At 43.4% G+C, this 72089-nt stretch overlaps 1 protein-coding gene across 8 annotated transcripts; it reads right to left on the reverse strand.

The window, feature by feature from the left end:
- Positions 1–7896: 7896 nt before the first annotated feature.
- On the reverse strand, positions 7897–40893 carry LOC147455342 (calcium-dependent mitochondrial ATP-magnesium/phosphate carrier protein 3-like). Of its 8 annotated transcripts, none has more exons than XM_086514141.1 (6): positions 40798–40893; positions 40505–40596; positions 39766–40291; positions 8600–9400; positions 8409–8499; positions 7897–8339 (listed from the first exon to the last, which is right to left on the reverse strand). In XM_086514141.1, the coding sequence occupies exons 3-6, from the start codon at positions 40223–40225 to the stop codon at positions 8150–8152; spliced, it is 1542 nt and encodes a 513-aa protein (XP_086370267.1). In that variant the 5' UTR covers positions 40226–40291; positions 40505–40596; positions 40798–40893; the 3' UTR covers positions 7897–8149. The 8 variants fall into 8 exon arrangements, with proteins under 8 accessions (XP_086370267.1, XP_086370265.1, XP_086370268.1 ...); XM_086514139.1 differs by having other exon boundaries at positions 39766–40438; XM_086514142.1 differs by having other exon boundaries at positions 39766–40467.
- Positions 40894–72089: the final 31196 nt, after the last annotated feature.

The following is a 72089-nucleotide window of genomic DNA, read 5'->3' on the forward strand; positions in this document are numbered from 1 at the left end:
ATGCTCATTCTTTCTCTCTCTACACTTCCTTTATGCTTTCTCTTTTTGGCTTTCTAAAAGAAGCCTTAGAGGAGAGTCGAGTTATGCATACTTCAATGTTTTTAGTAATGATTGAGACTCACCTTAAATGTTATTTTGGTTTTAATATATTTGATGGATCATTTTGGCCTCTAAAGGCCTTAGCATCCATATGGATGAAAGTAGTCCAATCCATATGAATGAAAGTAGTCCAATTTTTGGTGTTTGACAAGTGTCCCTCAAAAAGTCTTGAAAGCTTTGAAGAGAAAGCCTTTCACATGATCTTTCCCAATGCTACATTTACATTATTTTGGAAAGGATACAACAAATGATTTGAAATTTTAACATAATAATTTTTTATAAACTTTTGATTTTTTTTAACCACAAATCATTTTGAACTTAAGAACAAGGTTGTCAAAAGCATTTTTTCTAACCAAAGAAATTAAGGACACACTTGAAATTTTGTCGATTATTAGATCAAAATATTAAATTAATCGATTTTTACATTAAAAGTTATAAATATTTATAGGTGTTTGTCAATGCCATCTCATAATCTATCTAGGATTTTGCAAATCTAACTGGTTAAAAATGCACTAAACCCTGGGTTTTTTCAAACATTGCTTAAGACGTAAACTAAATTCCACAACTAAATAAAGGTTTTTTTTTTTACAGTACCCTCTCTCTCTCTCTCTCTCTCTCTCTCTCTCTCTCTCTCATGGAGATCATTATGAGCTTTTACCTTTTTAAAATAGATTTTTAACTCATGACCCCTCAATAGTGACCTTTTTGCCTTTTGAAGGCCCCTGTGAATACTTCACCTTGTTATTTCACCTTCCATTTCACATCCTTAAATGTCTCTACTTTTTTTGCATTCTATGTTTTAGAATGCTAAAGTAAAGCTCACCTTGCATAATTCTAGTAAATTCTACACACACACACACACACACACATTTTTTAGTTCTTTTTCTTTCACCTTTCATTTCATAGCATCACATGGCTTTACTTTCCTTGCATTCTATAGCTTAATTCCCATTAGTGTTCGGGAAATTCTCTTCTATTAAGCGGCCACCATCCAAGTTTCCTCCTTGCAAAGAAGCAAACTGGAAATACTAGCAATTTTTTTGAAATTTGCAAGATGTTTGAACTATTTTCTCTCATATTTCACCGGCTTTTCAGCCCTTTACCATGGTTTGCAACCGGCTAGTCTCGATTCTCAACTGGCTCAAGGCTAAGCTGAGGCAATCCTTTCCCAAACACTGATTCTACTTAAACTCAACCTAATGATTTCATCTTTCTTATTGTTTTAGAAAGCCATTGTGACCCTTTCACTTTTTAACATTAGTTTGGTATCAAAAAAGACACTTTAGTGTCCTTTTTTCACGATCTTAAATAAAATGGTATATGCAATCTACAAAAGATCTCAAGAAATGCTTTTACAACCTTGTAAAATGTTATCCAAAGTATGCAAGAAAATTATAATACCCCATTTTTGTACACAACCTCAATAGTAACTACACTAATGAAAAGCACCTACACAGAACAACATTTGATTTTTCACTAAAACTTGTACCTTAGTCTAAGAAAAAATTGAGTAGGGTGCATTCAATAATCCGTGGTAGTTGCTTACATACATGCTTGACATTTTTGCAACTCTTCTGTGAAAGAAAACTACAATCAAATATAAAAATCCATGTGGGTCAAATACACAACATTTATGAATTCAATTAACGACCACATAAAACATTTATTTCATCTAAAGTTTCATTATTTTATGCGTACTATATACTAGATCTACCACTCCATCACATAAGGTGATACTATTCAATGGTTATGTAAGCCTCATTTGGTGATTTATGCCCCAAAAATTATAAATATTGAAATTATTATTTTTTCTTTATCAAAGATTAGCCTTTACTTTTGGACTTTTCATTCATCTCATTTATTTGTATACAAACACCTCATATGGACACAATTGGGGAATCTATATGCACACTTTCATTGGTTTTTCATAAGTATTGGTCTTTTTTCAAGAATTTACCCACTAATTTTTTTCTTCAATTTACTGTCACGCAAAGTATGCACCATCCATTTTGGCATACCTCTAGCCTGCTCATTCTCAGCCCTTTCATCATCAAAGTATATCATGTACATCTACATTAGTAATAGGCTGATCTGTAATATTTTCAAAAACCCCCATAGGCAGTACTTTTGCCTCATTTGAATTTACATTCAAACTTCCACCAATGAAAAGAGGCAACAAACTATCATAAATGCCCTATGAGCTTACAGTAAAGTCTCTAGTACATGACAGCAAGGGTTGATGAGAATCTTCCACAAACACAACATCTCGTGAAACCGAGATACGCTTTGTTTGTGGATGGTACAACCTATAACCTTTGCTTTTAGTACTATAGCTAACAAAAATACATTTGACAACCTTATCATCCAATTTTTTGTGATGCGTTTGCGGCACCAAAGCATATGTCAAACAGCCAAAAACACACATGTGCTCAATAGAAAGCTTTCTATCATGCCATGCTTCATATGGAGTCATAGACTACAAAGCTTTCGTAGGACACCTTTTAAGTGCATAAGTTGCACACATGATGGCCTCAAGCCAAAACGAATGCTACAAAGCTTAAATTTTCACCATACATCGTGTCATTGCCATAAGTGACCTATTTTTCCTCTCATAAACACCATTTTGATGAAGTGTATACGCACTGTACATTGGTGTTTTATCCCATGTCTAGCCAGAAATGCATTAAATTCATGAGACATATACTTCCTCCCTCGATCTAAACAAAGGGTGACCATAGTACATTTTGAGACATTTTCAGCCATAGCCAGAAATTGTTTGAATCATATAAATACTTCGGAATTCTCTTTAAGAGGATACACCCATGTATGCTTAGAGTAATCATCAATGAAAGTTAGGAAGTAAAGATAATTGTCCAAGGATGGAGTTTGCATGGGTCCACAAACATCATTATGCACAAGTTGCAACCTGCATGTGGCCTTAAGTGAGTCATCCTCTGGAAACTTTGAACGCTGCATCTTACCCAAAATACAACCTTCATAAACATGCTTGACAAGTGCTTCAAGAGGTGACAAAGAAGCAACCATGTCAGATTTTTGCAAACGCAACAAACTGACAAAATTCAGATGCCCAAAACATGCATGCCAAATTTTTGCATCAAAACAGCCTTTGAATCCACAACAACATTTGCAAAATTTTGCCCACACTTGTCATACAAAGTGAGCTTATACAACCCGCGACATAAAATGCATGATGCAACAATTTCATCACCAAAATTGAGATCATGTATTGTACATCTGTCATCCACAAATTTGACTACAAGACCAAGTCTAGCAAGTGCAGATATAGACAAAAGGTTCTTCTTGATCCCAGGTACATAAAGTGCATCAACAAGTGTGAAAGAACTGCCATTCGCAGTAGTCAGCACAATCTTTCAAACTCTCTTGACCGGATAAGAGGCATTGTTGGCACAAGTGACTGAATTCCCATGAGGGACATCCTCGAGAGAGGTAAACAAGTCAAGATGAGAGGTAATGTGTTGTGTAGCACCACTGTCAAAGTACCACACATGAGCATCTGCAGGCAACAACTAACTTACATGCATCATGGACAGAAGGATGATAAGTGCACTATGTACTAAAATCCCATTCTTTATCAATATCAACATCACAATCTCCTTTCACAGGAGACTCAACAATAACTGTATTTGTAGTGGAACCAACCTCTTTCTTCTTAGCCTCTTTTGTCTTCGATTTCGGACATTGTTTGATCAAGTGATCATTAGCTTTATAATAATGACAACGCATCTTCTTTTTGTCCTTTTCACCACAATTTTCAAACGAAGTTTCGTCCGCAGAAGCATTAGGAATAGCTGCCTTTCCACTCGCAGAAGAACCAAGAGAAGTGGTTGCATTACTACTACCACTTTTTCTTTGAGCAGCAATAAAGGCATGTTAAACTGCGCGCTGTTTAGCCTTGTTTTTTTCTAGAAAGTGACTCTTGTAACAACAACCTGCATAATACATCAAACTTGACAACTTCACGATTTCCTTGGATCATAAGTCTCCAAGTACTAGCAAAAGTTTGGTAAGAATTTGGCAAAGCATCAAAAACAGTTTGCACAAGGGAAATGTCAGAAATGACTTCACTTGCAAAAATAAGTTGCTCATTTATATCATTGGCACCAACAAGGAGTGTCCATTTCATCTTACTCGTGCATAATCTTGGACTCCAGCTCTTTACGTTCAATTTTTCCCTCATTGCGAATAATATAATGACCAGCCAGAATAACCCAAGCCTGTTTTGTAGATTTTATTGAACGAATGTGAGGAGTAGTAGTATGCTTCACAGAGAACACAGTCAATGCATGCGCCTGCACATCTCTTACATCCCAACGAGCTCGCTTATCCGTAGGCAAAACAGCTCTATCATGCCACCAAAACCTGCAACATCCTCAACATTGCCTGTATCCACAGAACCAGGATGTACATCAATGCCCTGCACAATGTTCCAAAAGCCCTTTGACACAAAGACATGTTGCATCATGTAAGCCCACAAAGGGTAATTGTCCTCAGCACAGCAAACGTCTTAAACACATATGTGTTGTTATCAACCATGGAGAATGCCTACACCTAATGTGAAAACTGCTCGAAAAGAGGAGAAACGAAGCGAGACCAACACGTGCTATATACCAGAACTCGTAGATGACTGTAAGGGATCTGTTATGCAGAAAACGGCAATGATAAAAATTTTGCACAAAATGATGAAATTGCATGCGCAACACTGCTTGTAGTGGAAACGGAGACCGAAATGAGTCCGAATTGAAAATTTGAGCAGACTCGATTCTACGAGCTATCCCGAAGTATTTGTCGACCTGCTGACACTCACCAAAGCTTACAAAAATCTGAGAAAGTGAGGAGACGTGTGCTGACGACTAAGCTCGAGAGGATGCAACTTACTCTGATATCAATTGTTGGAATAAGGGCTGCAGGGAAACACACACAGCTTAGAGAAGCTGAAGGAAGCTCAAGGCACACAACAAAGAGTAGTATTACTTAGTGTGCAATGGAAAGATAAGCCTAGCCCTAAAGTGATGGGCCATTGTATATGCACGGGAGGAAAAACCTCCTAGTGAGGGAAAAAATGCCCCGGAGATCCCAAGTGTGTTCACACACATCACTACCACATGTATCTGGTAACTGAGATGAGGCATTGAGGAAGGGTCCCTTACTGTATGCACATTATGCCTCATTCCAAGTTCTAGTTTAGTGGGCCTATTGTGTGTGTGTGTGTGTGTGTTGTGGGAGAGAGGGGGGGGGGGGGGGGGGGGGGGGACAACAGTGTGTGTGTGTGTGTGTGTGTGTGTTGTTGGGGGGGGGGGGGGGGGGGGGGGGGGGGCGGGGGGGGACAACATACCCCACATGACAGTCATATTTGACTCGAAGGCTCAAATCATTGGTCAAAATTTGTCACAATTGGCTAGAATGACGATAATGTGCCACAAACAATTCCAGCAATTAGCTAGGGCGAGAATGTACTTAAAAATGGTGAATTGGCTTTGTACAGTAAGGTGAGGTTTCTACGTAGATAGGATGCCCTGAAGGATTATATGGATACATCACAGGGATTTTTTCAAAAACTTTAGTCTGAATACAAAAGGGAATGTATGAACTCTGTTATGTTGAAGATGGGACATTGAAAACTTTCCCCCATGCAATTAGAAAATCTTGTACTTTGATCAAATCTGAAATCAGACTCTGTAGGACTTAGCTAACAGGGGAAAAGGTATTGTTGTACTCTTGAAGATATTTAATCCATGTACTGAGCAATCCACTGCTAATAGATTAGAAAACAGTGATACTTTCCAATTGGACAGTGATAAAACACTTGGTATTTGTATCCCTAAGGATTTCTACTAGAATACTTGGAAAACTTTAAAAAAATATTGTTGTGCCACTCCTAAATGCAAGTTGGATTTCTCAGTTCACGGATCCTACTCTCAAACAAGGTATCACCCTACTCTAAACATTTTCCTATTAAGTCGAGGATCCATTCTCTAGAGTAATGGTTGATGGAACTCTTTGCTCCTATGTACACTTCGACACATTAGAAAAACAAGGTACATATGCTGCAAGGTTTTCCATCTAAGAATGTATGTCTGTTCTTGAGAAGTATTCTCTTGTTGCAGAGCTCCATATCAATGCTCCCTAATCTGCCTTGATTGATATTTTGCTCATGATTTTGATGCACTAATTTTGAATGGAAAAAGATTGCATGTAAGGGTCGTATCTTCAAATATCTAGCTTATCCCATTGGGGTGAATGTAACTGAAGCTAATGAGCAAAAGTGGTTATGGCTAGAGTTTATACTATAAAAGCTGCTTGGCGTTGGGAAGAATGGCCTATTCATGTTCAGCTGAGGATAATCAAAGCAATCCTAATTAACTATTGATTTGACTTCATCACTTTGTTGGAGTGGTCTAAAAAGACGCTCAATCAGTTTGATTTTTCCTTATCAAGTTCCTCTCGGGTTACCAACATGGAAATTCCACATGGATTGCATGGGATGCCCTTGCTGTTCCTCTTGACTTGGGTGGCTTAGGTGTATTGGACCTTCACCTCCATGCACATGGCAAAAGAGCAACTCTGTTGAACATATGTTATTAAAAACTACTGCATGGTCAAAATGCTCACAATTGCTGATTGATGCCTCTTTTGTCCACTTTCATGGATCTTGGAATTTGTCATCATCGCATAAGTTTTAGCTGGTGCTGTTAAAACTGGCTTTGAAACATCTCGAATGCTTGTCAATTCATGGAAATTTTTTGAATTGATGTGGCAGGGGATAGTGAGGCATCTAGGTATTTCATTTGGGTCCAAGAAAACTCCTGCTCCGCTTTTAGCTAGCAAATCCCTCTCACGGTCGTATGAATAGCTTTGTCAAAGCTTTTGTGACAGTTTGAATTGCATTTTGGACTCGGATACCATGGAACTGCTATGTAGACATGCACAATCTTCAAGTACTACATACAATCAACGAAGAGAACAAGTTCAGAGACTGATCATTGACTGCATGTGCTGCAAACTCGTGGACCTCCAACCATAAAAGATTATGCATGCTTTACACAAGACTGGGGGCTGGAGGTTAAATCTTTTATGGTCCTCGACATGCATATTTAAACTGAATGGTACTTGCTGGAGAATGTGGGGGCTCATAAGCCACTACATTAAAAAGGCAAAACTTCTGGGGAATGTACCGAATGAAGCGAGAGAGAGAGAGAGAGAGAGAGAGAGAGAGAGAGAGAGACCTAGCAGCTTTCCACAAACATCCATTCAGATTTAAGAGCTACCAAGCAGTGAAAACCTCGATAAACCAGGACATACACAATTTCTTACTGGCAATTTACGCGTGGCACTTTGGTAGAAGAACCCCAATGCGATGATGGTGTTGATGTCAAATTTTTAAGCACTTCGAATATGACAGCACCAACTCATCCTCCATCTGCAAGGGGAGAAGCGGACATATAACATCATGTACCTTTTCTGAGGACTCTTCCCCACTATATCTATGTAAATTTGTGTGTATGCATAACAAGTTCATTCCACAATCACCATCACAAATCTTTCTCAAATTGGTTCTTGAGGTGGAAGCCACTTTCAACACAAAGATTCGCTATTTACCAGTGCACCCACCGTCAACCTCATTACAAGGTACTCTACAAAGGACAAAAGTGAAAATGACAGCAACCATCCAAAACAACCTGCAGTCTCTATAACTTGAAAATGCAAGCTACTCAGCAAACAAACTGCCTAAATGTGACTATATTGTGGAAAACAATAAGGAGAGAGTACTTTATTCTAACATTGATTGGTTCAGTTACAATGGTAGCAATTGCTCTGGCCCTTCTTGCAATCAAAGTTAGTACAATTTCCATAAGCAGTGGATAACCACAACTGCACAGGATTTTTGTAAGCAAAATTGGATCCTGAACAATTTTTAATAGAATTCACATTCTGAAGGATATATAAGTAACAAGCACTTGATTATTGCAGGAAAATTGCATTCAAGCCCCAAATACCACCAAAATTGTGATCAGATGGAGAGTGTTTTCCTTGCCTTCTCATACGCAATGTATGTAATGCTCGCAGCTGGGATGACTTTCAACAGGTTTGGAAGGAGACCTTTGTAAAACGCACGCAGACCTTCTTCTCTCAAAGTCCTCTTGAACACATCCATCATTCCTCTATATTTTGTGGCTGAATTCATCTGCTGGGCTTGCAATCTGAGACACAAACCTCATTAAAAAAACGTAGATTTCAGCAAGCGATGAGATTTGAGATGAAAGCATTACCTTGTTCTAACTAGCTGCAGTGGGTACACACAAGTTGCTCCTAACGCACCAGAGACCATCCCACAGCATAGCTGCACTAGCGGTCCTGGCTCTGTGAAACCCCAAGAAGGACAAATATAAAAGAAAAGGCCGAGAAAAGCATCCTACTAGACAAGGAAGAGGATGTGAAAACCATAATAGAGACAACCTACCATGTTTTTCAGGAAGCCATTGTCTTGACATGTTCTTTAAAGTTTCATAAGCTGCGAGGTCGATTCCTGCATATGGAATCATTCCAAGTAGCGATGGTAGAAGCCCCCTGTAAAATGCTCGAGGGCCCTCTTGCTGCCAAATGTCTTTCGATAGCTTCATCAAAGGAGGCGCCTTTCCATCAATACAAGCATATGTCTGCAACCGTGTTTTCACCAAATCCATTGGGTAAATAGCCGTCTGAGCGATGGCACCTGCTGTCCCACCTGCCAAAAGCCTGCCCATGGTACCAATTTCCTCTTTGCTACGGAGACCATCAGCTTCTACCATAAAGTCCTTGATCATTTCATATGCATAAAACTTGATGGCTGACTCAGGAGCTACTTTTAACACATTAAGACCGTTGCCTCTAAAAAAACCCAAAATTCCACCCTCCTTATATATCTGCTTTATGCAAAGTACAAGACGAGCCTTCCCTCTCGTGGAATCTGTTTGCACCTGCAAAAGTACCTTCAGCCGATCTAAAGGTGCAGTCGCAGTTCTGGATAGGGCTCCTGCAAATCCACCAGCTATAAAATATTTGGTTGCATGAACATGACGACTTATCCCTTCCGGTATAACAGCCTGCTCTCCTATATCTACCAGACAAACTTTTTCCCAGTATTTATATATGTTTGCCATGGTAGCTGTATGAGGATAAAGAAGCAGAAAGTCCCGCCACTCCTCAAAAGTTATAATGCCATTGTTGTCCTTGTCAATACGTTCAACAAAGTGAGCAAGCTCCTCGTCACTCAATTCAATACCTACAAAGAAAACGTCATAGTTTCAACGATCGATAAATAAGTGGTGCGTATTTGATTGCAAACAAGAAAGAAAATCAAAGACGGACAAGATTTTTGTTCTCTGCTGACCGACCTAAAAAATCAGGAGAAAGATTGGCAGGGTACCTTCACAGTTCATTTTTTAAAGCACTAAAGAAACTAGAGACAGGTGGGGCACTCTCTTAGGCTTGAAATGGCTAAACAATACCCCATAGAGATAAAGAGCACACACCTGTATATGAGTAATATCAGGCTTCTGTTTTACCTATCCAAAAATCCAAAAGAAAAGTTTGGTAGTCATGTCTAATGTGGCATGAACTATTTTACTTAGCAGACAGATAAAAAAGATGTTGAAATTCACCTCTTATCTGTGTCAAAGCCTTTCACTGTCCTAAATGTTGAAATAAGATAAGTATCTACCATTTGGAAGCATATCTTTGAAAGCCACTCTCAATCAAAGGGTAGAGATAGAGAAGAAGATGCGTCAACTAGCAGAAAGTGGGCTCTAGACTAGGGTTTCTACACAGAGGAATGCCACATGCATAGTCACAAGAAGCATTTCCCCTCATTGATCATTTTGTTGTCTCGAGGCATTTACACAATTCCAACATAAATCATTTCTTGGAAGCATTTCTTAAGGGTCGCATGTTTGTTGTACGCACTGCTCATCAAGCATTGAAGTAGCTTCGCTCCATTCCAGATGCACACTGGAATGATACATTGGTCTCACTGTTTAAACAACTTTGGTGGTTTAATTTAGTATGTGTCTGGTCGTGCTAATTTGTAGCTGATGCATTGAGTAGGAAGGATCGAATTCTCTCTTTTTCTTTTTTTGGTAGAAAAGGGGCTGTATTCTGCGTACATAAGAGATCTTGGGAGATGCTCAATGGCCTATCACCCAGAGGAAGTACACTGTGTAGCCTATGTAAACATCAAGGTGGCCTGTACGATGAATGTAGAATGAACCATTGTGGGGGTGCATAATGCCATGTGATGTGACCCTAATGCCAACGGAAAAGAACTGAAGACCCCACATGCACATAGGGTTAGATGTGCACGTGACAATTTTTAAGTGTTTTCCGGGAAAAGCATACGCTTTCCCATGAGGAATCGGTGTTTGCATTGCATCTATGCCTGAGAAGTACATCCTGGGACGCCTGGAACGTGATTGCATAGCATCAAATTTTAGCTCACTGAGTTTTATGGAGTTTTGTCCAGGTTCGCATTTTATAAAAAAAAAAGTGACCGACCGCCCACCACTTTTAAAAAAAGCATGAACTAATAAAATAACCAGCACTGCCCGCAATCGTACGATCTCTCTTTCCTAGCATCACCAAAAACAGCCCGCAGCCTCCACCTCCTTGTAGCGCTACATGTTGCCCTATTCCAGGCGGCTCAGCACCGGCTATTCCTGCCGGGTGCGGGAGCCTATAAAAGCAGCCCACTGTCTCTCTCTCTCTCAGTTACACAGAGATCCCAGCACTAGTAGCAAGGAGAATTGCCACCGGAGAATCTACAAGTGATCAAGAGGCGCCAGTACACGGAGATTGCTTTCGCGTACCCAGAGCAACTAGTATCAATCGTGAATTCGCAATTCGCGTTCTTGTTTCGTGTTTGTGCTTTTGCAGGTAGTCCATCACGGAGAAGGAGCAACAAGGCCTCGGCCTATGCTTAGAGATTCCGGGAACGGAATCGGAAATAGTCTATAGAGCTTCACGCTTTGGGTACAGACGGAAACAAATTTGAGAGCTCGTCTTTTGGGAAATTCCCGCACGGGAAGGAAATTGACCATTGAGTCGGAAGATCTAGAACGGAGGGGTCACTCCGGTTCTTGTGCTCGTAAAAAGATTCTCCCTAATAAAGATTCTCTTAAAAGGGGGGGGGGGGACCACTCCATCTTTTGATCCCAAATACTATGTCGATCTTCTCCTTTTACTCTTTTGGTTGAAAGATTATTTATTTTCATTTTGTTGATTATTCGTGTGCGCTCCCGTTTGTGACAGTGGTATCAGAGCTCGGATTCCTCTCTTTTGCTGTAAAGAAGGACAATTCTGGGAAGGAGCGGGAAGAACCATGACGAGCCACGGAAGAACCGCTGAAGATGGCATTGAGCGAGTGAGAGCTCAACTCCCGGAATTGCAGCAGCTTATTTCGTTGTTGGCTGTCCAAAAGGTTTTGGACGGAATCAAGAAGCCGCAAGGAACAGATGCCGATGGGCGTCAGGAAAATCCTGTTGGTGGAAGCAACCCGCAAGAGGATGGTGTGGAAAGAGGTGCCGAAGCGCACAAGGGATCTCCGAATCATGACAAACGGCCTTCCAAGAGCAAGGGCTAGAAAAACAACTTTCTCTGCTTGACGAAAGCAAGGATGTCTCTATCTCTTCTCAATCATACTCTCCAGACTATACTACTACATCTACTTCTCATGCAGTATCTAAATCTTCTCCAAAGAAGAAAACTCCTACTACTTCCCTACGTAATACTAAAGAAAAGCCCCAGTTCAAGAAGGATAAACGTAGGCATCACCGCAAGATGCGGGTTTTCAAATCCGGTGACAAGGATGTGAAGTTTGACAACTACACAGGACGGAGAGGTATCTTCAAGGCACTATCTTTCATCAGGAGATTTGAAGTTGCATTTGCCAACGGGAACTTCACCGAAAAATCCTAGTTGCGTCGTGTTGAGATGCATCTCAAGGAGACAGCAAGCAACTGGTGGTAAGCCAAGATTTTGGAAGGTAAACAAGCCAGAACGTGGGCTCAATTCAAAGCTGAATATTATGAACAATTTCTTCCGCTTGATTTCGAGAAGGACATTCGGAAGGATTGGGACTGGCTCGCCCAGAAGGAACATGAGAAAGTCACAGCCTATGTTGACAAGTTTTGGTTGGTTCTTCTGAAAGTCACGCCTTCGTGAAGATTTCCAACGAGAAAAAGGTGCGAAAGTTTGAGGCACGCCTTCAACCACTGCTTCGGAAGAGCATAAAGGTGTACCCACACGACACCCTTCAGCGGATGATGGAGTCGGCAATCATTGCCGAGGATCTACATTCCACTGGTACCCCCAGATGGATGGAACATAGCACGTACCGTGCAAGGCAAAGAGCGGTTTATGATGACCATGGGAACCAAGGTAAAAAGCATCCCCCGGAGGAGCCGGATCAGCCTAAGAAGCAAGAGGGTACTGGAAAACGGCTCAAGTATCTTAAGCCGAACCAAGTACAGACCTTCAAAGAGCAAGGAAGGTGCTTCTACCATGGTGACAACAAACCAAACGCACTTCAGACTGCAACCTGCGTCGGTTGGAGGTGCTGAGTGTAACCACTACTCAGACTTCTTAATACTTTCCCCGTAAATAACCACAAGGATCCGGGCCATGAGTAACAACAACAATACTCCCCCCGTAAATAACCACAAGGGCCCGGGCCATGAGTAAAAACACCACTTATCAAACATTCAATACTCCCCCCGCAAATAACCACAAGGGTCCGGGCCATGAGTATGAATGAGCAAGCATTTTCAAACATCATTTGTCACTACTCCACCTGGGAGTAAAATCACCAATCATTGAAACCAGTATTAAAACCAAAGTCAAACATTTCAAATCGGCACCAAGACAGGTTCAAAACAGATACCATCTATTTCAAACAAATTCCAAACAGGATCACCATACAAGTTCTCAAACAAATTTCAAACTTGAAAAGCAATTTCGACATCAGTCGAGCTCGAAAAGTCAACTGACTTTCCATCTTGAAACCTGCACCAAAAATTAGGGTTAGGTTCCTTCCATAAGGTCGTAGCCAACCGCAGCATGATCCACAAACTCTTGAATAGTCGAAACAAGCCGCCTCGACAAGCAATGTTCCTGTGGCGGTGATGGTAGTCCCAAGACCTGTTAATCACACTGGACCTCCAAGGTTTAGCTCGAAAAGAGACACCTATTGAGAGATGTCGAGAAATTTCAAGTTATAATCTACTAGGGTTCCCATGGCAAGCATTTCAAGATACCCCACTATGCCAGAAGTTGCACTCTAAATGAAGATGTCAAAAACCATATAACTTCGAGCAAAATTTTTCTTGAAAGCTTGCCAAGTCGTTGGAGTGTGCAGCTTGGTAGCTATAGACATTAACATATGCATGGCACTGCTTTCGAGAAAAACAGTGACTTAAAACAAATCTTGGATCCTTCTCTTGCAAGTGATCTTTTTGGCTTATGCCCTGTAAGACATGAGTGGTGAAGATAGAAGCACGCCCGATGCGCGATGAAGGGTGGGAGTGACTAATAAGTCTGGTGGGTCGGGACCCGAAGATACTTCAAATAAAATTCCAGTAGTCTCTTGTTTGCTCTGTCTGCTCTTTTGTAGGACCGGCATGCTTTCAGAAAAGCACACACCTAATGCTATGATACCACTGTCACAAGATGGGCACCACGTGCCAACGGCAAAGAATAGACTAAACAGACTTTTAGCACTTCAATAACAACTGAACTGAAAAAGAGAGAGAGAGAGAGAGAGAGAGAGAGAGAGAGTGGCGAAATTTCACCCAAGAGAGTATTGGCCCCAAACCTTGGCGCCCCTTTCGGTATTTCTTTATATTGCATCATCAAAGTACAAGCCGGTACTCCATCCTCTACATCCAAAAGCATGCCCAAGAATGAGCTCGTGGCCTCATATTTAAAGGCCATAGGTCCAAAAGCAATTTACATGAAAAGCCTTAAACTCAAAAGCATCCGGTACAAAAGCATCTTGTCCAAAAGCTGCCAACGCAAATCACGAAAATCCGTACAGTGCCATGTCAGCACCTGTCAACGCAAATCATGGAAATCCGTACAGTTTGCCACGTCAGCAGTCAGTGTGAAACGCGGGATTTCGTACAGTCTGCCACATCAACAGTCAACGGGAAACGCGAGATTCCGTACAGTCTGCCACGTCAGTAGTCATCGTGAAATGCGGGATTCAGTACAATCTGCCACGTCAGCAAGCCAGCGCGAAATCCGAAGTTCCGTACAATCTGCTCTTCTGCTTCTTCACTTAGGGTTTTAGGCCCCTCATTCGGAATCTACAAGTTGGCGATAGTGCCAAACTTAAGGACATTCGAGGTTCACTGCGATGCTTCATGTGATTGCATCGATGTAGTGCTTAACCAAGAAGCCCACTCAGTGGCTTATGAAAGTAGACGGCTTAAGGAAGCAGAATTGCATGCCTCGATCTATGAGAAGGAACTTATGGCTATGATTCACGCCTTGTCTACCTGGAAGCACTACCTTCTAGGAGCATATTTTGCGATCATCAGAATTTGCGGTATTTCCTTACGCAACGGAAATTATCTGAGAAGCAAATGAGCTGGGCCAACTTTTTGTCAAACTCGTGGTGACCTGGCCTTCACTAGTGCGGGTGAAACTCTTGGCATCGGCCGTTTCACACTCGCCATACAATGACCGGCCATTTGTGACTTTAAAAAGAGGGCCCCAAAAATTAAATAAAAATCAAGAGAAAGAAACCAACAACTAAGGTTAATGGTTGTCACAACCTCGTGACATAACCCCCTCTTGAATTCGCAAACGTCCTCAATTGCATACATGCCATAGATGATTTTGTGTGATTAGCACCCTTTTATCATCACATGTATCAGCAAGAAAGATCATAAAACATAGATACAAAGGACTTAATGAAACCTCATACTTTCATCGTTTCTGTCTACGATAGAAGTGAGCATTATACCTTTAACACTTGTTGAGCAATGTACACTTCTATTGCACCAAATCCGTTTGTACATATGCTGCACTAGCTCCATTATCGCCCCTCTTTTGAGCACGTTGAGTTGGGGCGTACGTAGGTTGTAAATCAAAGGTTTCAAGATAAAGTTGCAATACATTCGGTGACTCTAACAGTTCACTCTCTTCCATCTACTTTGCATCGATAGGTGAATAGTTCTTGAACTTCACCAAATAAAGCCGTGCGACTTTTCCCTTGACTTTTCTCTCCTTATGTGCCAAAATCTACATCTACTCACGTACCAAGTTCTCATCAAGTTCCTCAACTTCTAGTTGATCTTCATCTAGCATATCTTCTGGCACATCACCCACAAAGGGGCTTAGAAGACTCACGTGAAACGCATTATGAATCTTCGAAGTGTCAGGCAATTTCAGCCTATAAGCAACATCGTTGTTCTTGTCAAGTACTTGAAAAGGCCCATAGTACCACATGTTGAGCTTGGGAAACAACCTTTCCTTGCCCTTCATCTTCGTTAATCTGACCTTTTTAAACCGCAAAAGAACCCCATCAACAAGTGAAAACAACAATTCACGTCGGTGACGATGAGCAACCCTTTTTTGCTTTGCATGAGTCTTCTCCAAGGCAAGCTTGATTTTCTTATACATTTCATCCATAATCTCTACATATCGATCTGCTTCAAAAATCTTACTCTTTCTATGCAAAATGGGAGGAACATTTTTACCACCCTCAACAATTTCAAAAGGTGCCTTACCTATTGACAAATGCACCGTATTGTTGTATGCATACTAATCATGGATAAATATTGTTCCCACTTGCCCTTATTATCTAACACATAGCATTTCAGCAGATCTAAGACAGTAGAATAGCCTCTGCTGACTGTCCATCAGTTTGTGGATGAAATGAGGAGGAAAACTTGAGCATAGTGCCCATGTTTTCAAACAAGCCTCTCCAAAACAGGCTCGTCGTACAAGGATCATGATCACTGACAATAGATTGTGGCACACCATGGTACTTAAACACATTGTACATGAGCAACCGTGCCATCTGATCAAGTTTTATCTTCTTCCTGACAGAGATAAAATGGGCATGTTTGTTGAAAGGGATAAAATGGGCCTGCTTGCTGAACCTGCACATAATGGTCCATATACCATCATTCCTTGTTGGCGTTCTTGGGAGATCAAAGATAAAATCCATAGCAATACTTTCCCATGGCTTATCTGGAATCGACAGTGACTGTAACAACCCTCGTGCCTTTTGCCTGCCAAACTTGACCTTTTGGCAAATCACGCATGCTCGCACAAAGGCATCCACATCTCTCCTCAAACTAGATCAATAAAAGAATGTCTCGATCGCCTTCACTGTTGCATCTATACCAGGATGCCCTGCATACGGTGGGACATGACTTTCTGCCATAACCTTATGTCGCAATGGCCTAGTGACACATCGTCTGCCATGCATCATCATAAAACCCTCCTTGAGGAGATAGTGTTCATGGCATTGTACATCTTGCAGTTGTTCAAAGATTCTTGCAGAATCTTTATCATTGGCATATTGTTCCTTCATGTCATCAAGCTCATGATGATAAGGAATTGAAACAATTGAAATTCATGGGTTTCTTGATAATGCATCAGCCACAACATTCTTCTTGCCTTCCTCATGCACAATCTGAAAGTGGAACATAGAGAGAATGTTTGCCCATCGCATATGGTTTTCAGATGACTTTGGTTGTGTCAAGAAGTATCGCAAGGTTTGATGACCTGTTTGGACAACAAAATCACCACCTAGAGGTAGTGTTTCCAACTTGAAAGCGCATGAATCACGGCCAAGAGCTCTTTCCAATAGATTTGCATAGTCTTTTCTGGCCCTTGCAAGATTTTGCTTTCGTAAGCTACTATTCAACCATCTTGCATTTAACACAGCCCCAATACTATTGCCACACGCATCACACTGGACCATAAATGACTTCCTGAGGTCTCGCAAAACAATTACTAGATCCGAAGTCATCTTTTCCTTTAAGATTAAAAGCTGAAATCTCCCTTTGTGTTCATTTGAAAGTGACCTCTTTCTTTTGCAAAGTTTCATAAACTTTTGATGTGTAAAGCCATCGAAGAACGGAGCCAACCTGCAGATCCCGGCCGAGGGGCCTAAACCCTAAGAAGCAGCAGTAGAAGAAGAAGAAGAAGAAGCAAAAGTTCCCACCGACTTATGGGACCCCGTCCGATGGGGCCTCAGTGACCTATAGATGAAGCAAGATTCACTCACACACAGAAGAATCGCGTGGAGCATGATGACGTGGAAACTGTACGGACATGCCACAAAACACGTTGACATGCTAACGTGGCACCTGTATGGATTTCCACATTTTACGCTCATGACGTGACAGTTGTACGGATTTTCGCAAAACGCACTGGCAGCTTTTGGACCAGTTGCTTTTGAAATTGAAGCTTTTCATGTAACTACTTTCAATAGGCCAAGGGCCTTCAAATTTGTGCCATGGGCTCATTCTTTGGCACGCTTCAGTGTGAAGTACTGAGTTCAAGCAATATAAAGAACTACCGAAAGGGACGCCAAGGTTTGGGGCCAGTGCACTCTTGGAGTGGAACTCCACCACTCCCCGTCTCGTGTGTCGTCTATCTCTTTTAGTTCACTTGTTATTTAAAGTGCTTAAAGTTATTCAGTCTGTTTTTTTCCCTTGGCACGTGGTGCCAGTCCCCGTGACACAGAGCATGTAGGGGTGAATCAATCTCAGCAAAGTTCCAGATGAGCAAGAGCATAATCCCAAGAAACTACGAACATCATGCAGTCTCCAAATCCTAATTGCTTTAACCTTGGCGGGATCCATTTGGACACCATTCTTTGACACTAGACGGCCTAGAAAGTGGATCCCTTCTTGGAAGAATTCACTTTTCTTGGGATTGATGAGCAACCTGTGATTGCGTAACTCTTCGAACACAATGATTAAGTGATGCCTATGCTCTTTTTCATTCTTCAAATAGACTATCATGTCATCAAATAGACTATCATTCTTCAAATAGACTATCACGTCATCAAAGAATGTGCCCACAAATTTTTGATGTGGGTGAAAGATCCGATCCATCATCCTATTAAACGTAGCAGGAGAATTTGTAAGACCAAATGGCATCACTAAAAACTCATAAAACTAAAGGTCGCCCTAAACGCAGTCTTGTGCACATCCTCGGGCTTGATAAAAATCTGATGGTATCCACTCTTAAGGTGTATCCTGCTGAAATTGCCACACCCTCTAAACGGTCAAGAATGTCGTCAATCCTTGAAATAGGAAACCTGTTCTTGATGGCGCCAAGAGCCACCCTTCTTCTGCACTAGAAGCATTGGGGAGCAAAAGGGTGAAGAACTAGGTTGAATCAGCCCTTTTTCTAACACCTCCTCTACTTGGCTCATAATCTCTTTCTGTTAAGCCGAACTAACCCTGTAGGGAGGTCTATTTGGTGGGCTACAACCTGGCACCAACTCTATCGCATGATCCTCAGACCTCTCCGGCGGCAACTGAGACAGTAATGAGGCAAAAAAAAACCACGCATAAAGATGATTTTTAATTATAGAAGTGATAGCCGAAGCTGACACAATAGGGACAAACTCCCCTTTAAGCTTTACATCCAGGATGTGAGTTATACTTCTATACTGCAGGGTGACCTTTTTGTTGAAGACATCCAACACTCATGTACACAGAACATCCATGGGATTCCCAACAACGCATCACACCCTTCCAATGGCATCATATAAAATTCTTTTGTGTCCACATACGACTGAATATGCAAACGCAACTTTCCAATGATGGGAGTAACACACTCTAAATGGCAAGGACATGACAAACCTGCCTCTGCTGTGTACCCAATCTCTTCAGCTTTGATGACCAATTTGATAGCCAACTCTAGTGAGATAAAGTTTGCCTTAGCACCTGGATCAAAGAAAACAAGTGTTGTCCGATCCCTAACTTTACCACACACTCTGCATAACTCATGGCATCCAAGTTCGGCCTATCACCCACCATATCTGGCACTAAACCTGTCGTGGGTTTGGGCTTCTTCCCTTTCTTGTCCTCTTTGTCTTCTGAGTCAGTTGGCCTCTTCCTCTGTGGACAATCTGCAATAAAATAACGAGGATTTCCAATCAACGAGCAAAGAAAACCGAGCAAAACTAATTTTCGAGCAAATATGAGCAACACCCTTGACAAATTGATGAGAGTGCAAGCTATATTGAAGAAAATAATCATGGCATGCTAGATTCAATCAGTCTACTCGGGTACCTAACAAGGTTTGAAACAATTCCACCTTTTTCAGTGCAACCTTACACAAACTCATGGGCAACGGAGTCCACACTAAGGATGTGAAAAAACACGAAGTAGATCGATGTGTTTGCAAGGCACATATGTGGCCTTACACATAAATGAATTTGTGCAGCCTTACACAAACTCATGGGCAACGGAGTACAAACTAAGGATGGCGAAAAACGCGAAGTAGATCGATGTGTTTGCAAGGCACATATGTGGCATGTTTGTTGTCCCACCTTTGGAAATCCTCACAGCTGTAATGAGGGAATTTGGGAAGGGTGATAGCATAAGTAAACCCTTTCTCCAATGACCCACTTGTACAAACACGAAACACATGCTTCTTTCCTATGTAATTCTGTCTTGAAAATTGTTTGTTAGTTTTGATCTCCATCTAGCGAGTATCTCGGGCCACAGATGCTGCGAAGTGCAACCTTCATGCTCACCACTCCCAAATACACCACCCGCTCTCATGATTATAATATATTGAGTCCTATGCTCTCCTCTCTCCAATATTTCCTCAGTAATGGCACATATAAAAAGGCACGCATCTAACGATATCAACATTCCGAGTGATGATGTCACGTGACACATCCCAACCCTATGTGTCCGTGGACAAGCTACACCACAGCAGGGTTCCCGTCAATCAAGTCAGTTTAGATTAGCAATGATCTGGCACTTTTGTGAGTCTATTCGTAGACCGTGCATGCCCACTCACTTAGCATAGATGCATATCCTCCGGTTGCACACAGCATGATCATCGGAATTCCCATCAGAATCCATTAGCATCAGTTAGGGGAATTTTCCAGTGCATTTAGCCTATTTTCCTATTTATTGGTTATTTTCACTTATTATTTTTAAGTGACTTTCCAACAAAAGTAGGTAGGGCAATTTTGTTGAGTTAATATATATGCAAACCCAAGTTAGCACTTTCTGGCAGAAGAGGCAACAGGAGCTTCCCGCTCAACAGGCAACTTCTCAGCAGTACCCCCCGTAGCACCGTCGCCAGCAGATCCCGCTTCCATCCTTGGCGTTTTTACCAAATCCTGCCATCGCCATTGGAGTTCCCTCTTCTGGCGTTGGTCCCCAGCAGATCAGCCCATCCTTGGAGTTTCCCCCTTCAAGCAAGCCTATGAACCAGCGTTTTTCCCCTTAGTAGCATCAGCGTTTTTGGAGTCTACTAACGCCAGGCAGATCCTCAGCAAACTCAGCGTTTTCATCATAAACCATCAGCACTTTGGATCAGCATTGGGAGCCTTTCAAAGATCAGCAAATTCGGCATTGTAAGAACCTCTGTGGCAGCGGTTTTCAGCCCTAATCTCACTGCTGTACAGCGTTTTTCCAGCCAAAGGACTCCCCCAAAACCGCAGCCTAAGAGTGCAGATGCCCTAGCGTTTTTCTAGCAGGTATTTGCAACCACGAACACCGCAAGGAACAGTCTATTTTCAGCCACGAAACAGTCACTTTCAGCCCTAGACCAGTCCAAGAAATTCAGCATATCAAAGATCCACAGTTTCAGCCCAAGTCGTCGTCGTCGTCGTCGTAGTCCCATTGCATCAGTCCATTGCATACGCATTGTACACCTTTGTGCAATCAAGTAGACCACTCTCGCCGACGAGAGTGGGGCCTTCAGAGGAGGGTTTTACAACCACTCGGTGTCGTAACTTTCTCTCTCCTTCTCTCAGTCTCATTCACTTGCACGCACAAGATCCACTCACTTTGTTCGTGATCACAACACTCTCTATAAAGACGGAAAGCTCTCTCTTTCCCTAAGAACTAAAAGGAACCTTGAGTAGTAAAGATCACTAATCTTGAGAAAATACAACATTCATTCCGTTGCACCTAACATTGGTATCAAAGCTTTGAAAGTGTTCTGCATTACTCAAGGGAAGAACCACAAGAATTTCTTTTCTTCTTGTGATCCCACGAACCCAAGTTTACTTGGGCGTGGCGATTCCTAATCGTGTTTTGTTGAAGAGTGACAGGAATCCCAAGAAACAAGGGCTTGTCCAGCCTCCCCTTGTGTCTCTTTTCACTCATTGAGAGCGGACCGTGCACTTAGCGGCCGGCCAATCGACGTGAGGTGGGAAAAAGCAACCTTGGTGTGAGCGCAAGGCCGCCAAGGGGTGCGCCTGCAGAAAAGGGTAGAACTCGGGTGAAGAGAAGATCCTTCTCCAACGCGATTTGCAAGCGAAAGAAAACCTCAAGAACCCTCGATTCTCACGGATCAAGGACCTCAAGAACCTCAAGACCTTCAAGAACTAAGTTCCTCGCGAGCTTAAGACCCCAAGATCATAGTGCATGGTCGTCACCCGAAGCGGCATGGATACTTTGCATTCAGGTGATGATGAGAGAGGCGACGAAGGATTCTCCCCACCAGGAGGTTTTTCCAACCCTCCCCCTTCGCCATCTACGCCAGACCCTATGGAGGCAATGATGAAGCAAATGATGGCCATGATGGATAGACAAGAAGACAAGCACCTTGCTTTAGAACACGAGCGCGACGCAAGAAAAGAAAGAAAAGAACTAAGGAAGGAAGAAGCGGCAGCAAGAAACGCAGCATTGGAGGCCATCGTGCTGTGCATAGATTGGCTATGGAGGCCGAGTGTGAAGCTCAAAGGGAGCTTCGCAATCAAGAATTTATTGCCCAAGTCCTAGCCTCGAAGACCGATCCACCCAAAGATCGTGGAAGTTCGTCAAGTGGCGCAAGCCACGACGCGGATTCAAACCATCCAGTTACAGAAAAGTTGATTTTCAGTAAGTATGACGGTAAGATGGATGCTACAGTTATTCATTCTTGGTTGCATCAATTTAATGCTTATTTTGTGACAACTAAGAAGACGAGCAATAGCAAAGTTTTGACGGCAGCTATGTACCTTGTCGGTGATGCCATTAATTGGTACCACGTATGGCAAGAGGCACAGCTAGCTGCGCACCTAGAGGCAGCCGACGATTTCACGCCCCTCTCCTTTAGTTGGGCTGATTTCCAAGACAAGCTCAAGGCGCGGTTTATGCCACCTCAGTACCTCGCACAGTTGAAGGACGATTGGCGCGCTCTCAAGCAAAATGGTATGCCGGTTATGTCTTTTTCTAATCGTGTTTTGCAGCTAGGTACCCAATTACGCATGTCGGATGATGAGCGTAAAGAGGCTTTTCTCTTTGGATTGGACAAGTATATCAAGTACGATGTCGAGGTATTCGATCCAATCGATCTCAACAAGGCGGTAGCGATTGCTCTCGCACAAGAGATGAAGCACAACAAGGGAAAGCCTAAGGAGAACAAGACTTCCACAAGTACCTCGCAGACTCCTCAAAACGGTAAGAACGGTAAGAATGGTAAGAATGATAACTCTTCTAACCAATCTACCAACAATATCTCATCAAAGAATTCTTCCAATGAATCTAAGGGTAAAGATAACACAATTGCTAAACCTAAGCTTACTCCAGATGAAAAGGTAGCACAAGGAATTGTAGGAGGATACATCACTTCGGAAGAACAAAGCACGTATTCTAAAGAAGGTCGTTGTTTTCATTGTCAAATTAAGGGTCACATAAAACGAACATGTCCTAAGCTTGAATCGAATGAATCTAAAGAACCCACAGCACCCACTACATCTGTAAATGCAATGAATGATAACACGATTGTGCCCACAGTTTCTCAGGACCCTCCCATTGATGATTCTCTCATTAAATGTTATGGTCGTACGTCGGGGCACCGTTTTGTCATATTGTTTGACCCAGGTAGTATGCATGATGTGATCAATTCCTCTCTTGTTGAGAGAGCCCGCCTCGAGATTAGTCCGAGATCTTCTATCGAGGTCTCTAGTTTTCGTCCCAGTATGGATGCTCTCATCACAGAGAAATGCCTTGATGTGTTATTTGCAATTAAACAGACTGCCTTCACTAGAAGATTTGTTGTTTCCCCTCTCTCAGGATGTGAGATGATTTTGGGCATTCGATGGTTTCGTGATAATGACACTCTCATGGATTTTCTGACTAACACTATAACTCTCAATGCCAAAAGTGATTCTCCTATTGTCATTCATGGAGAGGACATTGCTCATTCTCCATCTCTCATTGCTACTATGCAAGACAAGGTTGAAAGGATTCGAGATAAGGAGATTCTCTCAGTCTCTTTTCCTCCACAGCATGACACACAGGATTTGCATGATTATGAGAAGCATGATGATTTGATGGATAATGATTTGCATGATGATTTGGATGAAAAAGACAAACATGATGAATTGCATGGAGAGGATGTGATTGTTCACAAGGATGATGTGTTAGTGGATGTTGTTCCTAGCGAAGCTAACCTTGTTGTAGATTCGATCAATCACGAAGATCCAATCTTGGCTTTCGAGTCGAGGTTCAAAGAACCCCCACAGGACGATTCGATCATTCAGGACAAACCGATCTTGGCTCTCGAGCCTTGGTCCAAAGAACCATCACAGGAAGTATTATGTGTTCGCATGATTGATACGCACGCATTGTTCGAGTGTTTCATTCGTGAAGGTTTCCTGTACTTTAGTCAGCATCGTTATGTGATCCCTTTTCCTAGGCATGACATATTGTATGTTAAGCACGTTTCTCTCATGGATGAGCACGAATGTATGCGGAATTTTCGTGAAAAGCTGAAAAGTTTGTACGTCAGGAAGTCACATTTCATGTCTCTTCCTTGGCATGACACAGTTTCCGAAAGATCACATGATAGTATGAGCACCAAGCATGGGCATTTCCATTGTGATTTGCCACACTTGATTGATTTCGATCAAACAGAAAAGATTCGATCGCATTGTTTGCATGTGTTTGATGAACGGGTTGTCACTCCGTCTATATGTTCATCTACATTGCATACACAATCTTTAGCGAAGACAAGATTTTTTTCCTTCACTTTACATGGAATGGGTATGTTCATGGTTTTGTGTTGGAGATGGTTTCAGGAATTTTCAGCCATGGAGATTCTTGAAGATGGAGGAAGCATGATGCCATGACTCTAGACGAAGTTGAAGCATCGAAGGAGCCACAGAAGACTTTGTGTCGCTTTCGGCGCGGCCCATAGAAGCAAGCGTTGCAGACCTTTATGAAGTTCAAGTACCGCACGACCCACACATTAGAGTGGGCCGGCGACGAGTCCCTTCCAGGATTCCGGATGCTATTGGCGATCTCCCTCGACGCCATACAGTTCGGTACCAGTACCTCACTTTGAAAAGGAGGGGATGTCACGTGACACATCCAAACCCTATGTGTCTGTGGACAAGCTACACCATAGCAGGGTTCCCGTCAGTCAAGTCAGTTTAGATTAGCAGTGATATGGCACTTTTGTGAGTCTATTCGTAGACCGTGCATGCACACTCACTTAGCATAGATGCATATTCTCCGGTTGCACACAGCATGATCATCGGAATTCCCATCAGAATCCATTAGCATCAGTTAGGGGAATTTTCCAGTGCATTTAGCCTATTTTCCTATTTATTGGTTATTTTCACTTATTATTTTTAAGTGACTTTCCAACAAAAGTAGGTAGGGCAATTTTGCTAAGTTAATATATAAGCAAACCCAAGTTAGCACTTTCTGGCAGAAGAGGCAGCAGGAGCTTCCCGCTCAATAGGCAACTTCTCAACAGTACCCCCCCGCAGCACCGTCGCCAGCAGATCCCGCTTCCATCCTTGGCGTTTTTACCAGATCCTGCCATCGCCATTGGAGTTCCCTCTTCTGGCGTTGGTCCCCAGCAGATCAGCCCATCCTTGGAGTTTCCCCCTTCAAGCAAGCCTATGAACCAGCGTTTTTCCCCTTAGTAGCATCAGCATTTTTGGAGTCTACTAACGCCAGGCAGATCCTCAGCAAACTCAGCGTTTTCATCATAAACCATCAGCGCTTTGGATTAGCATTGGGAGCCTTTCAAAGATCAGCAAATTCAGCACTGTAAGAACCTCTGTGGCAGCGGTTTTCAGCCCTAATCTCACTGCTGTCCAGCGTTTTTCCAGCCAAAGGACTCCCCAAAAAACGCAGCCTAAAAGTGCAGATGACCTAGCGTTTTTCTAGCAGGTATTTGCAGCCACGAACACCGCAAGGAACAGTCTATTTTCAGCCACGAAACAGTCACTTTCAGCCCTAGATCAGTCCAAGAAATTCAGCGTATCAAAGATCCACAGTTTCAGCCCAAGTTGTCGTCGTCATCATCGTAGTCGTCATCGGCATAGTCCCATTGCATCAGTCCATTGCATACGCATTGTACACCTTTGTGCAATCAAGTAGACCACTCTCGCCGACGAGAGTGGGGCCTTCGGAGGAGGGTTTTACAACCTCTCGGTGTCGTAACTTTCTCTCTCCTTCTCTCAGTCTCATTCACTTGCACGCACAAGATCCACTCACTTTGTTCGTGATCACGGCACTCTCTATAAAGACTGAAAGCTCTCTCTTTCCCTAAGAACTAAAAGGAACCTTGAGCAGTAAAGATCACTAATCTTGAGAAAATACAACATTCATTCCGCTGCACCTTACAGATGAATGTTGTCGTGAAGTTCGTCTTTGATAAATATTGATGAAATCTTGAAACCGACATCGTTTTGCAATGGAGAAGTAGACATAACAACCTTGTAGAACTTAGAAACCTCATGATCAATAGCATAAACATGCTCTCCCATATTATTTTCTTTGTGCACTCATTCCTAACAAAGTGAGGGGACTTGGCATGTGTAGGTGTGTCCAAAAAGAGACCTCTAGTCTTTGGCCCAATGGAATAGTGCCATCGTAGATGCTAAGATCTTCTACCCTCTATTCAACCGAATCTTGGTTGCTCTTAAATTTCTTGCCCTGCATTAAATGGGTAAAAAATGTGCACTCACCAGCAAAAAGCATTGCATATTAGAACCTTATAGAAGCATTGTTGTAGGGGTTGCCACAATGGACCTTTTTTTAGGCTAATAGACATGTTCTTATTTACTAGGACACGTAGGCCAAGTGCGGTTTGTAAGGCTAATGGGCATGTTTGTTTTTAATGGGACACTTAAGCCAAGCAATGTTCGGGAAAGGTTTGCCGCAACTTAGCCTTGAACCGGTTGTAAATGAATATTAGCCGGCTGCAAACCAAGGTAAAGGGCAGCAAAACCTCTATAAAAATATACACGAAAATAGTTCAAAAATCCTGCAAATTTAGAAAAGTCTACTAGTGTTTCCAATTTCATAACAGAAAAATACTTTCACAAACACTAAGGCCAGTTTGCACAATACTAGACGTCGAGCGAACCTAGACGAGTAGCCAACTTCCTTTAAGTTTCTATGGGCTACACTTAGGTGCACCCACTCTTCCACATCCTTTTCAATAGTATGTCTAGCCATGATCACGGGCGCTTGATATATTCCAAGTGCATAAATTTGTGTAAGGTGCAGCGGAAGTGAATGTTTGAACTTTGGTCAAGATGAGTGCTCCGAACTGTGCTCAAGGTTCCTTTTTCTTAGGGAAGGGAGAGCCTTCCGTTCTTTAATGAGAGAGTGCAAGTGATCACAAACAAAGTGAATAGACACTGTGCGGGAAGCTGTTGAGACTGAGAGATAGAGAGAGAGAAGAATATGACAACAGACAAGTTGTCAAACCCTCCTCCGAAGGCCCCACTCTCTATGGCGAGAGCGGTCTGCTATTGATTGCACAAATCTCTAGAATGCTTGGACTTGCCGACGATGAGGACGACGACGAGACGGGCTGAAATCTGAGAATGCTAATGGCTGAAATCTGCAAATCTTTATCTGCTGAATTCTAACTCTATGTCGGCTACGACGTCGATGATGACGCTGCGACGACGATGCGCTGAATACGCAGATGCTGAAATCTGCGTTTTCCGGGCTGAAACTGCAAACTTTGCGGGATCTGACCGTGCGGCGAGGATCTGCTGCGGGAAGGTGAGATTTGCGAGGTTCGGGGGTTCTACTGCGGAGTCCGACTACTGAAAACTGAAAACGTTGGTGCTACTGCTGCTTCTGTTGCGAAGATCTGCAAAAACGCTAGGTCCCTGGCTGATCCAAAAACGCTAGGGCTGAATTCTGCTGCTGGGGGAAAATCCACTAACACTAGGGCTGATCTGCTATCGTGAAGTGATTTTGTTGTGTCTGCCAATGCCGAAGCTCCTCTGCAATGCAAAATCGGCAAGGCTTATCTGTCCTTGCAAAAACGCTAGCTTGATGCTGAGTTGCAAAACGCTAGGTCATGCAGTTGGGGGTCCTGCTGAGAAGGTGCCTGTTGAGCGGTGCTCCTGCTACCTCTTCTGCCAAAAAGTGCTAGCGCTAGGTTTGCTTATATACAAACTTAGCAAAATTGCCCTACCTACTTCCAACAAAAGTCACTTAAAAATAAAAAGTGAAAAATGTCAAAAATAGGAAAAATAGGTCTATGCACTGTGAAAATGCTACTGATGGGATTTGATTGGAATCTGATGGTCATGCGGTGTGCAACCAGAGGATATGCATCTAATCTAAGTGTCTGGTCATGCACGGTCTGCGAACAGACTCACAAAAGTGCCAGATCACTTCCTATTCTAGACTGACTTGACTGACTGAACCCTGGTCATGTTGTAGCTTGTCCACGGACACATAGGGTTGGATGTGTCACATGACATCCCCTCCTTTTCAAAGTGAGGTACTGGTACCGAACTGTATGGCGTCAAGGGAGATCGTCAATAGCATCCAAAATCCTGGAAGGGACTCTTCGACGGCCCACTCTGATGTGTGGGTTGTGCGGTACTTGAACTTCATAAAGGTCTGCAACCGCTTGCTTCTTTGGGCCGCGCCGAAAGCGACACAAAGTCTTCTATGGCTCCTTCAATGCTTCAACTTCGTCTAGAGTCATGCTTTGTCCTTCTTCAAGAATCTCCATGGCTGAAAATTCATAAAACCACTTCCAACACAAAAACATGAACATACCTACTCCATGTAAAGTGACTGGAAAAAATCTTCTCTTCCTAAAAGACTGTACGGATCTTGGGTTCTTGAGGATCTTGAGGTTCTTCTGTCGCTTGCAATCTGTGTTAAAGAAGGATCTTCTCTTCACTCGAGTTCTGCTCTTTTCCGCGGCCGCACCCCTTGGCGGCCTTGCACTCACACCAAGGTTGCTTTTTCCCACCTCACGTCGATTGGCCGGCCGCTAAGTGCACGGTCCGCTCTCAATGAGTGAAAATAGGCACAAGAAGAGGCTGGACAAGCCCTTCTTTCTCGGGTTTCCCGTCACTCTTCAAAAATACGAATAGGAATCGACACGCCCAAGTGAACTTGGGTTCGTGCGACCTCAACAAGCAAAAAAAAAATGCGGTTCTTGTGGTTCTTTCCTTGAGTGATATAGAACACTGCCAAAGCTCTGATACCAATGTAAGGTGCAGCGGAAGTGAATGTTTGAACTTTGCTCAAGATGAGTGCTCCGAACTGTGCTCAAGGTTCCTTTTTCTTAGGGAAGGGAGAGCCTTCTGTTCTTTAATGAGAGAGTGCAAGTGATCACAAACAAAGTGAATAGACACTGTGCGAGAAGCTGCTGAGACTGAGAGATAGAGAGAGAAGAATACGACACCAGACAAGTTGTCAAACCCTCCTTCGAAGGCCCCACTCTCTATGGCGAGAGCGGTCTGCTATTGATTGCACAAATCTCTACAATGCTTGGACTTGCCGACGATGTCGACAACGATGAGGACGACGACGAGACGGCTGAAATCTGAGAATGCTAATGGCTGAAATCTGTAAATCTTTATCTGCTGAATTTTTACTCATGTCGGTGACGATGTCGATGACGACGCGCTGAAAACACAGATGCTGAAATCTGCGTTTTCCGGGCTGAAACTGCAAACTTTGTGGGATCTGATTGTGCGGCGAGGATCTGCTGCAAGAAGGTGAGATCTGCGAGGTCGGGGGGTTCTACTGCGGAGTCTGACTGCTGAAAACTGAAAATGCTGGTGCTACTGCTGCTTTTGTCGCGAAGATCTGCTAAAACGCTAGGTCTCTGGCTGATCCAAAAACGCTAGGGCTGAATTCTGTTGCTGGGGGAAAATCCACTAACGCTAGGGCTGATCTGCTATCGTGAAGTGATTCTGCTGTGTCTGCCAATGCCGAAGCTCCTCTGCAATGCAAAATCGCCAAGGCTGATCTGTCCTTGCAAAAAAGCTAGCTTGATGCTGAGTTGCAAAACGCTAGGTCATGCCTGCTGAGAAGGTGCCTGTTGAGCAGTGCTCCTGCTGCCTCTTCTATGCTAGCACTAGGTTTGCTTATATACAAACTTAGCAAAATTGCCCTACCTACTTCCAACAAAAGTCACTTAAAAATAATAAGTGAAAAATGTCAAAATAGGGAAAATAGGTCTATGCACTGTAAAAATGCTACTGATGGGATCTGACTGGAATCTGATGGTCATGCAGTGTGCAACAAGAGGATATGCATCTAATCTAAGTGTTTGGTCATGCACGGTCTGCGAACAGACTCACAAAAGTGCCAGATCACTTCCTATTCTAGACTGACTTGACTGACTGAACCCTCGTCATGTTGTAGCTTGTCCACGGACACAAGGTTGGATGTGTCACGTGACAATTTGGCTACATGCCCTAGGTTGCAGCACGTACAGCAACGAATTTTGTCACGACCATGCCCAACTCGCTCCACACAGTGCTTTCACTGTTGCAGACTTCTGAATCATGATTGCATTTCTGCAATCAGCTCCTTGCCGCCTCTACAATCTTTTTGATCGAACGTTTTTTGGCATTCACACTGCTCCACACTGGGAGGACTGCAGCTCCTTGTGAAACCTAACAAAACCAGTCCGTGTTCCAACAAGTTTTGCACTCTGTCCAAAGCAGGTTTACGCAACTCTTCAGCACTCTATACAAAGCGCGTTATTTGTTTTGTTTTAATAAAATTGGCTCTAGCGGGTTATATGAAGCTAAACAATCACCACATAGCCTACGTCTTTGGTCCAAACCAGGTGCACGGACGGTGCCATCATCGGTAGAGCAGATCTAGGCAATGTTGCGGCATTTTTTTGTTTCTTTTTTAGGTTTTGAGTTTCACATTAGTTTTCAACCCATGCTAAGCACTAAAATAAACCCCCGCCGAATCCGAGTGAGGCTTCGTGCGCAACTGACCCTGCAATTTGACCAACTAACACAAGTGAGGAGACTGCCATGTGCCCATCACCCATAGCCCACGAACCTAAAGATGCAAGCCAAAATCCACGTGCAGGTGAGAATATATTGCGCCGAGTGTAGGTAGCACTAGAAAATTAGAAATGGCCAGAACCTACACCTCTTCAAGCTGGCTCCCTTTATGCATGGTTAACCTCTGCCTAAACATGCAAACCCCTTCCCAGGTTGTAAAATGGGGGTCAATCCCCTCCCGCGCAAAATGGCTAATATATGAAAAGAATAATCCCCCAGGCATGCAAACCCCTTCCCAGGTTGTAAAATGGGGGTCAATCCCCTCCCACGCAAAATGGCTCTTATATGAAAAAAATAATCCCCCAGGCATGTTGGAGAAGCCAGATAGTTAGCTGAAATGGGTCTGGTGCATTCCTGGGAGAAAAAATGTTATTCAGTTTAATGCATTCATCGAATATTAATACATTCATATAAATGTGTTCACGTTATTGGCCATTGAAAGTGTACGTCTCATACACGTAAAACTTAAATACTGAAACAAGGTGGGCATTTAAATATGTAATCCAACAACTCGTCCTGGTTCCTGAAAATGGAGAAGGGTTTCCTTGACTCACGATCCTCTCTGTATTGTGATCAAGTAATTTTAGGGTCTATTACCAAAGATTCTTAAGATTTCGATAATTATGCTAATGAGAGTGAGATTACAGACATTGGGTTGGGTTCACTGGCTTAAGAGCCACAGATAACCAGGAGAGAAGCTACTTTGGAGCTCGTGCCTTTTCACGTAGCGCCCAAGGTGGCTCCATGCGTGGATGAGGGGATGATAGCCACTTACACATGGAAAGAGGTGACGACATCCTAAAGACCAAGGGTCTTTAGCTACTTTGAGTGTCCGGCTGTGGAGAAGCGAGCTGGGCTACTCTTGAGAATTGCACTTCATAATGCTACAATAGAAAACAAAATCCTATGGTATCTTTAATGGAGGCCAGCAAGATCACACATGCTTCCCATGGATTGGTGCAAGGTGATCACAAGTTCCATGGGTGGGTGTCTCAAAGGCCATTTGATTTCTTAAATTTTGTAAATGTGTACACATCTAACTTTTGTCAGAGAGCAAGAGTTACATGATGCGCAGTTTAGAGGAACATCGTTCATAGCCATCCCTCCATCTTTTCTTGTAGATATTGTTGATCCATCCTCTCACTCTCTTTTATCTAGCAGACCCGCACAAGCCTGGCGACCCTTAAGAGGACAATTCGTTGATCGATTGCTTTAAGTCTTCTTGGCAATTGTTTTGTTTTTGATGCAATAAGCTCTTTGGATAGGAGCAAGCAAATAACTGCAGCTTTGATGATGTATCTACCATCTCAGGTACAATAAAGTTTGCTTGGATGTTAGTACATATTTATTATGGTTAGCATAAACAAATGTGTTATATATCACAGTCTTGTCACATTTATTATATCTCTTTTCCCTCATCACTTTTGAAAATCTCTCTAATTCACACACAACTTTATTGAGGGACTCGCTCATTTTTTTTGTCGCTCCGGAAAACTCGCTCACCATTTTGTAGGACCCCAAAATAACCATGTTGCTCACAAATAAATCATTTATTCTCAGCCGTTAGAGCCTTCTTCTCTTCGAACGATCTGCGCACAAAAAGGTTCTTCTTCTATTTCTTTGCCTCTCCTCCAAACAACTCGGCTAAGTCCTTAGCTTTCTCTCCCTTTTCTAACCCCTAGGACGCCTCAGGAGTCGCTTTTGCAAAGGGCTTCTTTGCTGAATTAATCTTTGGCTGGCCCCTTTCACGTTGCCTTGGAATCCACTGTCTTCTCCCTTCAGCAAGGCTTGACCGGTGTTGGCAACTTCCATAAGCTAAGTAAGGGTGGCAACTCTGTTCTTTGTACAATGGTTTCTGAGCTCTTTAGGCAGCCCACAACAATACTTCTCAATCTGCCCTGTCAATGGCACAAACCTGCAGGAAATTACTGAAAGCAACACTTTGCAAACTTCCAATTGTACTCCTCTAGGCTTTTGCAAGAAGCCACATTGAGCTGGTGCCAATCTATCAAGCTTCAAATTCGTTTGACAGCCATGCAAATGCAAACATTTGCTTGAAGTATCATGTGGTGGGTGCATGTCCTTGCATTAACAATGTCGTCCACCATGAATGCACATTTCCTTTCAAGAAAGTGGTAGCTTTCCTGACCTTGGAGGCCTCAATAAACCCCCCCCCCCCCCCACCACTCTCCCCGCATAAGCCGTGTCCAACTGTTGGAGGAAACTAAGAGCCTTCGTCTTGTCCTCAAATCCACTAAAAGTATCAAACTTCACAGTTGCACCACCTTCTTTGTATGGTTTTGGCTTTTCCAACACTCCCAATTTATCATAGGGAAGTGTCTACAACATGGGTAGAGTGGTGGGGATCATCTGTGTTCCTTGGTCGTTAACATTTTGGTTCTGTCACAGGCAGGCACCACGTGCCAATAGAAAAGAGCAGACTGAACACAGACTTTTAGCACTTCAATAACAACTGAATTGAGAGAGAGAGAGACGACACGCGACACGAAGTGGCGGAATTCCACCCCAGAGAGTATTGACCCCAAACCTTGGCACCCCAGAGAGTATTGACCCCAAACCTTGGCGCCCCTTTCGGTATTTCTTTATATTGCATCAACACAGTACAAGCCGGTACTCGAGACTTTGCACCTTCTCCAGGAAGCATGCCAAAGAATAAGCCCTAACCTCATATTTAAATGCCCTTGGCCTGAAAAGCAGTTACAGTAAAAAGCCTTTAAAACTCAAAAGCTTCTGGTCCAAAAGCAAAGCCAAAAAGCTGCCGGCGTAAATCACGGAAATCCGTACAACCTGCCACGTCATCATGGCAGCGCAATTTTCAGAAATCCCCCTGCTACCCTTAGGGTTAGGGTTCGGTTTTTGCAATTTTAGGGTTTTTTGCAACAAAATTAGGGTTTGCAAGTTTTAGGGTTAGGGTTTCCAAAATTAGGGTTTGCAGGTTTTAGGGTTAGGGTTTCCAGAATTAGGGTTTCAACAGTTAGGGTTTTGGGCAAAATTAGGGTTAGGGTTTTTGCTCTCGGACGGCCACGTCATCACTTTGTGACAGATTAGGCCCCTCGGCCACATCTGTAAGTTGGCTCCATTCTTTAGGCTTTGACACCTCAGCAGTTTGTTACATCTCCCCTTCTTGAAAGAGAGTAATCATCCGCGATTACAGCATATCTGCAAAACAACTCAAGTTAGCTCAAAAATTTCCGAGGGACATTCCGAGGGACAATCAGTCTGCTCTTTTCATTAAGGAGTTAGCTTCTCCTTTCTGCTCTTTTGATCAAGGAGTTAGCTTCTCCTTTCGGCTGTTTTGATCAAGGAGTTAGCTTCTCCTTTCTGCTCTTTTGATCAAGGAGTTAGCTTCTCCTTTCGTCGAGATCGAAACTCTTGATATTCCGACGTAGTAAAATTAGCCATCACACCCAAACCGTATTGATCTTCCATGGGTGTCTTGATGCACTAAAATTACATACCCAGGCAATCTCATCCACTTAGGAATATTCAGTAATTGACACATCACAATGCAACACAAATGCTCACATATGCATGTTACAAGACACAACAAACAGCGCCCCTGAGCACTCCCCCGACGGTATGAAGCTACTCAATGACTACCTCGTCACTGCCCCTGCAAATAACCTAAAAAGGTCCGGGCCATGAGCTCAGAGGACTGTACAACCAAACGCTCCCCAGATCGCAGTCTACGTCGCTTGGAGGTTCAAGCATACAACCAAACACTCCCCAGGCATCGACCTGCGTTGTTCGAAGGTTTTCTAGCATACAACGAAACGCTCCCTAGGCATCAGCCTGCGTCGTTCCGAGGTTTTCAAACATACAACGAAACACTCCCGAGGCATCGGCCTGCGTCGTTCTGAGGTTCAAACAATATCAAAACAGTATTTCTCACTTCTCCACCCGGGAGTAAAATCACCAATCATTGAAACCAGTATCAAACCAGAGTCAAACAATTCAAATCGGCACCAAAACAGGTTCAAAACAGATACCATCCATTTGAAATAAATTCCAAACAAGATCACCAAACAAGATCAAACAGAACTCAAACTTGAAAAGCAATCTTGACATCAGTCGAGCTCGAAAAGTCGCTGACTTTCCATCTTGAAACCTGCACCAAAAATTAGGGTTAGGTTCCTTCTAAGAGGCCGGAGCCGAGCACAACATGGTCCATCAGCTCTTGGACAGACAGTGTTTCTTTGGCGACGATGGTAGTCCCAAGATAGCAATCGCATTGAACCTCCGAGGTTATCAACAAGAGACACCTGCTGAGAGATGTCTAGAAATTTCAAGCTATAATCTGCTAGGGTTTCCATGGCAGGCATTTCAGGATACCCCACTCTGCCAGAAGTTGCACTCCAAAGGAAGATGTCAGAACCCATATAACTTCGGGCAAAATTTTTCTTGAAAGCTTGCCAAGTGCTTGGAAGTGTGCAGCTTGGTAGCTGTAGACATCAACATCTGCATGGCAGTGCTTCTGAGAAAAACTGTGACTCGAAACAAATATGGATCCTTCTCTTGTAAGTGATCTTTATGGCTTGTGCCTTGTAAGACATGAGCGGTGAAGACGGGAGCACGTCCGATGCGCGATGAAGTAAGGGTGGGAGTGGCTAATAAGTCCGGGTTCGAGGGCGAGAATCTCTCCAATAAAATTTCATCAATAGCTCTGTGCTCTTTTGTAGGACCAGTATGCTTTCAAAAAAGCACACGCTTGATGCTCTGATACCACTGTCACAAGGCAGGCACCACGTGCCAATAGAAAAGAGCAGACTGAACACAGACTTTTAGCACTTCAATAACAACTGAATTGAGAGAGAGAGAGAGAGAGAGACGACATGCAACACAGAGTGGCGGAATTCCACCCCAGAGAGCATTGGCCCCAAACCTTGGAGTCCCTTTTAGTATTTCTTTATATTGCATCAACACAGTACAAGCCAGTACTCGAAACTCTGCACCTTCTCTAAGAAGCATGCCAGACAATGAGCCCTAACCTCATATTTAAAGGCCCTTGGCCTAAAAAGCAGTTACAATAAAAAGCCTTTAAAACTCAAAAGCTTCTTGTCCAAAAGCAAAGCCAAAAAGCTGTCAACGTAAATCACGAAAATCCGTACAGCCTGCCACGTCATCATGCCAGCGCAACTTTCGGAAATCTCCTTGTTGCCCTTAGGGTTAGGGTTAGGGTGAGGATTAGGGTTTCTGTAGTTTTAGGGTTTTTGGCAACAAAATTAGGGTTTGCAGATTTTAGGCTTAGGGTTTTCAGAATTAGAATTTGCAGGTTTTAGGGTTAGGGTTTCCAGAATTAGGGTTTCAGCAGTTAGGGTTTCTAGCACAAATTAGGATTAGGGTTTTTGCTCTCGGACAGCCACATCATCACTTTGTGATAGTTTAGGCCCCTCGGCCACATCTGTAAGTTGGCTCCATTCTTTAGGCTTTGACACGTCAACAGTTTGTTACACGTTCCCTGGTGCCATATTTTCCTGCTGGTCAGAAAAACCAGCCATACCAAAAGCGGCCTGTGGCACCACAAACTCGCCCTGATTGCACTGAAACCCTGGTTGTAAACCGATATTACCTTACATGGAGTTTGGCACCATGCCTTGCATACCTCCAAAGACTGTTCATGGCATGTACTACTAGTTTCCAGGCGCATAACCAACCATGCTTTAAAATACCCAACATGTACCAGGTTAGTGGTTGTCACAGCCTCCTGATAGGCGGCCTATTTTTTAGCAGTCGCGTTAATCAATTGCTTTTGTGCTAGGTGCCTTTAAATATGAGCCTTGGGAGTCGGTTCTAGGAGATTAGTGTGGAGCCAGATATTGGGCGGCCTATTTTTAAGCAGTTGCTTTTGGGGTTAATCAATTGCTTTTGCGCTAGGTGCCTTTAAATATGAGCCTTGGGAGTCAATTCTAGGAGATCAATGCATGGTTGCACATCTACAGTGTGACTCCTCGGCAATTGTACTTTGTGGATTACTTAATATAAAAATAAATACCAAAAAAAGCTATTGGGACCAATGCATCTGGAAGCGAAACTCCTCCACTTCGGGTCTCCACTGCAATTGTGATGTTCTCGTTTCCACACTGAAGTACTAAATTTTCTTTGTTCATGTGTTGTTGTGAGATTACCGCCTTGTCAATGCCAACCCAATTATAGTGGTATCGCAGATTCAGTCGATTCTTCTTCGCGAAGAATCCACTTCAACGTTTTGCAACACACACATGGATTCGGACAGAGAATCCAATCAAGAACAAGAAGGCTTTTTTTTTCAGAAATTGCTTTAGAAGAAGAAGCTTTCTACAGAGGTTGCTTTAGAGAAAGTGCTTTTTGGAAGGAGCAGCTTTTTGGGAGAAGGTGTTGTAGTAGATATGGATACCCCACGCCAAAGATCAAGAGCAACACACGAACAAGATCTACAAATAACTGAACCAAACTTGAAGAGAGAGAGAGAGAGAGAGAGAGAGAGAGAGAGAGAGAGAGAGTGTGTCAACATGGAATGCAGAATTTTGTCCCTAGATGCACTAGCCCCAAAGATTGGTGCCCCTTCCGGTATTTCTTTATTATTGCTTCACAAAGGTAAAACACCCCAAGGGTCCAACTCTCCGAGACTCTGCATCCAAAAACTCAAAAACTCAATAAAAACTTGTGAGCTGAAAACTAATGCTACACAAAACTCCCTAGGCGTCCCTAGATGCAACTTCATGCACAGATGCAATGCAAACATAGATTTACTTGCATGGAAGCATATGTTTTCCTGGAAAAGCACTTTAAAACATCCTGCTTTTTATCGAAAGCTTCTCAAAAACCATCTTCATTCTTGTGCAATCCTTTACCCAGTTCTTATTTCCTCCCAAACCAATGGAATATTCCTTATACGATGCTCCGGTCACCCATCCTTTGACGCATTGGGAATACCCATTCCCCAGTCCCTCTCAACAAACTTACAAAACAACTCCTTCACGATACTTAATGTCACCCATCATATGACACATCAAAGATGTCTGTTCTTATGGCTTTTATCAGTTCCAGTAACTCTATAGTTCCTAACTTTAAAGTGTACACATTTAAATATCCTAATGTCATTAAATAGAAATTACTCAAAAAATAAGAAGATAGTCCATTTAGCACCAGCAACAATACCTCCTCCAGCACCCCTAACGTTTTTCACCATCATCCAAAGCACCATGACGTTTTTTACCAGCATCAGCACAAAGCAGCAGATCAACCCTCGTCATCACCAGATCCCTCGGTACCACTAGCTGCACGAAATCCGGTGTTTCATGCGAGGATGAACAATACAAAGATACAAACAATGTCGATTTGTTTGAGACAATCTTTGGATGGTATACCTCCTCCAGCACCCCTAACGTTTTTCACCATCATCCAAAGCACCATGGCGTTTCTGACCAACATCAGCACAAAGCAGCAGATCAACCGTCGTCATCGCCAGATCCCTTAGTACCACTAGCTGCACAGAATCCGGTGTTTCATTCGAGGATGAACAATACAAAGATACAAACAATATCGATTTGTTTGAGACAATCTTTGGATGATACTAAATGGCTTGCGTACTGTTCCAATTGGATAATGCCATTGACATCTTTACCAAAACTCTACCTCAGAAGCCACTCACACTTCAACTCTCCTGAATTGGTTTAATGCTTAGAAGCTAAGAGTGACTATTAGAATTTCACCTCCTATCATGTGGCACGTGGTGGCTCCAATATCTCCCACAAGCATATTAGCAGAGGGCTATTTTGTGGATGTGTCTGCCTGTATGTGAGGTAGAAGTATTTACATGGCCTGTGAGGTGAGCCATGTAGATGCCTGCTGAGTAGGCTGGCAAGAGGCTGGATCCATGTTCTTAGGCTAGCAAGGCATCGGTGCCATATATTTAGTTGGTGTTGTGGCATTTTCATAGGTGCCCTCATCTATCCTCGTTGTGGAAGACCTAGGGGAGTAAGAAGCTGGATCCCTCTTCTTACACTACCATGCCATCAATAATCTTATTTTGCTAATGATGTGGCATTTTTATAGATGCCCCCATGTATATAGATTGTGGGTAGGGCAGTTTGGTTGGGGCCCTCTATAGGGAATCATTAGGCCACCCCTAGTATCATCAACGTCTTTGGTCTTCTTCATGGCCATCTCCCTCCTCTCACCTAGCGTTTCTCCCCCTCTTTTCTATCCAAGCATCTCGCTCTCTCTCATGCCCTCTTGCGTGGCATTTTAAGATCGCAGCTGGGTTGTCCGGACATGGAGGTCTAGCAAAAAGAAAGGTGCTCGTATACCATCCCCTAGGCTTGCCTAGTCCGTGGGTTGGCTCTAGGCCAAAGTAGCGTGTCCACATGGCACATCGAGCCAATGTGCAAGTGACATGCTCACATACATCTAGGAGATTAACCCAAAAGCCTAACATAAGCTATGATAGCAGAGAGATTGTCAATTGAGGCGAATAATACTTGTGCAACATCTATCCCACAAGAAGGTAATTGGTGTAAAGCGATGGTATTGTAGACAAAGCTAGTCTCAATTGTTGTTCGTTATCTTGTCCTATGTGTCCTAATTCTAAGTTGTCCAAAGATGAGAATATTGCTCACGAAGATGCAACGGAATACACTCCATCTCGTAGTTCTCTACTTTATTTGGCTGGCACTCGACCTGATCTTACTTATGCTATAAGTATCTTGCTACAGTTTTCTGGGAAGTGGTCATATCTCTTTCTCGTGGCTCTATGAACCAATACTTTTGAGCAAGAACAAATAAGGTGAGATAAGGAAGCACCATAACTCAAATTTTCCTTTAAGTGGTAACATGTGCCATCAACTGTTCTCAAGAATGTCAAAGAACTCCAAATGGAAGCACCATAACTCACTTCTTTCTTGCGCGTGACCACTGCGTGTGATGATCAACGTCCTTACAAAAACCTAAGATCAGCAACTAGACCTTCATGTAACCCTCATATAACCCTTTGAATGGCTTCTCTAAGCACAACTAAAACAACTCAATGAAAACAGAATATTGAGAGTGAGACTCTAGAAATGCTACTACTTTACCCATTTATAGCTGTGGTTATGTGACTGAATCAAAAAGCGAAATGTTGTGGAAACCTGCTTGTTGTAAGGCTGCCCGAAGCTCCTCAGGAAGAATGCATCCATTGTGCTTGACATCAATCTCTCTGAATATACTGTACAGTTCTAGCTCTTTTGTGTCCATATACTTGAGAAATTCCTCAAATTCCACACGACCATCATGATTAGAATCACAGACATCTAGCAAATCCCGAGCATACTTATACTGGGTCGGGATGGCAAGAGCTTTGAAGCCTTGTTCGATATCTGAATGATCCAAGAAACCCTTGTGAGCAATGTCAAAAAACTCAAAAAGGTTGCGAATACGATGAGCTCTTTCCTCTTTAGTTTCTTGAAGGGCTAAAAGAACCTCAGTTAAGGTGACTGGAGTGGACCGAGGGACAGGGTTGCATATGGAGCGCGTTTTGGTTATGCCAATAGATTCGATTTCTGCTAATGAGACTTTCTTCCCTGAGTCATTGTTGCAACTTTCTGTCATCTCTGCCAGCAGCCAATTACAAATTCCACAAATCCAAACCCTTGATGCTTGCCGCACTTTGATATCCTGAATAAAAATATCCTTTCAAAGACATGTGACAGAATTCATGCCTATCACGTTCTTCAGAGACAGAAACAATCAATTCTTGAACTGCATCAAATCCAACTATGCCCTTGATGCTTGCAGCGCTTTGATATCCTCAATAAAAACATCCTGTGAAAGACATGTGACAGAATTTATGCCTATGACGTCGATTAAAAACGCTAAATTTCAGTGCACCTGCTGGAGCTACGGATGGCGCTGTGATAACCTTTCAGCTACAGGCGCCATCGCCTCATCCTGCTTCAACAAGTTGTGTCCATGCTTAGGGCCTGCGGAGTAAGAAATCATGTGATGATCAATTTGATAGGTCGATGACAGGAAGACCGGGACCGGGGGAAGAGAGAGAGAGAGAGAGAGAGAGAGAGAGAGAGAGAGAGAGAGCACGCACATGTACGCACACACAAACACACGCAGTCCCTCACAGCCTCGTATCCAGCTGGAAAATGCCCATCAGATTCCAATGTCCATACCTGGCCCAAAGAGCGGAGGAGAGAAAAAATGTCTCTGATAGAAAGGAGATGATTGGTGGCGCAAATGTGGAGCGGGAGCTCGGCTTGCCGACAAGTGGTGTCAACATTGCACGATAAATGCCCTCTTGTATCAACCAAAGAAACAAAGAAACAAAGAAATAAAGTCATTTTGGAGAAAGGAGATTTGCTTCATTTTGCACTTCTTAAAATGTAACCCATAATTTGAGGCCAAGACGTTCCATGGCGAGGCAGTTTGAGTTTGAGTTGTCAAATGTGAATGGAAGGCACCAGCTTTGAAGAGAAGTCATGAAGGAACCATCTCTGAGGAAATTGCACGGGCTCGTAGGATGCAACATTCTAGTAGGAAGACCCCCTAGCTTTTCTCTCTCTCTCTCTCTCTCTCTCTCTCTCTCTCTCTCTCTCTCTCTCTAGGTGTGGATAGGGGATTCTAAATTAAGATGGCCAAGGGCCTATCTAAAGGGTGGTAGGCTGGAGAATCCTCATGGAAATTCCCAAGGAGTCTCACACTGGTATCAAGGTCTCAGGCTATTCTTGGAAAAGGGGGGTGTGGCCCTAAGTTTGAGGGAGTTTTTTGCATGAGCAGTGCAGAGCCACAAAGGTCGGGAGGGAGCCAAAGCTCAACCTCCATGAAACCGTGAGCAGAAGAGCTCATTGGGAGCTCATGGTCACTACGAAGAAAACCTGTCAAGGGAGCAGTGTCGATAGAGCAACAGAGTGCTCTCTCTCTCTCTCTCTCTCTCTCTCTCTCTCTCTCTCTCTCTCTCTCTCTCTCTCTCTCTCTCACACACACACACACACACACACAAACTCCTCTTGACCGCTCTGCAGATCACTGCCATCGCCAACACAAGAGATTTTTTGAGTTCCCTTTCCCACTAGTGGCCGCTCGAAGCCAAAGGGTGACCACTCTTAATTTATTAAGGGGGTGTACACACACCCAACCCCTTACCTACACAGTCGACAGAGGATACACGAAAAATGAGCAGTATCAAGAAAGCAATCATCATCGAATTTCTAACAATAATCAGTTTTGGATTTTCAGACAGTCTGAAGATTCCAACACATATTGGGTTTCTTCCCAAAAAGTAGGAAGTGCATAAAGGTGAAATTACCTCTTGCTCCATCGTCTCGCTTTAGAACCTTCAAATGACATGAGTGAGAGGGGCCCTCATAAACTTTGCTCCACACTGGCTAAACCGAACTCCGTGAGTTCCTAGACCATGTTGTATCCCATGTGACGACATGTGCCAAACAAAACCCCACATGTAGGTCCATAGCTGCATAATGCAGCAACAACAATTTATTCTGGACACTACGGCCAAAAATTCTTTGCCCCTACATGACCTTTTTATGTCTCTGAAGAGAAAAGTGGATGAAAGTAATGAAGTTTTTACATCCTACTTGAGAAATCAATTAAAGCATATTTGAAAATGAAATAAAACCAAATCAGATGCATACCTGGAGGTTGAACATAGCATTCACTTACCCGTAGTCAAATGAGCCAAGCAGCACTAATTGAAAGATTAGTGAAAATCAAGCAGTATTGCACTGGTAACCATGGGTGTTGCCTTTGCAATCCAAACCGCTTGGCTAAAATCAGGAATGTCAAACCCCTTGGTTAGACTCTTTATGTAAACTACTCAAGCTAGTAGCCAACGATGACCAACATAAGCTAACGTGTCTACTAGTGATTGGAATCAACATGGAAAGTTGAACTTGTCCACTAGCCCTTGGCAAATTGAGGCCTTCTTTCCTTGAAAGTCAATTTTGATGAGATCAAATTGTGACCCTCATAACCTATGGAGTGATTGTATATTAGTTGGGTCATACCCAACTATAATGATGGCACAGGAAAAAGTGTACCTAAGTTGCCTGATACTGCTAGCATACAGTTGTTGCCAATTACTCTTGAAAACCTATCAGATCTTGCTAAACGACATTGGGCTAATTACGACTATTTCTGAGTACATCGAGTTCAGAAACATTACCTAGGAGCCATGCCCTTACACGCATGATCAAAACTAGCAACAGACCTTGCCTTTGCACCAAAATTTTAACTTGTTGATCTTCATTCATAGATTCCTATTAAATAACTTCATATATGGATTAAAGAAACCGACATAAATGACATAGGATAATTGATGATCATGTTGATATCGGAACACCCCTTTGAAATGCCTTGCATCGTTGTAGTCTTGATTCCCTTACTGAAATCTATGCCTTGGCAGCTACAAGAACGAGCTTTGCTTGAATTTGTCAAGTCAATGGTAGGACCGAACAGCATGCCAAAGGCCCTTGATTCCCTTACTGAAATCTATGCCTTTGGCATGCTGTTCGGTCCTACCATTGGCTTGACAAATTCAAGCAAAGCTGGTTCTTGTAGCTGCCAAGGCATAGATTTCAGTAAGGGAATCAAGACTACAACAATGCAAGGCATTTCAAAGGGGTGTTCCGATATCAACATGATCATCAATTATCCTATGTCATTTATGTCGGTTTCTTTAATCCATATATGAAGTTATTTAATAGGAATCTACGAATGAAGATCAACAAGTTAAAATTTTGGTGCAAAGGCAAGGTCTGTTGCTAGTTTTGATCATGCGTGTAAGGGCATGGCTACTAGGTAATTTTTCTGAACTCGATGTACTCAGAAATAGTCGTAATCAGCCCAATGCCGTTTAACAAGATCTGATAGGTTTTCAAGAGTAATTGGCAACAACTGTATGCTAGCAGTATTGGGCAACTTAGGTACACTTTTTCCTGTGCCATCATTATAGTTGGGTATGACCCAACTAATATACAATCACTCCATAGGTTATGAGGGTCACAATTTGATCTCATCAAAATTGACTTTCAAGGAAAGAAGGCCTCAATTTGCCAAGGGCTAGTGGACAAGTTCAACTTTCCATGTTGATTCCAATCACTAGTAGACACGTTAGCTTATGTTGGTCATCGTTGGCTACTAGCTTGAGTAGTTTACATAAAGAGTCTAACCAAGGGGTTTGACATTCCTGATTTTAGCCAAGCGGTTTGGATTGCAAAGGCAACACCCATGGTTACCAGTGCAATACTGCTTGATTTTCACTAATCTTTCAATTAGTGCTGCTTGGCTCATTTGACTACGGGTAAGTGAATGCTATGTTCAACCTCCAGGTATGCATCTGATTTGGTTTTATTTCATTTTCAAATATGCTTTAATTGATTTCTCAAGTAGGATGTAAAAACTTCATTACTTTCATCCACTTTTCTCTTCAGAGACATAAAAAGGTCATGTAGGGGCAAAGAATTTTTGGCCGTAGTGTCCAGAATAAATTGTTGTTGCTGCATTATGCAGCTATGGACCTACATGTGGGGTTTTGTTTGGCACATGTCGTCACATGGGATACAACATGGTCTAGGAACTCACGGAGTTCGGTTTAGCCAGTGTGGAGCAAATTTTATGAGGGCCCCTCTCACTCATGTCATTTGAAGGTTCTAAAGCGAGACGATGGAGCAAGAGGTAATTTCACCTTTATGCACTTCCTACTTTTTGGGAAGAAACCCAATATGTGTTGGAATCTTCAGACTGTTTGAAAATCCAAAACTGATTATTGTTAGAAATTCGATGATGATTGCTTTCTTGATACTGCTCATTTTTCGTGTATCCTCTGTCGACTGTGTAGGTAAGGGGTTGGGTGTGTGTACACCCCCTTAATAAATTAAGAGTGGTCACCCTTTGGCTTCGAGCGGCCACTAGTGGGAAAGGGAACTCAAAAAATCTCTTGTGTTGGCGATGGCAGTGATCTGCAGAGCGGTCAAGAGGAGTTTGTGTGTGTGTGTGTGTGTGTGTGTGTGTGTGTGTGTGTGTGTGTGTGTGTGTGTGTGTGTGTGTGTGTGTGTGTGTGTGTGTGTGTGTGTGTGTGTGTGTGAGAGAGAGAGAGAGAGAGAGAGAGAGAGAGAGAGGGAAAGAGAGAGAGAGAGAGAGAGAGAGAGAGAGAGCACTCTGTTGCTCTATCGACACTGCTCCCTTGACAGGTTTTCTTCGTAGTGACCATGAGCTCCCAATGAGCTCTTTTGCTCACGGTTTCATGGAGGTTGAGCTTTGACTCCCTCCCGACCTTTGCGGCTCTGCACTGATCATGCAAAAAACTCCCTCAAACTTAGGGCCACACCCCCCTTTTCCAAGAATAGCCTGAAACCTTGATACCAGTGTGAGACTCCTTGGGAATTTCCATGAGGATTCTCCAGCCTACCACCCTTTAGATAGGCCCTTGGCCATCTTAATTTAGAATCCCCTATCCACACCTAGCAAGAGAGAGAGAGAGAGAGAGAGAGAGAGAGAGAGAGAGAGAGAGAGAGAGAGAGAGAGAGAGAGAGAGAGAAGCTAGGGGGTCTTCCTACTAGAATGTTGCATCCTACGAGCCCGTGCAATTTCCTCAGAGATGGTTCCTTCATGACTTCTCTTCAAAGCTGGTGCCTTCCATTCACATTTGACAACTCAAACTCAAACTACCTCGCCATGGAACTGTTGGAATTAGGGTTGCAGAGAAACACACACAGCTTGGAGAAGACGAAGGAAGCTCAAGGCACACAATAGAGAGTGTGTTACTTAGTGTGCAATGGAAAGATAGATAGCCCTAGAGTGATGGGCGTATATACAATGCACGGGGGAAAAAACCTCCTAAAGAGGGAAAAAAATGCCCCGGCGGTCCTAATGTGTTCAAACACATCACTACCACATGTATATGGTAACAAATCCCCCCTGGAGTGATGCGGTGAACGAGAGCTGGCACATGAGTAAAGGGAAGTGCCATGCCCTGAGGAAAGGATCAGTCCACAAAGGGGAGTAAGCCCAAAGCTTTGCGGAAAGCTTCAAGCTTCTCACGAGACAATGCCTTTGTGAAAAGATCTGCAAGGTTGTCCTGTGTTGGCACATAAGCCAAGCTGATCTCTCCTGCTGAGAGCCTCTCCCTGACATAGTGGTAATGCACCTCAATGTGCTTTGTGCGAGCATGAAAAACTGGGTTCCTTGCAACTGCCAATGCGCTCTGACTGTCAGTGTAGATAGTGTTGGCAGTGTCCTATCCAACACCCAAGTCAGCCATAAGGCGTCTGAGCCATACACACTCAACCGTAGCTGTGAAGACTGCCCTGTACTCAACCTCACAACTCGAAGTGGCCACAGTAGGTTGCTTCTTGCTCAACCATGATATACATGAACTGCCAAGCATGAAACAAAAACCACTTGTGGACACTCGCGTGTCAAAACAACCAGCCCAATCTGAGTCCGAAAAAGCATGTAAGTCTGGCGGCAATGATCCCCCCTTGGGATAAAACAAGCCAAGATGTAAAGTGGCACTAAGGTAGCGGAAAATCCTCTTGACAGCCTGCCAATGCTTAGACCCTGGGCTATGCATAAATCTGCTGACCTGCGAGACTGCAAACTGAATATCTGGCCTCGTGTTGCATACATAAATGAGGCAGCCAACAGCAGTTTGGTAAAGAGTGACATCAGCAGGATCGCCAGCATCATGTAGACTCAACTTCAAACCAGTTTCCATGGGAGTGGCAATAGGTTTGCAATCCTCAAGTCCAAACTTACATAGCAATGTCTCTATGTAACTTTTCTGACACAAGGCAATACCACCATCACACTGCTTAAACTGTATACCCAAGTAATGATGCAACAGCCCCAAATCTTTCATCTTGAAAGTAGCATTCAAATCAGCCTTAAATTCAGCAATATGTCTCTCATTTGGTCCAGTGATCAGCAAATCATCAACATAAAGAACCACAATGAGAAATACATCATCCTCACGCTTTACATACAATGTGCTTTCTATTGGACTGTTACGAAAGCCTCGTTTAACCAAATGAGTGTCAGCTTTCTCATACCAAGCACAAGGAGATTGCTTCAACCCATACAAAGCCTTCTTACATTTGCACACTTTGTCCTCTTGTCCTTTTATGACAAAACCGCGAGGCTGCGTTACATAAACTTCCTCAAATATGTCACCATTCAAGAAAGCAGTAACAATGTCTGATTGATGTACATCCCAACCAAAATGAGCTGCAAATGCACATAGAAAATGCACAGTAGTCATACGACAAGTGGGAGCAAAAGTCTCTTCATAATCTATGCCTTTTTGTTGTGCATAACCCTTTGCAACAAGTCGAGCCTTATGGCGATCGATCTCACCATCCGGCTTGCGTTTCAACTTGTAAACCCACTTTGTACCAATGGCCTTTTTGCCAGGAGGCAAATCACATAAAGTCCATGTGTCATTCTCTATAAGTGCATCATATTCTGATTTCATGGCAGCAATCCAATTTTCTGAATTCTGTGCTTCATCAAAAGACAGAGGCTCCTCAACATCATGTAAACTAGACACAGCCAAAGCATAACAATCTGATGCATAAGATGCATGGCGAGATCCTGAACGAGTACGACTAGATAAAGGTGCATCCAATTTACTGTCACGTAATGTGTGCACCAGCCATTTTGGCATACCTCTAGCCTGCTCATTTTCATCCCTTTCCTCATCAAGTACATCATGTACATCTGCATCAGTAATAGGCTGTTCTAAAACATTTTCAGAAACCCCATAGGCTGTACATTTGCCTCATTGGAACTTACATTCGTATTTCCACCACTGAAAAGAGGCAACAAAGTGTCATAAATGTACTGTGAGCTTACATTACTGTCTCTAGTACATGACAGCAAGGGCTGAACAGAATCTTCCACAAACACTACATCCCGTGAAACCAGAATACGTTTTGTTTGCGGATGATACAACCTGTAACCTTTGCTTTCAGCACTATAACCAACAAAAATACATTTGACAGCCTTATCATCCAATTTTCTGCGCTGCACTTGTGGCACCAAAGCATATGCCAAACAGCCAAAAACACGCATGTGCTCAATAGAAGGCTTTCTATCATGCCATGCTTCATATGGAGTAATAGACTGCAAAGCTTTCGTAGGACACCTGTTAAGTACATAAGTGGCACACATGATGGCCTCAAACCAAAAAGAATGCGGCAAAGCTTGACTTTTGACCATACATCATGCCATTTCCGTTAGTGACCTGTTTTTCCTCTCAGCAACACCATTTTGCTGAGGTGTATAAGGCACTGTACATTGGTGTTTTATCCCACGACTAGCCAGAAATGCATTAAATTCATGAGACATATACTCCCCCCCTCGATCGGAACGGAGGGTGCCCATAGTACATTTTGAGACATTTTCAGCAATAGCCAAAAATTGTTTGAAGCACATAAAAACTTCGGACTTCGCTTTAAGCGGAAATACCCATGCATGCCTGGAGTAATCATCAATGAAAGTCACGAAGTACAGGTAATTGCCCAAGGACGGAGTTTGCATGGGCCCACAAACATCACTATGCACAAGCTGCAACCTGCATGTGGCCCTAACTGAACCATCCTTTGGAAACTTAGAACGCTGCATTTTACCTAGAATACAGCCTTCACAAACATGTTTGACAGGTGCTTCAAGAGGCAGCAAAGAAGCAACCATATCAGATTTCTGCAAACGCAGCAAACTGGCAAAATTCAGATGACCAAAACGTGCATGCCAAAGTTTTGCATATGAAATAGCCCTTGAATCTGCAACAGCATTTGCAAATTTTTGTCCACACTTGTCATACAAAGTGAGCTTATACAGCCCACGGCACAAAAGCCCAGATGCAACAATTTCATCACCAAAACTGAGATCATGAACAGTACATCTGTCATCCACAAATTTGACTACAAGTCCAAGTCTAGCAAGTGCGGATATAGACAAGAGATTCTTCTTGATCCCAGGTACATAAAGTGCATCAACAAGTGTGAAGGAACTGCCATTAGCAGCAGTGAGCACAATCTTTCCAACTCCCTGAACTGGATAAGAGGCGTTGTTGGCACAAGTGACTGAATTCCCATGAGGGACAGACTCGAGAGAGGTAAACAATTCACGATGTGAGGTAATGTGCTTTGTAGCACCACTGTCGAAATACCACACATGTGAATCTGCAGCAACTGACAAGCATGCATCATGGACAGCAGGATTGTAAGTGCACTCTGCGCTAAAAGCCCATTCTGCATCAACATCAGTATCACAATCTCCTTTCACAGAAGACTCAACAATGGCTGCATTTGTAGTGGAACCAACATTTGCAGTGGAACCACCCTCTTTCTTCTTAGCCTCTTTGGCCTTCAACTTAGGACACGACTTGATCAAGTGATCATTGGCTTTACAATAATGGCAACGCATCTTCTTTTTGCCCTTATCACCAGAATTGCCAGACGAAGTGCTGCCAGCAGAAGCATTAGGAATAGAATTTTTGCCACTCGCAGCAGAACCATAAGAAGTGGCTGCATTACTGTTACCACCCTTTCTTTGAGAAGCAATAAAAGCCTGTTCAACTGCACGCTGCCTAGTCTTGTTTTTTCTAGAAAGTGACTCTTGCAACAGCAATGTGCATAATGCATCAAACTTGACAACTTCAGGATTTCCTTGGGTCATCAGTCTCCAAGTACTAGCAAAAGTCTGGTAGGAATCTGGTAAGGCATCAAGAACAGTCTGCACAAGAGAACTGTCCGAAATGACTTCACCTGTAGAAATGAGTTGCTCATTGATATCCTTGACACTAGCAAGGAAAGTGTCCATATCATCTTCCTCATGCATAATCTTCGACTCTAGCTCTTTACGCAGCAAAGCAATTTTAGCCTCATTGCGGCTTGCATAAAGACCTGCTAGAATATCCCAAGCCTGTTTTGCAGATTTTGCTGAACGGATGTGAGGAATAATGGTGCGCTTCACAGACAACGCAATCAATGCATGAGCCTGTGCATCCTTAACATCCCAACGAGCTTGTTCTGCCGTAGGCAAAACAACTCTAACAGCTGCAATCCTTGCAGCAAGACCTGCAACATCCTCAACATCGCCTACATCTTCAGAACCAGGACGTACATCAATGCCCTGCACAATGTTCCAGACACCTTTTGACACAAGAACATGTTGCATCATATAAGCCCACATAGGGTAGTTGTCCCCATCCAACCTGTCCTCAGCAGCAAACATCTTGAACACATCTGTGTTGTTGTTGTCAGCCATGGTAAATGCTGCACCTGATGTGAAAACTGCCCGAAAATAGGAGAAATGGAGCGGGAACAACTTGTGCTATATAGCACAAACCGTAGAAGACTATAAGGCACCTGTTATGCAGAAAACGGCACTGACAGAAAATCTGCACAAAATGATGAAATAGCCTGTGCAGTACTGCCCGTAGTGGAAACGGAGGCCGAAATGAGCCCAAATCAAAATTCTGAGCAGACCGATCTCTTTGAGCTTACCCAAAATATTTGTCGACCTGGAAACGCTCGCCAAAGCTCACTGAAATCGGAGAAAGTGAGCAGGCGTATGTTGGAGCAGCTGGCGACTAAGCCCGGGAGGACGTGACCTGCTCTGATACCAATTGTTGGAATTAGGGTTGCAGAGAAACACACACAGCTTGGAGAAGATTGAGGAAGCACAAGGCACAGAATAGAGAGTGTGTTACTTAGTGTGCAATGGAAAGATAGATAGCCCTAGAGTGATGGGCGTATATACAATGCACGGGAGAAAAAACCTCCTAAAGAGGGAAAAAAATGCCCCGACGGTCCTAGTGTGTTCACACACATCACTACCACATGTATATGGTAAGAGGAACTTCTTGGCCTCAAAGTATGGGTTACATTTTAAGAAGTGCAAAATGAAGCAAATCTCCTTTCTCCAAAATGACTTTATTTCTTTGTTTCTTTGTTTGATACAAGAGGGCATTTATCGTGCAATGTTGACACCACTTGTTGGCAAGCGGAGCGAGCTCCCGCTCCACATTTGCACCACGAATCATCTCCTTTCTATCAGAGACATTTTCTCTCTCCTCCGCTCTTTGGGCCAGGTATGGACATTGGAATCTGATGGAGAACGGGCGCATTTTCCAGCTAGATACGAGGCTGTGAGGGACTGCGTGTGTTTGTGTGTGCGTACATGTGCGTGCTCTCTCTCTCTCTCTCTCTCTCTCTCTCTCTCTTCCCCCGGTCCCGGTCTTCCTGTCATCGATCTATCAAATCGATCATCACATGATTTCATACTCGCGCAGGCCCTAAGCATGGACACAACTTGTTGAAGCAGGATGAGGCGATGGCGCCTGTAGCTGAAAGGTTATCACAGCGCCATCCGTAGCTCCAGCAGGTGCACTAAAATTTAGCGTTTTTAATCGTCTATATGCAAGCCACGAGCTTGCGAGAGGTTCTTTGGAGGTCAGTACTAGGGTTTGTGGCAAGGATAGTAGAACCAGTTTTGATGACTTGGTCAATTCGCAAAACCTAAGTTGCAAGTAGCTCGGTGAGCTGCATCTGTGCAAAGTTTGAGGAAGCAGTGGATCCATCTAGTTTCCTTTGGAGAGTTTTCAAGCAGAGCTGATCTGGTAAGCCTACCAGGGTTTAGGGTTAATTCTGCAGCTACAATTCATCGAATTGCGCATTGCCTAAAATCACCCAACGTTCAAGAGTTAGATCCATCCATCATCACTTCACAATTGAGCAATACAACTCAACACAAATCAAGAGTTGTGCATATGGTCAATTCGTGTATGCATACAAGCTACTTGAGCGCATAGTTGCATTTGATGCAGTTCAAGAATTTGCAGGACGTCATAGGCATAAATTCTGTCACATGTCTTTGACAGGATATTTTTATTGAGGATATCAAAGCGCTGCAAGCATCAAGGGCATAGTTGAACACCCTAAGATTATGAGAAGGAGAGCTTCCCCGAAGATGGAGCTTAAGAGAGTAGAGCCTAAGATATCAGGAGGAGGAGAGCTTCCCCGGTCTTTGAACCACACGTTCTTCCCCCTTTTTGCATGGCCCTCCTCTTGCTAAAAAAGGCGAGGCACCCATTAGTGATGTCGCTAATGGGTCCTCCCCCTTGTGACGTGGCAAGGCCGCCAGATGCCCAGCACGGTTTGCAACGGCAGTAGCACCAAATCTATTCGAGCCGGCATTGTGATCACTTTTTGTTTCTGTGTCGTGTGCGTTCGACCACTCTAGCGCCCAACGCGAGTCCCTCTTCTCTCCTCTGCGCCTTCTGCGCTGCTCGCTGCCATGGTCCCCCCTTTGTTTCACATTCTCCCCCTTTTAAAATAATAGGGGTACCCTTTAGCAAGTGTGGCTTTGGGCGGCCGGGTGGTATGTCTTTGGGCACCATACTTTATTTAAAGCTTTTGGGCGGCATTTCAACTTCCTTCGAGGTCATGGGCTTTGACCCTTCATTCATAAAGGACCACATTTGGCATACATATTGGCAAAGCTTTACCAGGCTCAATCATTTGGGGCGGTCGATCTTCGTAAAGGCATCATATTTAGCATACAAATCGGCCAAGGCACTTCCAAACACTCGGCAGCCTTGTCACCTCCCCATTCGGCATACATACTGATTGAAGCATTGCCATTAACAACATCTCTCTGCAGCCGCCACCTTTGCATACATATCGGCGAAGCTCTGTCAAGTTACTCAGTTTTCTACAGCAAACCATAGCAGTGTTGGCACTCCAACCGAGTGGATCGGCTAATGTGGACTCGGCCCTGATAAATCTTAAACAATTAATAATCTGGTAACCATAAGTCCAATCTCTGATCTGAAAAGACCGACATCCTCCACAAAGTGAGCACTTCAGCCTGATGCATTTATCTCATTTTTATCCCCTCTGCTGTTGTTGCCGAACCCAGCACGGATTTGCAATTGACTTAAACTTCGAACTGCCATAACTTCTTCACCGTAGCTCCAATCGACGAGCCGTAAAGACAGGTCGGTAGAGCACATGGAGCACTGCAGTTCTATGGCACAATAGCCCATCCATTTTCACTTCTAGCATAACACTTTTTAGCATCATTAAAGCATGTTTTGGCTCTTTCAGCCGCATTTGACATACATTAAGCATTGAACTCGGCCTGCAACCAGCCCTTAATCACTATTCATTAAACACATAATCTTCAAACGAACTTAATGTGCATTTTCTTGGCATCTTTCTTTGCATGGGAGCAGAGCTGCATGACATTCACCCGCTCTAAACCTGCACAGCCTCCGGTCTGTGCCAATTGCACTTAATCAGCTTCATTAGAATTATCATCAGACATATCATCTGATGTATACATAACATGATCCTCTCGATGCTACAAACGGAAGTCGTGGCATCCCTGCAAAATATACAAATACTATGCCATATACAACGAAATACACGAATCTGCATACCTGACGCATCCACTAGCACATAATGAACGATGAACGCGAAGAGAGAGAGACAGCAAGCGAGAGAGAGGAAGAGAACATGCGCAGACGCACCTCCTAGAGCGGAGTGCTACGCCGACACGGTGAGAGAAAAAGGAAGAGGAGAGAAGAACGGATAGGAGCACTGGGTGCAATCTCCCCCCGTGCAAGAGTGACCATTTTCCTCTTGCACGTATTTGTTTATAGATTTCTTGAATGGTCAAATTGGTTACAAACTGGCCGGCCGATCATAATTGGCCAAAGCTCATAAAAGAGCACTTGAATAATAAAATATACATGATATACAAATACATTTGCATAGGCCAAGATGGGTCTAGTCTTTTCCACGTGTCAGCTGTAATAAATCATAAAATATCATTTCTATAACATACCTCTCCATTGGAAAGCAACTGTCCTCAGTTGCGAATATAAAAATATGCAAACAATACTTGTCAAAAACAGTGATTAGTATGTTGTGTCAAAAACATCACGTAATAAAAGAAAAATTTATGAGACTAAACAACATTATCTTATGCCTGCCGTCATCCACATACTACCTATTCTAGTGTCCCATACCACTAGAATAAGCAGTATATGTCATACCCTGATGAATCAGGATATCATTGGTCACACTCATCATCAATCTCATAATGTTAAGTCTCATCAGATAAACACTGCCATAATAATCACCAGATACCAAATCCCAATCCAATTCTAATTCCACAATATAAGTCCAAATCCAAATCACTTTCATTATGTCCCCGGGTAACAAAATCATACCGGTTGCAATGGTGGCTAGTCACTGCAGCATGATTTTGTGAATGGTATTGCCTAAATCGGCGAATCTACACCAATAAGACGTGCTGTTTAAATCGGCGAATCTGCACTAATGCTGCCTAAATCGGTGAATCTGCATTTACCCTTGTGAATCTGTAATTTTTCAGTGTGCTGCCTAAATCGGCGGATCTGCACAGATAACTGGTGTTGCTTAAATCGGCAAATCTACACCGAGATGAGCATTTACACATTGCCTAAATCGGCGATCTGTGTGCATGTGACCAATGGACTAGACAAGACATAAGGGAACAAAAAATAAATAAATAATTTGTTAAAAAAAAGTTACTATGTTGTCGACATCACAGTGCAGTATATCAAAGCACTTACAAATTGTTGTGTACTATCCCAGAGTACTGTAGCTCACATGAGTAGCTGCATAGCTTACTGACAAAGCATCTCAACAAAATTATCTCACAGAAATTCCTTCAAATTTGATTAGAGGGCATAATCTTTGCAGTGTTTGAGTATTCAGCTTAAGTACAATACAGAGAAAAGAGGAGTGACGTATTCGAGGTACATACCATCAGAATCCAGAGTGGTTACTTGATTATGCGTGTCGAGAGAGTTGTGGTGTCTCTTGGAATGGTATCAGTAAACATAACTAGGAGCTTGGCACAATCTCGTATGGCAGAGTTAGTATAATCAAGCAGGAGGTAGTAAGGTTTAGGTGAGGATAGATATTGGATCAATAACAGAGTAAAGGGTATCACAAAACTTGATAAAATATGGTTAGAAGATTAGTACGGGAGCCGTAAGAATGAATTTGCAAAATAAAGTTAAAAGATGACTTATGTGACGTCCTCGCATTGTGGTCTGCATCGGTGTTTGTGAATCTTAAATGAGTTAGAGAAATGTAATAATAACAAGTGAAGATTATGATAAAAATCATTTGATTAAGGTCAAGCAAGACAAGTAATTTTAATTTCCTGTAAATGACGATAAACCGAAGAAAGGTATGGGGGTTGAGCAGTGCGACTGGACATTAAATAATGAGCCATTTGAAGAGCATAGAAATCCATACAATATTCAAAATTTGGTAAGTCCTACAAATTTCAAGTCCCTAACATAGAATGAAGGACATTTGACTAACCGAGATCGACAGAAGGAATCTCAAAAAGAGCATGCAATATAGCCGTGTCGCAATTAGATGAAGTTGCAATAAAGGGTTCACTGAGCAAGCTAGCAGTAGTAGTATGAACTAACCTGTGTTAATATTAACAAACTTAAATTAAACTGCAAATAGTGTGATAGAATCCTCTGAGGGTATTGGAGTTATACAGAGCTTAAAGCTTAATTTTTCTTTATGAATCTTGATTGTTTGTGTTCCCAGCATTGTGTTCGAAATACTAGCTACCTAAATTTGTGTTGTTACCTATTATAAATTTGTATGATTCGTAAATGCGACTCACTATGCTTTAGTGAGATTTGTGGATAGTATTATCTAGCTAGATTGTAGTTGGTGATCGGGTGTATTGCCAATGTAATTGAAAAGGGGGGGGGGGGGGGGGGGGGGGGGGGGGGGGGGGGGAGAATATGAGCAGAGGCCACGATACATGAGCCAAGATAAAGGGATATGGTATTATTCAGTATACTAGGTGTCTGTATGTGCATAATGGTCATGATAGTGTGTTAAATGCAAACATACATAGGTTGCACCTACTATTTTAAACAAGGTGTTGTGCTTGTGCTAGGAGCAGTAGACAACAATTAAAATCTGACGTCATAAATTTTGATGATCTAAAAACAAGACCGGCATTGTGAGATTAATAAATTTCTACAGTGAAGAGCTATATTGAAGAACGAAGGTGCGAGTGCCGCGTCTTCAAAAAGCCAAACTTACATATGTTGTGAAACTGATACAATCAGTGTGAATCTACTCCAATGCTCGGGTACAAAGTAAAATGAAGTAAAGTGGAAAAAACATAAAACTGCAAGTCTGAGACGTGATCAGACTAAAAGAATCGTCGTCTGGCCTATGGATGCATGGTAGCGGGCGATTTGCCTGAGAAAGTATTGCAGTGATCACTGAAGAGGTTCGTGAATGTCCACCTCTGTCGAGAGTCAGAAAGGGTGGGGAAAAAAAGAGATAGAGAAAAAGCTGCCCTCCCCTTCAAGCCCAGCGCTCTGCACCTATTGAAGAAGCCTTAATGGTAGTTGCAATTCCCAAAGTCATTATCAGCGTCGTGGTTGTGGTCGTGGCTCTGCTACGTTGGTTCCTACTTGCGAGATTGCTTCAGCAGTGCCTGAAGCTACCTCCCTTGCTCCCCTTTGAGCAGAACCCTCCTCATCCTCTTCGTGGGAAGGTTCAAGAAGCGAATTTGAAAAATGTCCACAACTCCACCTAGATAGGTTTGAGGAAGGTAAAGGTTGGCACAGATGAAGGTCCACCACCAACTACATCTGTATCTTCCAAACCTGTCTTGTACGTGTCCGCATGTGAGGACTGAATTCCAAAGAGCATACACGCCTCATTCCATGTCCAACAGCTAAGAAGCTTTGTCCTGCTGCTGGACGAGCCGGCGGAGTGCGAAAAGTCACAATTTTTTTTTCCCTAAAGGTGAATCTATCCAGGAAAATAAACGTAGAAGCCTTGATAAAACAGGCAGAGGATTTCTGTATGCTACTAGAGAAGTATCTTCTATATGGGTTTGGGATTTGAGTCAAGAGATGGTGGCATACAACATTGAGTCGCAGTCAGAGAGTAGTGTATCAGCTTTGTCTGCATCTCAAGGACAGTGCCAATATTTCACAGCTGGTTATCATGATGCATATGGATTATTGAAGGTGTTTGATTTAAGGAATCAGACGTCAACCGCACACAAACAATAGGTTGTAAATGAGAAAACTCTTGACGTGGGGCAACCAACTGGAACGACATTGGAGTCCCGTATTTGAAAGCTGTATTCCAAGCAGGGCTCGCATTGGACCCATCATCCATGTGATCTCCTGCCGGGGGTGATGATTACAGCTCCAGACGTACTCTCCAAAGGGCTCATGCATGCAGCGCGATAAAGTGAGAGAAAAAGAAAAGAAAATTTAAAAAAAAGACCTCGCGGTTGATGGCGGATGTTGAAGTACAGAGTGAAAGAAAAGGTTTTTAAAGTGAGAGGAAAGGTGTTCGACTGGTCGTCAAAGACACAGTAGGAGAGTTGGTGGGTGGCGAGAGTTGGCTACATGGCAGCTAGAGGACGAGAGAGAGAGAGAGAGAGAGAGAGAGAGAGAGAGAGACGGCTATTACTCCTGTTGCATGGTCGTTCAAAACAATAGACAGCGGGGTGGGTCACTGTATGGGCACCGTCAGTCACCGACGTCGAGAGAGAGAGAGAGGCACTAGGCGGCTTCAGTTAATCATCTGCATGGCGGCGAGGGGTGCTGAGAAAAGGTGGGAGAGAGAGAGAACTGGGAGTAGGAGCATGCCAACGTGGGGCGATTACGTCACAGTGGGCTGCATGCGGAGCCATGCAAACTGAGGGTGTTTGCAGTCGAGTGGTTGCAAGTGAGTCTTGTCCACAGGCTCAAGGCGGCTCTGTAGCGAACGGCAGTCATTGCATGGTGGGTAGAGTGATAGAGAGAGAGTTGGTAAGTGGATAGTTGTTGGCGGGCGTAAACCGTGAGAGAGAGACAGGGACCTCAGACGTTGAGTATGGCGACTATGGTCACTCATTGACCAGAGAAAGCACAGGTCGAGAGCTGGTGGTAGGTGTTGGCATAATGCCATTGTCTGTGTTCAGTGCCTTCGACCAAACTAACATAAGGTGCGTCAGCTCCCAGGAAATCTCTGGGGATAATCCCCCCCAAACCGAGGACTCTATTCAATCCCTGCTGGCATGCCTCATCACCAAATACGATGGTCGTGTTTACTAGCAAGAGTTTTGTCTGCTTCTTCAACTCCGTGTGCAGTCGCAGTTACTTTAACCATGCTTTAACCATGCTCGTTTTGCAACTCTTTGATACTCCCAGTTTTCCCCAATGCGCCTTGTCTCCTTCTACTTCATACAAATTGACCCAAAAAATTTGTTTGCCTTCTTCTTCTTCTTCTACATCAAACTCGAGGGATACTAGTCAGTAAGGTCTCTTGGGCCATCTCCTCCATCCTTTTGAAGGGACTACGAACGGTTGGAGTCGCTTCTTACAAGGCAATCATCGCAAAGGTCTCTTGCAAATCTAAAAATTTAAACCCCTCCTTAATATACTTCTTCTAATTCTTCTTCGTTATCTTCTACAAAATTAAGTATTTTTCTTGCTCATACACAATTGGATTGGAACCCTACCACTCCGTTAATAAGTCATATATTTAAGCTTTGCTAGTGATATAAAAATTAGCACTTGTGGTATCCGGCTGGGACTAAAATACTCTAAAATTTACAGGGAGCAACTAATTGTGTCAAGGAGGAGTAAGACAATAAAATTAAACAAATCAAAAAAACAATTCAGTTAGTGCACTTATCTCTGATATATAATCGCACAGATCTACGTTTTTTAAGAGGCAAATCATGTACGACTAGGATTGATTGTTCTAACCAGGAGCATAACCCAAGCTCTGATACCACTGCTACAAACGGAAGTCGTGGCATCCCTGCAAAATATACAAATACTATGCCATATACAACGAAATACACGAATCTGCATACCTGACGCATCCACTAGCACATAATGAACGATGAACGCGAAGAGAGAGAGATAGCAAGCGAGAGAGAGGAAGAGAACATGCGCAGACGCACCTCCTAGAGCGGAGTGCTACGCCGGCACGGTGAGAGAGAAAGGAAGAGGAGAGAAGAACAGACAGGAGCACTGGGTGCAATCTCCCCCCGTGCAAGAGTGACCATTTCCCTCTTGCACGTATTTGTTTTATAGATTTCTTGAATGGTCAAATTGGTTACAAACTGGCCGGCCGGTCATAATTGGTCAAAGCTCATAAAAGAGCACTTGAATAATAAAATATACATGATATACAAATACATTTGCATAGGCCAAGCTGGGTCTAGTCTTTTCCACCTATCAGCTGCAATAAATCATAAAATATCATTTCTATAACACTGGAGGCGGATCTGAATGAGAATCTTCAAGAACAATCTCGCCTTCTCTCTTCTTGAACAGCTTGATCCTTTGTCCTTCAATAGGCACTTTAAGCATAGTACCATCTAGTTCACACAATTGATATGTCGCATTATCAAAAACATGTTGCACCACATATGGTCCAAACCACCGTTTCACCATTTTCTGCATAGCAGAGTATTGGTTCTCCAAGCTACTGTCATAGACAAGTACCCAATCATCTTCCTTGATAGCATGTGGTCGTAGTCTATGATTTCCATCAAATGCTGCCTTGTTCTTTAATCTTGCCTCCTTAAGCTTCTCTTTGGCCTGCTCAATATCTACTTGATGCCTCTCAAGCTGCCGAATACGTAGAGCAAGCAAGTCTTCAGTAGACATACCTTCTTCCCATGGCATTATGGTCCAAGTTCTAATTGCTTCCTCTGTAGGCATAATGGGTTTCTGCCCATGCATCAACTCAAATGGAATAAATCATGTAACTGAACTGTGAGTAGTGCGATCAGCCCACAAAGCAAATGGCAAAATTTTAGGCCAATCACCAATATGTCCTTCACACGCCTCTGCTAAAGCTTTAACAATAGGCGGATGTCCTCTTTCACTCTTCCTGTTTCCTTTTGGATTATATGTTGTGGTGAGGGCGAGCTTAATGCCCATCCGAGCAAAAAACTCCCGAGCTTCACCTGCGTCCAGCTCTCCTCTATCTGCACTAATTCTGCCAACACATCCATACCTAGAGATAACATCTTCAAGCAAGAACTTGCATACTGAACTGGTAGCTTTGGTACGCAAAGCTCTGCCTTCCACCTGATTAGTAAGATCTTCCTTGGCAAGAACAATATATCTCATCTGCCACACTCCTACTGGCATTGTAATAAGGTCCACCACCCACTTGTAGTGCATAGCCAGTGGATAGGTGGGATGCAACCCATCTCTATGTCGCACATTAGAGTACTGTTGGCATATTAAGCATGATTCCACAAATTGAACCACATCTTTATACATACCTTTCCACCAATATCGGTCTTTAATTTTGACAAAGGTTGCCCAGGCTCCCCTGTGTCCAGCCCATAGACTTTCATGAAACTCTTTAATCACCTGTTGTTGGGTTGCTTTGTCGCAAATAACTCGTTGTGGTACCCCTCCTAGGCGCTTTGGTTGATTCCATAAATGTCCGTCTTTCAGGAAATAGCCATAGGCCTTTTTCCTGATCTTCCTGAATTCTTGATCACTCCATCATTCTTGTCTAGTGAGAGTACTTAGGTAGCGGCCAATCATAAGCCACTCTCCATCATAAAACTCTTCAGAAAAGACTTCAAAAACATGAGCACTACTACCGCAGTTGGCATGTAGATAAGAAGACGTGTAGAACTTCAAGCCAACATCATCATTCGTGGTCAGCATCTCTTCTTCATCTTCAAACATGGCTCTTGAGAGCATATCTGCGACAGGGTTATCTCTACCTTTTCGTAGCAATTGATACAGCACCTCTGCAACATGGGCAAAGTGTGGCAGCCAAATACGATAGAACACACACGAGCCTAAGAATTGATGAACCTCATTAACTGAAGCACATGTGTCCTTCATCTTTTGGATTGCTTCAACTTTTGCACGACTTGGCCTTCTTCCTTCAGAACTGCACATGTGTCCCACAATTAAGACCTCCTTAGCTCCAAAAGTCGATTTTTGACCTGAAAGTGTTAAGTTAACTTCTTCAAGCCTTGATAATATAGCATCACAGTTAGCAATATGTTGAGAAACAAACTGTCTGCACCCCCTCTGGTCTTTTGCTTCATCTTTTGAGCCTTCTTCACAGCCCTTAATTGGTAGATCGTCAATGAAAGGCATGGTAACATGTGGGATAAAGTCCCTTAATACCTTATTCATGCCGTTCATCATATGAGCTACTGAATTAGTAGCACCCTGTGGCAGAGTGCACATCCTTACCAAACCAAGAGGAGTACGCATTGTAGTAAGATCCCTGCTCTCCAAAGCTAATTGGAATTGATCATATCGTGAATAAAGATCGCCCATGGAGTAAATAGATCCCTGCTCTCCAAAGCTAACTGGAATTGATCATATCGTGAATAAAGATCGCCCATGGAGTAAATAGATCTACCTGCAAAGGCCTCAGCAAATTCATCCACAATTGGACCAGTACCCACATTGCGGATTGTTACCTTGTTAACTGGTTGCATATCCTGAATGAACCTTAATGTGCCATTTTTCTTTGGAACTGTAAACCATCGATTAGAATACGGAGCACATGACGGCTCCAAAATTCCCATTTGAATCTTTTCATTGAGCAAATTGATGAGCTTTGGCAAGTGAGCTTTAAGAACTGGAATAGGACGCAAGCTCCATGGCATGTGTGGAACAGTGAAAATAACCATTGGTGAAACAATACTCGGATCCACACACCCTATCTCACTTGGCTCAAAAGCGAAAGCTTTACCATGTTTTTCAAGCATACCTTGAAAACATTTGATCTCCTCTTCATTGAGGAAACCGTCTTCACCAACCTTCAGCTGCTGTAGTGTCTCCTTAGTAAACTTATGCCCTATGTTCTTCGGATCTCCAAGTATAGGCGAGAAGCCTCCTTGATCATCCCATCACTTCCTTATGGCAGCGGTGTAGCCACTGGCCTTACTTTCTTTGCAACAGTTTTGTATTTGGTCTCTACCTGTGCTTCAACAGTGTCACCTGATTCATCTTCAATATGCATAAGTGCTTCATATGAACTTAACTCATAATACATGTCCATTGAATGAACCTTGAATACTTCAGCTACAATTTGTAACCTGTTTTGCATGATCTCTTCAAGCACCGACATAGTATCTTCATAAGATACCTCTTCAAAGACTCCTGAAATCACATCATCAGATTCAAGCACATCACAACCCTGCAATTCACTTTGAATATCTGAGATATACTGTTTTTCCCACTTCGGCAAATCATTAAATTTTCTGAAAGAGATTGAACCTTTGGATGTTAACCCCAAAAACCCCGAAGAGAAAGCTTCTCTTTGCGAGAACTTCTCCTCACTTGTACCACATTAGTCCCGCTTTATAATGGCACTCCGAGAAAATCCTGTACAAACCTGTGTTCTCTAAACTCCTTGCGTATCTTCGGCATTGGATGATCCCGTAGACTGTCCTTATTCCTAGCATGGTCAACACATACAGTCAAGAATTGCACTGCTTTCTTACCATCCGAACCCTGGCATAGGCCGAGCCATCATCCAGCACTTTGGTTTCCATTCGCACAGCCGAAATGTATGGTTGCCCCAAAATTAAAGGATAAGAGGAATGCTCCTGTATAAAGAAATTTTGCTCATCACAGACATCCCCTACAGTTACCTTAACATTGGCACATGCACCATAGAGGTCGCCTGGAAGCATATTGGCAGCTCGAATCCGCCAACCATGGTCCACATCAATAGGCTATTTCCCCTTTTTGTGCAAGCTTTTAGCCATCAAATTGATCTCCGATCCATGATCTATGAGTGCTAAGACCGGTTCTTCGATGTCGCCAAGCTTTACAACAGTTTCGGTTGTGCTCTTGCCCAATGTGCCCTTGAAAAGTGACTCCTTGGTATGGTTTCACTATCTTCATCTTCATTGAAATGAACATGCCTTACCTCAGGTACGGTTGGATTTGACACCACCACATACCTCGACTCTTCTTCTTCTTCAAGATTCGCCAAATACTCTTCATAGTCATCTAGAATTGCTTCAATGTGGCGTACCGCCTGGCTTTTCACTGACTCCGGCTCCTGTTCACTTGGTATCTGCCGCTTCCTTTTGATGATATCTATTATCTCCTCATGAAACTCACGTTTGGCAATCCCCAATATATCACCCAATGTGAGCTCCACCTTGCTATTCAAAATTCGCTCTTCAAAGACTTTCTTTAAATCTGTAGCTAATTCAATGTCAGACTTGAGCTTATAAGAGGGTCCCCTGGGTTTACCTTGTTTTTTGTCCTTAGGTGCATCCTCCATCACCACTTCAGGAGCGGGCTTTGGAGCATGACTTTCTTCTTTCTTGATGTTGAACCGCGTTGTCCTCTTCGATGTCCCAGGAGCTTCTTCATCTCTTTTCCGCTTCTCCTCCACCATAGCCTCATTAGCTTGAGACGTCGCAATGAATGCATACACTGAGAGGGAATCCACTGGATCAGTCTACCCTGTGGTTTCTCGAATTGAATTCCCTACTTGTCGCAGCTTCCCATAAGTTACCTGTCCAGTTTCAGCTGTCTTCAAAGCATAAGGCCATAATTGACCCTTGGTACCTGCACCATCTTCATCACCCTTCCCGCAGACTTGCAGCCCATAAGTAGCTGCCTCCACAAGAGCAACATTATGATGAATCTCATCAACTATCTTCTTCATGCCGCCCCTACCAAAGTTCAAGCGGAGCATCTCACCTGTTGTCCTAAGGTGTATCTTCTTGTCCTTCCAGAACACCACATTCTTTTTATATGCTTCGTCAAATTCATCACATGCCTTAACATACTTGTGGTCTTCACTGTCACACCACATGCATCGGTCCCAGCCTTTGCATGGTGGCTGCTGCCTAGGCTCCGATGTAGACCCTTTTGTAGCTAGACCATCAAATTTAACAGCTTTAAAATTCAAATTCAATTCTTGAATACCTTTCACCAATTCGTCAAGAACTAGATCCTCCACTTTGGGTATTGCCGAGATTGTTTTCTCTTTAGGTTCCTCCTCTGCAACATCCATGATGTCAGCCACGATCATCTTGTCAACTCTCATCTGTCGTTTCACAATCATGTTGACTGCTTCGGTGACTACCTTCTAGTCGGATGTTAAGCCCAATTCTCCGCTTGGATCCTCTAGAAACTGCACTATACTCTTTTGGAGTCGAGGATCAGCAGCCTGAATGAACAACTCAACCTTCTGATCCCTCATTGAACGTTGCTCTGTCAAAGATAGTTGCTCAAATTTCTTCTCAAATTCCCGCATTAACTCTTGTGCAGACAGATTTTTGTCCTTCTTCTACACCCACTTCATGAAACTTTGCTTGGTTACTCTTTGAGAATCGTCCAGGAAGTACTCCTCCTGAAGCGCCTTCTTGAAATCCTGCCAATTCGTGCCTTGAAGCACCTGAATTTCTTTAATTCGACTCCTAAGTTCCGGCTCAACAATCAAATGGAACCCTTCTACTGCGTTCTGATCATCAATTCCATTCTCTTCCATTGCCTGTTCATAGATACTACAGAATTTGCTAATATCCCGGCCTTCAAATCGATGTAATTTCTCGGTCACTGTGTGCCGAGCTTTACGGATCCTCTCCTGCAAATTGTATTGTTGTTGAGAAGCCTGTTGTTGTTGCATGTAAGCAGCAAATTGCTGCATCATTTGTTGCATGGCAGCCTCTTGCGGTGTCGACATCCTTCTTCACCACACTGCTCACCCCAGCTTGTTTTGCGTCGGGTTCACCAAGAATGTCGGGGGATAATTGTGCGAAAGGTGAGCCGGGAAGGCACCGGGCCCCTGACTGTGAGAGGTGCGAAAAACAAGGTGTAGCAGATACAATTTATCGACATTAGTATTTAAAACAGGCAATCCATTTAATCCCCAGTTAATTGACAAAATCCATGATTAATCGATCACTAATGGAGCTTAAATGCTCTTTACAAGAAGAAATCCTGGCTAAAACCAGGTGCTAAACAGAAAATTGATGGAATTCTGCTTACTCTGCCTTCTGCTTCCTGATTCGAATGGACACTGCTAACAGTTTGAGATTAGGCTTCGTTCCAGCTATGGAGGTTCGGAGATGGAGATTAAGAGGATGTATTAAGAGCTTAAGAGTATTCCCCAATTTTTCTTCCCGTGAGGAGGAAGAGAGCTTAAGTTGATCTCGATTATGAAGGCTTAAGGCTATGGAGCTTAAGCATATAGAGAAGAAGAACTCGATTATGAAGGGCTTAAGGCTATGGAGCTTAAGCATATAGAGAAGAAGAACTCCATTATGAAGGGCTTAAGGCTATGGAGCTTAAGCATATAGAGAAGAAGAACTCGATTATGAAGGGCTTAAGGCTATGGAGCTTAAGCATATAGAGAAGAAGAACTCCATTATGAAGGGCTTAAGGCTATGGAGCTTAAGCATATAGAGAAGAAGAACTCGATTATGAAGGGCTTAAGGCTATGGAGCTTAAGCATATAGAGAATAAGAATTCGATTATGAAGGGCTTAAGGCTATGTAGCTTAAGCATATAGAGAAGAAGAACTCGATTATGAATGGCTTAAGGCTATGGAGCTTAAGCATATAGAGAAGAAGAATTCGATTATGAAGGGCTTAAGGCTATGGAGCTTAAGCATATAGAGAAGAACAACTCGATTATGAAGGGCTTAAGGCCATGGAGCTTAAGAGCTTCTTAGGCGGCTCCTAGGGCTTCCCCGAAGATGGAGCTTAAGAGAGTAGAGCCTAAGATATCAGAAGGAGGAGAGCTTCCCCGGTCTTTGAACCACACGTTCTTCCCCCTTTTTGCATGGCCCTCCTCTTGCTAAAAAAGGCGAGGCACCCATTAGCGATGTCACTAATGGGTCCTACCCCTTGTTGTTACCATTTACATGTGGTAGTGATGTGTGTGAACACACTAGGACCGCCGGGGCATTTTTTCCCTCTTTAGGAGGTTTTTCCCCCCGTGCATTGTATATACGCCCATCACTCTAGGGCTATCTATCTTTCCATTGCACACTAAGTAACACACTCTCTATTGTGTGCCTTGAGCTTCCTTCGTCTTCTCCAAGCTGTGTGTGTTTCTCTGCAACCCTAATTCCAACAATTGGTATCAGAGCAGGTCACGTCCTCCCGGGCTTAGTCGCCAGCTGCTCCAGCACACGCCTGCTCACTTTCTCCGATTTCAGTGAGCTTTGGTGAGCGTTCGCAGGTCGACAAATATTTCGGGATTGCTCAAAGAGCTCGGTCTGCTCAGAATTTTGATTTGGGCTCATTTCGGCCTCCGTTTCCACTACAGGCAGTACTGCACAGGCTATTTCGTCATTTTGTGCAGATTTTCTGTCAGTGCCGTTTTCTGCATAACAGGTGCCTTATAGTCTTCTACGGTTTGTGCTATATAGCACAAGTTGTTCCCGCTCCATTTCTCTTATTTTCGGGCAGTTTTCACATTAGGTGCAACATTTACCATGGCTGACAACAACAACACAGATGTGTTCAAGATGTTTGCTGCTGAGGACAGGTTGGATGGGGACAACTACCCTATGTGGGCTTATATGATGCAACATGTTCTTGTGTCAAAAGGTGTCTGGAACATTGTGCAGGGCATTGATGTACGTCCTGGTTCTAAAGATGTAGGCGATGTTGAGGATGTTGCAGGTCTTGCTGCAAGGATTGCAGCTGTTAGAGTTGTTTTGCCTACGGCAGAACAAGCTCATTGGGATGTTAAGGATGCGCACGCTCATGCATTGATTGCGTTGTCTGTGAAGCGCACCATTATTCCTCACATCCGTTCAGCAAAATCTGCAAAACAGGCTTGGGATATTCTAGCAGGTCTTTATGCAAGCCGCAATGAGGCTAAAATTGCTTTGCTGCGTAAAGAGCTAGAGTCGAAGATTATGCATGAGGAAGATGATATGGACACTTTCCTTGCTAGTGTCAAGGATATCAATGAGCAACTCATTTCTGCAGATGAAGTCATTTCGGACAGTTCCCTTGTGCAGACTGTTCTTGATGCCTTACCAGATTCCTACCAGACTTTTGCTAGTACTTGGAGACTGATGACCCAAGGAAATCCTGAAGTTGTCAAGTTTGATGCATTATGCACATTGCTGTTGCAAGAGTCACTTTCTAGAAAAAACAGGACTAGGCAGCGTGCAGTTGAACAGGCTTTTATTGCTTCTCAAAGAAAGGGTGGTAACAGTAATGCAGCCACTTCTTATGGTTCTGCTGCGAGTGGCAAAAATTCTGTTCCTAATGCTTCTGCTGGCAGCACTTCGTCTGGCAATTCTGGTGATAAGGGCAAAAAGAAGATGCGTTGCCATTATTGTAAAGCCAATGATCACTTGATCAAGTCGTGTCCTAAGTTGAAGGCCAAAGAGGCTAAGAAAGAGGGTGGTTCCACTGCAAATGCTGGTTCCACTACAAATGCAGCCAATGTTGAGTCTTCTGTGAAAGGAGATTGTGATGCTGATGTTGATGCAGAATGGGCTTTTAGCGCAGAGTGCACTTACAATCCTGCTGTCCATGATGCATGCTTGTCAGTTGCTGCAGATTCACATGTGTGGTATTTCGACAGTGGTGCTACAAAGCACATTACCTTCACATCGTGAATTGTTTACCTCTCTCGAGTCTGTCCCTCATGGGAATTCAGTCACTTGTGCCAACAACGCCTCTTATCCAGTTCAGGGAGTTGGAAAGATTGTGCTCACTGCTGCTAATGGCAGTTCCTTCACACTTGTTGATGCACTTTATGTACCTGGGATCAAGAAGAATCTCTTGTCTGTATCCGCACTTGCTAGACTTGGACTTGTAGTCAAATTTGTGGATGACAGATGTACTGTTCATGATCTCAGTTTTGGTGATGAAATTGTTGCATCTGGGCTTTTGTGCCGTGGGCTGTATAAGCTCACTTTGTATGACAAGTGTGGACAAAATTTTGCAAATGCTGTTGCAGATTCAAGTGCTATTTCAGATGCAAAACTTTGGCATGCACGTTTTGGTCATCTGAATTTTGCCAGTTTGCTGCGTTTGCAGAAATCTGATATGGTTGCTTCTTTGCCACCTCTTGAAGCACCTATCAAACATGTTTGTGAAGGCTGTATTCTGGGTAAAATGCAGCGTTCTAAGTTTCCAAAGGATGGTTCAGTTAGGGCCACATGCAGGTTGCAGCTTGTGCATAGTGATGTTTGTGGGCCCATGCAAACTCCGTCCTTGGGCAATTACCTGTACTTCGTGACTTTCATTGATGATTACTCCAGGCATGCATGGGTATTTCCGCTTAAAGCGAAGTCCGAAGTTTTTATGTGCTTCAAACATCTTCTGGCTATGGCTGAAAATGTCTCAAAATGTACTATGGGCACCCTCCGTTCCGATCGAGGGGGGGAGTATATGTCTCATGAATTTAATGTATTTCTGGCTAGTCGTGGGATAAAACACCAATGTACAGTGCCTTATACACCTCAGCAAAATGGTGTTGCTGAGAGGAAAAACAGGTCACTGACGAAAATGGCACGATGTATGGTCAAAAGTCAAGCTTTGCCGCATTCTTTTTGGCTTGAGGCCATCATGTGTGCCACTTATGTACTTAACAGGTGTCCTACGAAAGCTTTGCAGTCTATTACTCCATATGAAGCATGGCATGATAGAAAGCCTTCTATTGAGCACATGCGTGTTTTTGGCTGTTTGGCATATGCTTTGGTGCCACAAGTGCAGCGCAGAAAATTGGATGATAAGGCTGTCAAATGTATTTTTGTTGGTTATAGTGCTGAAAGCAAAGGTTACAGGTTGTATCATCCGCAAACAAAATGTATTCTGGTTTCACGGGATGTAGTGTTTGTGGAAGATTCTGTTCAGCCCTTACTGTCATGTACTAGAGACAGTAATGTAAGCTCACAGGAAATTTATGACACTTTGTTGCCTCTTTTCAGTGGTGGAAATACGAATGTAAGTTCCAATGAGGCAAATGTACAGCCTATGGGGGTTTCTGAAAATGTTTTAGAACAGCCTATTACTGATGCAGATGTACATGATGTACTTGACGAGGAAAGGGCTGAAAATGAGCAGGCTAGAGGTATGCCAAAATGGCTGGTGCACACTTTGCGTGACAGTAAATTGGATGCACCTTTATCTAGTCGTACTCGTTCAGGCTCTCGCCATGCATCTTATGCATCAGATTGTTATGCTTTGGCTGTGTCTAGTTTACATGATGTTGAGGAGCCTCTGTCTTTTGATGAAGCACAGAATTCAGAAAATTGGATTGCTGCCATGAAATCAGAATATGATGCACTTATAGAGAATGACACATGGACTTTATGTGATTTGCCTCCTGGCAAAAAGGCCATTGGTACGAAGTGGGTTTACAAGTTGAAACGCAAGCCAAATGGTGAGATCGATCGCCATAAGGCTCGACTTGTTGCAAAGGGTCATGCACAACAAAAAGGCATAGATTATGAAGAGACTTTTGCTCCCACTTGTCGTATGACTACTGTGCGTTTTCTATGTGCATTGGCAGCTCATTTTGGTTGGGATGTACATCAATCAGACATTGTTACTGCTTTCTTGAATGGTGACATATTTGAGGAAGTTTATGTAACGCAGCCTCGCAGTTTTGTCATAAAAGGACAAGAGGACAAAGTGTGCAAATGTAAGAAGGCTTTGTATGGGTTGAAGCAATCTCCTCGTGCTTGGTATGAGAAAGCTGACACTCATTTGGTTAAACGAGGCTTTCGTAACAGTCCAACAGAAAGCACATTGTATGTAAAGTGTGAGGATGATGTATTTCTCATTGTGGTTCTTTATGTTGATGATTTGCTGATCACTGGACCAAATGAGAGACATATTGCTGAATTTAAGGCTGATTTGAATGCTACTTTCAAGATGAAAGATTTGGGGCTGTTGCATCATTACTTGGGTATACAGTTTAAGCAGTGTGATGGTGGTATTGCCTTGTGTCAGAAAAGTTACATAGAGACATTGCTATGTAAGTTTGGACTTGAGGATTGCAAACCTATTGCCACTCCCATGGAAACAGGTTTGAAGTTGAGTCTACATGATGCTGGCGATCCTGCTGATGTCACTCTTTACCAAACTGCTGTTGGCTGCCTCATTTACGTATGCAACACTAGGCCAGATATTCAGTTTGCAGTCTCGCAGGTCAGTAGATTTATGCATAGCCCAGGGTCTAAGCATTGGCAGGCTGTCAAGAGGATTTTCCGCTACCTTAGTGGCACTTTACATCTTGGCTTGTTTTATCCCACGGGGGGATCATTGCCGCCAGACTTACATGCTTTTTCGGACTCAGATTGGGCTGGTTGTTTTGACACGCGAGTGTCCACAAGTGGTTTTTATTTCATGCTTGGCAGTTCATGTATATCATGGTTGAGCAAGAAGCAACCTACTGTGGCCACTTCGAGTTGTGAGGCTGAGTACAGGGCAGTCTTCACAGCTACGGTTGAGTGTGTATGGCTCAGACGCCTTATGGCTGACTTGGGTGTTGGACAGGACACTGCCAACACTATCTACACTGACAGTCAGAGCGCATTGGCAGTTGCGAGGAACCCAGTTTTTCATGCTCGCACAAAGCACATTGAGGTGCATTACCACTATGTCAGGGAGAGGCTCTCAGCAGGAGAGATGAGCTTGGCTTATATGCCAACACAGGACAACCTTGCAGATCTTTTCACAAAGGCATTGTCTCGTGAGAAGCTTGAAGTTTTCTGCAAAGCTTTGGGCTTACTCCCCTTTGTGGACTGATCCTGTCCTCAGGGCATGGCACTTCCCTTTACTCATGTGCCAGCTCTCGTTCACCGCATCACTCCAGGGGGGATTTGTTACCATTTACATGTGGTAGTGATGTGTGTGAACACACTAGGACCGCCGGGGCTTCCTTCATCTTCTCCAAGCTGTGTGTGTTTCTCTGCAACCCTAATTCCAACAGTTGTGATGTGGCAAGGCCGTCGGATGCCCAGCACGGTTTGCAGCGGCAGTAGCACCAAATCTGTTCGCCTCGGCATCGTGATCACTTTTTGTTTCTGTGTCGTGCACGTTCGACCAGTCTAGCGCCCAACGTGAGTCCCTCTTCTCTCCTCTGCGCCTTCTGCGTTGCTCGCTGCCATGGTCCCCCCTTTGTTTCACATTCTTCCCCTTTTAAAATAATAGGGGTACCCTTTAGCAAGTGTGTCTTTGGGCGGCCGGGTGGTATGCCTTTGGGCACCATACTTTATTTAAAGTTTTTGGGCGGTATTTTAACTTCCTTCGAGGTCATGGGTTTTGACCCTTCATTCATAAAGGACCACATTTGGCATACATATTGGCAAAGCTTTACCAAGCTCAATCATTTGGGGCGATCGGCCTTCGTAAAGGCATCATATTTAGCATACAAATCGGCCAAGGCACTTCCAAACACTCGGCAGCCTTGTCACCTCCCCATTCGTCATACATACTGATTGAAGCATTGCCATTAACAACATATCTCTATAGCCGCCACCTTTGCATACATATCGGCGAAGCTCTGCCAAGTTACTCAGTTTTCTACAGCAAACCATAGCAGTGTTGGCACTCCAACCGAGTGGACTGGCTAATGTGGACTCGGCCCCGGTAAATCTTAAACAATTAATAATCTGGTAACCATAAGTCCAATCTCCGATCTGAAAAAACCGACATGATCCACAAAGTGAGCACTTCAGCCTGATGCATTTATTTCATTTTTATCCCCTCAGCTGTTGTTGCCAACCCGGCACGGATCTGCAATTGACTTAAACTTCGAACTGCCATAACTTCTTCACCGTAGCTCCAATCGACGAGCCGTAAAGACAGGTGGGTAGAGCACATCGAGCAATGCAGTTCTATGGCACAATACCCCATCCGTGTTCACTTCTAGCATAACACTTTTTAGCATCATTAAAGCATGTTTTGGCTCTTTCAGCCGCATTTGACATACATTCAGCATTGAACTCGGCCTGCAACCAGCCCTTAATCACTGTTCATTAAACACATAAGCTTCAAACGAACTTAATGTGCATTTTCCTGGCATATTTCTTTGCATGGGAGCATAGCTGCATGACATCAATCGAGGCTTGCAGTGCTCGGTAGGAGAGAATCTCTCTCTCATTTTGTCGATCCGCCATCGCCATGCAAAGATGGTGCTTATTTTCACATTTTGGGTGCCCTAAGGCCACCCTAGGGACCTTTCCCACAGCAGGAGTAAACTCGTAAGGGCACACCCCTCCTCATCTTCCCTTCTCTTGCAAGGCGAGGCGATGAGTTGCCACCTAGGGACAATACATGCAGCCGGCGAGGCGAGGCGAAGCAAATCCCCGCACACTCTGGAAATTACAAAGACAATTGTGAATTTGCAAAAAAACCTCAAGTGGTGGATCATCGGCTTCTT

This window comes from Adiantum capillus-veneris, chromosome 6 (genome assembly GCF_014529385.1).
Source record: "Adiantum capillus-veneris isolate H3 chromosome 6, ASM1452938v2, whole genome shotgun sequence".
Classification (NCBI taxonomy): Eukaryota; Viridiplantae; Streptophyta; class Polypodiopsida; order Polypodiales; family Pteridaceae; genus Adiantum; species Adiantum capillus-veneris.

Coding starts and splice junctions, on each gene's coding strand:
- LOC147455342 (XM_086514141.1), bottom strand. CDS start 40,225: ATGACAGAAAGTTGCAACAATGACTCAGGGAAGAAAGTCTCATTAGCA. Junction 8,500..8,599: donor ATGGCTTCCTGAAAAACATG/GTAGGTTGTCTC, acceptor GGGGTTTCACAG/AGCCAGGACCGCTAGTGCAG. Junction 8,340..8,408: donor CTGCAGCTAGTTAGAACAAG/GTAATGCTTTCA, acceptor TTTGTGTCTCAG/ATTGCAAGCCCAGCAGATGA.